The sequence below is a fragment of the Grampus griseus genome (assembly GCF_964374135.1).
Source record: "Grampus griseus genome assembly, chromosome: 20".
Classification (NCBI taxonomy): domain Eukaryota; kingdom Metazoa; phylum Chordata; class Mammalia; order Artiodactyla; family Delphinidae; genus Grampus; species Grampus griseus.
Genome location: NC_139014.1, coordinates 16,838,740 through 16,910,828, shown reverse-complemented (window position 1 = coordinate 16,910,828; position 72,089 = coordinate 16,838,740). Strand labels below are relative to the sequence as shown.

Sequence of the window (72,089 nt, the reverse complement as noted above, 5' to 3'; positions counted from 1 at the left end):
TTCAAGAGGTCCTGCCAAATTTAATTTTTTAAATAAACATAGAATTTCAATCATTAGGTTGCTTTGGGATATGGAAGGGGAAATACCTTTGCTCACAGGTATTGACCTCAAAATTCTGGACCAAGAAGGATCTTATAATGCAGTTAGCTTTTTGTATTCATATTTGGGGAGAGTAACTCACAGCTTCTCAGCCCAGTGGTATGCCTTCCATATACTTTCATCAATGTAAGAAATAGAGTTTCCTTGGAAATTTCTGTGAAGAAACACAGTTCATATGCTTGAATAGGTAGGAAAAGAATGTAGAGAATAAGGAAAAGAATCATGGCCGCCATGTAGGGAATATTCAAATGCAGAAAAGACCAGCTTTTTAATTCCCACAGCTTCCCAGCTTCCCAGTGTGCACAATTAATAAAAACATACTGTGAGGCCACTGGCACAAACAATGAGGCATCTCCTCAGAACCTGAACTTCCTATGTGTCCAAATTCTTGGATACATAATGCCAATTACTTTTTTCCCAAAATCACTTATGTGTCTAAAATGACTCCTACAAATCAATGAGAAAAATGGCAAACATTTATCAATATCAGCAAATAAATATTAAGAAATCCTATGGCAGGCAACAAAGCTTTGGCTCAGTGCCCTCAGAATCTCTCCAGGTGTTAGAAGGATATGGCAAGGCAATTAGAAATTAGAGGGACTAATACGAAAATATCTCTTAAACATATTGCCTAGGGAAAAGCACAAGTCACTAAACAAGGAGTAAAGTTATTACCTCATTAGGGGAACAAAATGCAAAGGAAAGAGATCGGAAGGAAGGACACACATCAAAACAGTAACAGGAGTTACCTTATTGGTGGTAGGGAAGGTGGGGTGGAATTTTCACATTTTATCCTATATACTTCTGTGGCATTTCTTTTTTTAAACAGTGAGAATGTATCCATGAATTAGACATGTTTAAAAGAAGCTGTTAAATGCCTGAGGTTCGGTTTGCACCACTAACTCAGTGGATGACTGAATCTTTAGCTTTAGCTTTGTCCTCTTCCCTCAGCAACAATGGAACTATTCAGTTTATATGCACATTTTTCACGGGAGTCAGAGATAAGTCAAAACGGATACCTGTCTGCCCATCTGCCTGAGGGACATTTCCACTCAAACAGAGCCTTCTGGTTGCTTTATGCTCACCAATAAAAGATGCCTAAGACTGAACTCATCTCCCTCAAACTGACTCTGCTTCCCAACTGCTGTATTTCCACCTGTTATACCACCATCATTCTGCCCCTCAACACATGTGATTTTTCTCTTTGCTGTACTACAATCCCCCAACTCTAGCCAATTACTACATCTTGTCAGGTTTTCCTCTGTAGTACTCTCAGGATTTTCTTTCTACTTCCATCACAACCACTCTAATTCGGCCCCTTCTCACTTTACTCCTAGATTTTGCTAAAGCATTCTATTTGGTCTCCCTGAACCAAGCTTTCCTCTCTAGGTCGCTCTACATATGAAATCTAAAATCAGCCTCTTGCTTTAATCATTTGTCACTCTTGCTTGAATACTTGCAGCGGCTCCCCATATCTCACAGCATAACTTTCAAACCCCCGTTGCCGATAGTCAAGATATTTTATAATCCTATCTTTCATTGTTGCCTAACCCAATTCTTTACAGCCAGACTAATCTATTAAATTCTGATCATCCCTGCAGTCACACCTTTGCCTAGACTGTACTGCCTGTTATTTTTCTGACAAATCACAGCCAATCTTGAAGTCCCAGCTAAAGATTTAGCTTATCCATGCAGCCTTCTGTCACCTCCACACCCCTGTGATTACAGGTTCTGGTGAATTACAGCACGTATCTGTATTTCTCTTAATACTTAATTATATATTACCTCCCTTTTAAGGCATATCCCCTTTCTTCCCACTTGTCATTGTCATGTTCTGGAGACAATGACATGTACTTCTGTGGCTCCCACAGTACTTAGCCCTGGGTTGGGCACAAAATGGGTGCTACATATAGAAAGCCAGGGGAACAAAGATGAGTTCTAGATATAACTGAGGGACTGAATAATAATAATAGCTAACACTAAAATATATGCTAGGCACTGACAGAAGAGCTTTACCAATATTAACTCATCTAAATCTCCCAATGAGATTGGAGTCATTGGGAGATTTAGCAGTCATAGGAGTCATCCTGTGAGACGATGACTACCATAATCCCCATTTTACAGATGAGGAAGTTGAGTCATAAAGCTAATAAATGACAGACCTGGGTTCAAACCCAGGTAGTCTGGCTCCGGAATCTCTACTCTTAACCACATTGTTGTATTACCACCAAAGAGATGGGGAGAGGGACATGTTGCTGTAAAGAGGATGGAGTAAAGATGGGAGAAGAGTAGATGTTAAGGAATTAAATAATGGGGTAAAAAATGGAGACGGAAAAAATAAGGGCAATTACAAGACTGGAGGAGAGGGAAAAATAGTAAGAAGAATGAAGATAAGGAATCATTGACAAACAAAAGGTGGAAACACAAAGTCAGTCAATGTGGATTGGGGAGATAAGGAGGGCCCAGGAAGACCTGAAGAAAGGCTGCATTGTCAGGCAGGATGCAGAGAACAAATGAGGAAAGGCGATTCTTACAGGATGGTGAAGGTGCCATTGTAGGCGTCAGGCTCTGGCTCAGGCACTCTGTGGAGCTTCTGCTTTGGGCTGAGACCAACACACGACAGCGTCTCATTTTTGCAGGTACAGAGCTCACATATGCTGACGTTTGTGGTGGCATTCTGCCCTGGCTGCTTCTTTTCTGGGGTATATCTTACACCAGGAAGACCTGTGGATACTGAATACTGAGTCGAAGGAAAAAGAACCGTCTCAGATGGCCTTGGTTGCTGAGATACGTTAACTCCCAGGTCCACAGGCGAAACTGTGACTTGAGACAGGTTTGGTTGTGCAAGCGTCACCTCAGGGTGTTTTGGAGGGGGAGCTGTAGTCTGCTGCCGGGCTGTAGAATGTTCAGACTCTGTAGTAGGTTCTGGAGTTGTGGTCAGCTCCAGGTTCAAAGGTTTAACTGTGATACTGGGTGATGTTGGAGGCTCAGTGTGATCCTGATGCGGTGTTGGAACTATTGGATTGTGATATACTGGAGGCTGAGCTACAAAAACCTCCTTAGGTGGTTCTGCAGGCTGGGTTAAGGTCTCCTGCATGACTGGAGAAGGTTCACCCTCCTTAGTGGGTTCTGGCCTTCTGGTCAGTCCAAGGTCCAATGGTTGAATTGTGACCTCAATCAAAGTTGGGTGGCGAGCCTGAACTTGCTCTGGATTTGGAAATGTCACCTCGGGGTACGGTGGTTGAATTGGGGCTCCTTGGTGAACTGGAAAAAGTTCAACATTTTCAGAGGGGACTGGATGCTGCTCTGAAAATTCCTGCCAGACTGACAAAGGTTCCAACTGCTCAGAGGACACTGTAGACTGAGCCGAGGTTTCTTGTTGGGGTGGAGGAGTTTCAAGCTCATTAGTGAACGCTGCAGTTACGATCAGTGCAAGACCCACAGGTTTAACAGAGACATCGGGCCGCTGCAGAAGCTGAGCTTGATCCTGACCTAGAGGAGAAACTGTCGGCACAGGATGCTCTGGAGAGAAAACTACACTCGCGGAATCCGTGTCCGGGTATGGAGCCTCAGTCTCAGTCAACTCCCGATGAGGCGGGGCCAACATCTCGAATGGAGACCAGGACGTCAAGTAATTAAAGCCCCCGGCTTCTGCCAGGGGTGTAAGGGCATGGGGCAATTTGGGAGGGGGGTCTGAGGCGTATGAAGACCAAGCCTCTGTCAGCCGCGGGGGGTTGGGGGTCACCTGGACGGGGCCCAGGGCCCACTCCGGAGGCTGAACTGCCTGGACTTGAAGCCACAGTTGTAGCCACGTGAGGAAGAGCCGTGGCAACCAAAGGCGTAGCCGGGACATAACGTGCGGCGGGTCGCAGGCACAGTGACCCAGGCCAGTGAGGAGCCGGAGCCACATCCTGTGTCCGAGCTGAACCGCTATGCCAGCGCCGACGCGAGCGCTCAGGTTAGCAACCGCGCGCCCCTCCCCCGCCTAACGTTCCACCCGTTATTTATGACATCTTTAGTTACGCCACCTTTATTAGGTTAGTGCGGAGATCCAATCCGTGCCACCAGAGTGGGCCTTTTGCCCAGAGTCCCCAGGGCCCAAGCCATCCTTCCCCTTGCAAAGGCGACACTTACCTCCTGCCGGGCCCTCTTCCCAACCCCCTCCCTGCCCTCCCTGGCCGCAAACAATGAGGCGGGATTTGGGCTGCAGACCCGAGTGGCCCCAAACTCCAGCAGCCCAGGGGTGGAGAGAGGTTGGGAAGGATGCAGAGCTTCCCAAGGAAACCACAGGACGTAGCATTCTGGGAAATTCAAAAGTGCTAATCCAATTCTGGCAATCTGAACTCTTCCTCCTCAGAGCTGAAGTCTGAGACACATTCTTCCTCCCTTTGGCCACAAGGCTGACAAGAAGAGTTGCTGACCAGGAAATGAGCACCAGTTGGGTGGCGGGAGGGGAACACACCTTACAATTATTTGAAAATGTTGCATATATATGTCCATGCCACTCTCTCACTTTGTCACAGCAGCTCGGTGGTTTGTGACCACCTAGAGGGGTTGGATAGGGAGGATGCGAGGGAGGGAGACGCAAGAGGGAAGGGATAGGGGAACATATGTATAACTGATCTAACACACCATTGTAAAGCAAATATATTCCAATAAAGATGCTAAAAAAATAAAAAACAATAAAATAAAATGTTTGCCATTTCCTCCAAACTCTCAGTATTCACTCACCTCTCTGTTATTAGGGGTTACCACTGAATCAGTGATGACTCCAGAACTTCTGTAGGAGGGGTTTGGGGCAGGTGGGAAAGAGAGTCTAAAACCAAGTGAATGGCCCTTTACATTAGCATGGGCAAACTTCCCACACCCCACCTTGTCTCAACAGAGCCATTAATCTAGAAAAAACTACAGTGTCACTTTTCAGACGTCTACCCTGTGTGCACACATGGAGAAGACACTTCGAATGTTAAAGTCAGCATGTTAAGTAATTTTCTTGAACTACTGTAACTAGCAGCCTATTTACTTTCTTCACAGTCCTTTTCACAATCTATTTGATTTTAGGCCTTTCTAATTGTCTGGTACACCTTTAACACCTAAACTCCAAGAGAGAAGGAGCTTCGTCTTCTTTCCAGTGCCTAGCACATAATGGTTCTAAATGGAACTGATTCCAAGATTGGCCTCATTTAGGAATGGATCTGTTGTTATAATCAGGTTTCCGAAATCTTTAGTATCAATACGGAATCCTTTCCTCCCACATTTCACAGGAAGCTAGACTTCTTAAAGCCCAAACATGGATACGTCTGAAGTTTCCTTGACTGATTTAAATCGAATTAAAATAATTGTTTTGTACAGGAAAAACTTTCAAAATTTTTACATTTTTCAGAACATAACCACCTTTTCTTTCTCTACTTTCTTCCCTTCAGAACAAACTTTGCAACATTGGGGTGAGTTAAATCATCAGAAATCTAGCCCCAAATTCAGCTCTCAATGACATGAAACACATTTTTTGCTCCTTTTTAATAAAAATCCTATATGCAGTACATTAATGTTTTCTTTTAGAAATTACGTTGACAACTTAATCCCTAATTTGAGGCATCCATATAATTGGTTTACAGAAAGGTTCTTTGGCAAAATATTTAACACAAGATATATATGAGATGCTGAGAGCTGGGTAATATACCTTACTAGAAAGGCATGAATAGTTTTTAAACACTGTAGCATAATCACACTTAAGGCCATAGTTACTTTGTTCCCAAATCCCTGCAATTCTCTTTGACGGGAGTTCTAAAAGGCCTGTGTCTTCTCCTGTGTCCACAACTGTAGACGTACACTGATGGCCCTCAATCCTGCTCTCCAAACTTCAAATAAGGGGCCAGAGACAAGGCTCGGGACTTGGAAAAGTCCTAGAAATTCCCTACCTCTAAAGCAGTTTCAGAGTTTCACCTTTTCTTAAGGATGACAGAGCTGAGTAGACATGCCAAAGCCTTCCAAATCCTGCTGGGTGTTTTGAATTACGGCTACACTGGCTGTGTACCCCTTGAGTTTTTATCTCCACATACTTGAATGAAATCCTGTAGTTCCTCTTCGGTTCTAGCATCTGTGGCCTCTTCACAGGGTCTATATGCCACAGCTACTTTACCACTTTCTGACATAAAGTTAACAAGGATCAATTCACAAGGTTTCTTGTTCTAAAACTTCCTGTATACAATGGTAGCACCCAATAATCAGACATTCTTTTGACTTCCAAAAGCAGAAAATAAGAGCATTTTCCTAGAAGTTCCCTCATCTGACACTTCCGTTTTTGTCATAATTACTTGTGAAAAAATATATAACAAGTATCAACTTTGGTTCAAAAACCTTTATGATCTTAGAAATAAGAACTAAGGAATAATGACATAGGAATTAAAAGCTGTGGAAACAAAAATGTTCAATCACAATACAACGAAATAGGAAGGCATTAGGTGGGAGTCAAAGTGAGTTCAAACCTGGGGTAGATACCACTGGACTATAATAGATACTTCATGTTAGAAGCAAGGCAAGTGCCTACTCCTCGGGACCAAAATACTACCAGATACAGTGAACAAAGCTTTGGAGACAGAGACAGAGAGCATTTGAACACACTACTGGCGGAAACTGGCCCATGTACCCTTTGGACAATACAGCTTTCCTCAAGGCAAGCTAGAGCCACCAGGCTTTTTGGTCTAAGGAGTTTTGAGTACATATAAGGAATACCTTGGCAAATTAGGGACAAACAACCCAGACATTTAGTTTGGTTCTTAAAGGTTGTTACCCAGAGTTGACAGCTGGTGGAGATTCTGCCTGATGACCAGGGAAGTCAAACTTCACTGGAAGGACTGCCCAGGCTGGAAGGCCAAGACCAATGCAGGGTCAACTCTTACAAGCAAATAAGGTCTCTGAAACTTAGCTAGGATTTCTCAGTCTCTAAGCCTGCAGGGCTGTGAAGCAGGGGAGCAATTCTGTTCCGGGAATCTACTAATCATAAAGTTTCCTTTGGGCACAGCCTGTGACATTCTCACCGCTGTATAACTCGATAGGGAACACAATCAACGGTATTTAGTAGCATGACCACTTTTAAGGCTCACACAAACGTATCCGATAATTATATAAGAGACATATTCACCAAATATATCAGAAATGAAAACTGAAATTAAACTGATTCCAAAAACATAATCTAATAAACTCTTCAACAAGAAAACAACAATGATAATAGTCCATATATTTTGTCTGCTTACTATGTTTCAGGCATAGTTCTAAGCTTTTTACATTCATCATCTCATTTACTCTTACAATATCCCCCATTAGGTGGTAAGCTGAATTACTAACCCTATTTGCAGATAAAGAAATTGCACCTTAGAGATATTAAACACCTTCAAATGTCTCTGGCTAGAAAAACCTAAAATTGCAACAACAACAACAAATAAATCTAAGAGACAAAGTTAGGACTCAAACACAGGTGTCCAAGGCTTATAATCACTACACTATTCTGTATGATAAGCAACCAGTTGAGGAAGAACTGGATCAAACACTTTCTGTATGAACTGAGGCAAGTCATTCTACATCTAAACACTGGGGACAATAATATTCACTGTCGTTTTTCTCATAAATGCCACAAAGAACAAATTTAAGACTGCTGCTGTGAAAGCATCTGGTGAATGAAAGAATAGGTAATGTTTTAGAGAACCATTATTTTCATCCAATTCACTTTTTTTTTTTTTTTTTTTTTGCAGTATGCGGGCCTCTCACTGTTCTGGCCTCTCCCATTGCGGAGCACAGGCTCCGGACGCACAGGCTCAGCAGCCATGGCTCATGGGCCCAGCCGCTCCACGGCATGTGGGATCTTCCCGGACCGGGGCACGAACCCGCGTCCCCTACATCGGCAGGCGGACTCTCAACCACTGCGCCACCAGGGAAGCCCCATCTAACTAACTTTTCAAATAAGTTTATTTGCTCACTGAAATTGAAGTACTTCAAGGACAATCAGAAAGGTCTTACCTAAAACCACAATCAGCAGTTTCTGGAATGCATCTGTCATAGCCTTCTGAATAGCAAGCTTCTGGGTTACCTTCCTTTTCATAAGGAATGATAATGACCCTAAATCCAACCAAAACAGATGAATTTAAAATGCCTGTCTGAATAACTGATGTCTAGGTTATGTGTTTAAAACTAAAAATGCATCTGTGATTCTTAGATCATTACCTTAGTGATCAAGGGCAGGCACTACAGTGGGGTGCGGTTGAATGACTCTGCTGTAGGTATACCCTGGCTTGGCACATTTTTACTGCTCAGATCTATTCTGGAAGTTCCTAAAATACTCGATGGGAAATGCAAACCAAGAACGTGGCACTAATCGCATATGACGCACAGATTTCAAGTGGACAAGCTGAGGCTACACTGCTACAGACGCTGCTCTCCTGTGCGTGAAGGGCTGGATTCATACAGTGAGATAGATTTGGTGGTAGTGCAGATGATCTGGCCTCTCCTCAACCATCACCCACTCAGGTGGAGGGTGGAGCCTCCTCCACTCCGTTCGCTAACAGCCCTGCCTCTGACTTAAAACCCTAAGCCCAAGGGCCATGGACTCTAGGAAAAAACTCAGTACCAATCGGAATCCCCTTTCTAGGGATCTATATTTACGTCTTCCGTGCAGGCCCTTCTATAGGAGGCAAAGGACTGAACATTTACACAAGAGTTTATTTCAATCTTTAGACAATGGTTTTGTTGGGATAACTGGAGGCCAGAAGACATCTGTATTTGAAGGACTATTTTAGCACATAACAAATTATTAACCAAAAAAAACACAAAAACTAACTAATTTTCCCTCCTCCTAAGCTTCCTGGCAGGCAGTCAGTTCTAAAATTCTAAAGTTTAAGGTGCTGTCAGGTATTGCCTAAGATAAAAACCTACATTGTCAGGCAGAAAATTCTGCCCAGGGCTTTAGTTGCTTAGCTATGGTGATGATGTATCTGAAAAGTTGAGTTTCAGAAAGAAAGGAAAAAAGAGAAATCCCACTCCCTCACCTCCCCATACACACACATACTGGAAAACAGAGCTTCCTCCAAGTTATCCAAAGGTTCCTCAGCCATGCAAACTCCAGGACTCCTGCACTCGTGGGAGGGCAACACCACCTCTAAAGCCAGAAGAACTTGAGGCTTTGCTTCTGAAGTGGTGTCACAATATCTTCCTTTTCCCTTTCTTCAAGGTTAGAAAGATCCTGAAGCTGTTAGGATTTTGAATTAAAGGCTAGACTTCAAAATATCCTGTTGTTAGAAATAAAAACTAAACTCCAGCAACCCCAGGTAATAGTTTAGGTATGCTATAGCTTCAAAATCAAGTGAGACTTGCAAATGAATGATTAGATATGGTCAACTATTTTTTATTATACACCATGCAAATACTGGAGAAAATTATGGACACCACCATCCAAGTCATTGAGATTATCACTAATTCTAGGTGGCAGGCCAATGCTCAGATGCTTCCATGTGGAAGCCTCTCACATCTCCTCCCCATAGCCCTGTTCTATTCTTCCCTCTAAAGTCTAGGAGTTCAGTGTTGAAAGGAGTCTGGTTAGTCAAAGAAAGTATACAGAGTTTACCTTGATGATCCTTTTTCACCACCCACTGAAACCAAAGTAGTAATTTGCCAATTCTTGGCATCTGCAGCTGTTTAGGGCAAGCGTATTATGTTGAACCGCCTTATTACTGGTGCCGAGACGAACCTAAAGACATAAAAGACCTAAAAATATCACAACCCTACATAGAGGCTTATTTTGGATATACCTGAGATTTATCAATACCAATTTCATAGAGGGGCTGTGCAGATTAAGTAGCACATTTTAAGCAATGAGTTCACAGTGAGCCCTAAATAAATGTTATTTATTATTTTTAGGTCAGTACTTTTCTGCATCATTTCCAGGGCCCCTGATTAACCGGGAAGGTTCCCTGACCGCTGGTGGTGAAAGTGATGATGAAAGCAACCAAGGAAGCCCAGCAGAAGCCTATTATGGGGCTGGGGGTAAGCAAAGGAAGTGAACTGTTTCAGTCGTCTCATCCTGTAGCTCCTGCTCGAGAATACGAGCTGAAGAGGAGATAAGATGGACCTGCCACTGAATTAGGACCTTAATCTGTAGCACCCCCTCCCCAAGTTACTAACCCCTGTTAGAAGAGGGAATACGTATACCTCTCTAAATGTAAATAAAGCAACCAAAAGAATTAGAGGTTCATCTGCATTAACAAGCTTCTTTGAGAGTGCAAATATTTCCAGTCTTAACTCTCTCAATAACTTACATATTACTGTGGAGTTTTTACATCACTAGTTCTTTCTTAAATGTCTATTTCCATTTTGAACAGCGTGTAGTATATAAATACAGTCATAAAAATTCAAATAATACAAAGAAAGTCAAAGCATTGTTAATTCTTTGATTTGTTTGTGCATCTTCCCCGTCACTAGTTTACGAGCTCCTTAAGTGCTTGAAGGAACCGTATATTATTCTTTCCTTGTTACCAGAAACAAGCATAGGTCTTGGCATATAATAGGGAAGTGATGGTCTGTTGACTGAGTGAATGAATGAGTACATAAGGAAATGAAATTATTTCCTCCAACTGAAGCTGCCTGCTGGGAAGGAGAAATGAAGACTAATTTTTAAATGTTGAGTGTCGCATGGGAGGCTAGGCCCTGTACGGTGGGTCATAATGGAGCTGTCCTGGACAATTAGGAAGCTTCAGAAGGGCTCTGAGCCCCTGGGTAGTAGAGACAGTTGACATCTGGGATAACCTTGCCACAGTTCTTGTTGGCAAACATATCCCTTCGTGCTACTGAGAAAAACTCAGATACATTAGGCCTTTCCTTCATTTTATTTTAAGATGTTATTATCTTTTCTGTATTTATAAAAACTACAGGGGAAAAAAGATAAGATGTATACCTGCCAATGAATAAAAGAACACATAATTGGAACTTCCCTGCTGGTGCAGTGGTTAAGACTCCATGCTCCCAATGCAGGGGGCCTTGGTTCGATCCCTGGTCAGTGAATTATGTCTCACATGCATGCTGCAACTAAGAGTTCGCACACCACAGTTAAGGAGACTGCGAGACACAACTAAGGAGCCTGCCTGCTGCAACTAAGACCCGGTGCAACCAAGTAAATAAATAAATAAAATTTTAAAGGAACGCATAATTAAAGTAGGTAACAATTTCGGGCGTGTGGGCAGTAAACTAAGTCTCTGCATTAAATAAGGAAATCTAATACGAATGCCCTTTCCTCTCAACTCTATAGTGACTTGTAGAACATTCTATCAGTGCCGAGCTTTATGCTGTGAAAATCTCAGAACCTAAGCTTATGCAATAGTCTTAATGTCCAATATAAGAAAAGAACACATTACACATTACTCACAACTGACACCAAGTAACCGTTTCATAATCTTTCCAGGACCATCTGTAATATCTGAGTGGTTATGTGAAATGGTCGCAGGGTGTGCAAACAAAAGAATGCCTGACACAAAATCATTTCAATCCCAGGGAGTACAGGATTGAAGAGGGTGTTAAACAGGGTACAGAAGTGGGAGGTAGTGTACCTGGAGTCACATCTGAGGAGAGTTCTCAGATTCAATAAAGGTGAACTCAGTGAGTAAAGAAATATGGGTGAGAATAGGCAGCAAGATCAGTAGGAAGTGGCCAGAGCGAGAAGCCAATCAGAGAAGACACACAATTATAAAGGGAAAGGTCTGGAAATCTAAGCCTCACTCACTTATTCAGAGGAATTGAAAAGGTCCTTGAAAAAGGAATGGTGGCTGAACGGAGACACATAATGAAATGTTAATTCTGGGCAAGTAAAATTGGATGGCATGTTAATATGGAATAAGGTTTCTACAATGCATGAGAGAATATTTTAACCATTTTCTGGAATGTGAAGGGAGTTCGGAATAGGCAGTTTGAGAGTGATGATGAAGCCTCCTTTATGTTACATCTGACAAAAGTTCCTCAAGCTCCCTGGTGGCACAGTGGTTAAGAGTCCGCCTGCCACTGCAGGGGACACGGGTTCGATCCCTAGTCTGGGAAGATCCCACATGCTGCAGAGCAACTGAGCCCGTAAGCCACAACTACTAAAGCCTGCGTGCCTAGAACCCATGCTCCGCAACAAGAGAAGCCATCGCGATGAGAAGCCCACACACCACAAGGAAGAAGAATCCCCGCTTGCCGCAACTAGAGAAAGCCAGTTCGCAGCAACAAGACCCAACGCAGCCAAAAATAAATAAATAAATTAATTAATTAATGAAAAAAGTTTGTCAACCTCACACATTTGAAATCCACGTAAAAGTAAATATAAGGAAGACTCTTGTGAAGATTTCTTAAATTAAGGGGCAGCATAAAATGACATAGGGTTTAACATCAGTTAAGTTTGGGTTTGGCCTCTAGTTTCCACCTTTACTGTCATGAACCTTAAGTAAGTCACTTAACCATCCTGAGTTCGAGTGTCTTCATCTAAAAAAAAGAAAGAAAGATCTGGGGAACTGGGGGATCAGTGGAGCAGTGAATCTGAGAGCATTCTGTACACCACAGTGCTGTACAAACGCTGGCCTTTCCCCCCCCGCCCCCGCCGCTGGCATCTTAGTTCCCCGACCAGGGGTTGAACCCGGGCCCTCAGCAGTGAAAGTGCAGAGTCCTAACACTGGACCGCCAGGGAATTCCCGATGGCCCATTAGTTTTAAATTCAGCACTTCATCCCGGTAGAGCGAGGAATTCCACATTTGGACCCACCTTCACTGGAGATGTCCGGAAAAGCTGCTTCTGGTCGCATGCCTTTTGGGCTCTGTGGGCATCCCTTGCTGAATAAAACTTGATGATGCCATAGAACCCAGGACCGGCCACTGCTGCGTTTGGGAAGACTCGGACCGAATACAGAAGGCCAAACTGGGAGAAGACTGTGAACACAGAATGCTGTAGGGTGGTCCCATGCTAAGTAAGTGCAGGAAATTTCACGCCCAGGAAAACAAACCGCCCATTCCCTTATATTCCCCCAGCCCTTCGCCACAGGCAACTGTGGTGAGCCGGCAACTCCAAACACTTCTCATTTTATGAACAAGTTTCCCTCTGAAATCCTAAGCTTCGAGAAGCATTAGGAGGCAATGCCGTCTGTTGGGAACTATCTCTCAAAAATCGCTGGGAGCGAGCTGACTGCTCAGGTCGGCTCTAGAACTAAGATTCCTCTCAGCGGAGACCACAGGCAGATGAGGTGCTGAAGCAGTACCCCGGGGCGCCCAGTTACTGGGGCGCGGGGCGGCTTCCTCCACCCCTCCCTCCGCCCCGGCTCGGCTCACTTGCAAGGCCTCGGCCGTGGGTCCAGAGCTCAGCTCCCACACCAGCAAGGTTTTGTCACCCGCGACGGGAACCGCAAAAGGTACCAACTCCACCATTCTACCGTTACCGCGCGTGCGCGGCTCGGGGCGCAAGCGGACTGCGCCTGCGCACGCGCGCCCGCGCTTTTTTAAAAATGGAGCCTGAGGGGCGGAGCCAGCTCGGTGGGAGTGGGACGGGGGCGGTGCTCGGACCTCTCCCTCGCCCCTCCCACTCCGGGCTTGCCTCTGCCTCTAGTTCCCCTTCCGCAACCCGCGCGCCCAGAAGTTTTGAAGTTTAGCGTTTCTATTCAAGTGTATTTTTAGCGTAGAGTCCAAAGTGTGAGTTTACAGGATCGAATGGTGCGGACATGTTTATAGCAGCTGGCTTCATCTTCAAACTCCCAGAGAAGACTAGAGTACTAAGTAGTTAGCGCTAACTATCCACTGAACTTTAAAAACTTAGATTTCCCGACTCTGTGTGAGAAATGACCACCAAAGATGCAATCCTTCGACTTGAGTGTTTGCATGAGTCTTAAATATGCAAATCAAGGTATAACATTAAAGCCATCAACAGTCTAGTATGAAATTCTTAAAAAGCTGGTTTCTAGCCCATTTTCCTAAAGCACTCCCAAATCACCCAGCACATTTCTCCATCCCCACCATGACTTTCTCCACCTCAATATATCAGACCCTTAGCCCCACCCATTACCTACTTCTGAGCTCTTTTACTTCAAAAATTGTTGACTTTGCAGGAATTACTTGGATCTTGATACTGTTTCAAACCAATAACTATAGATTTATTATCTATATCATTATCCATTGCGTTCATTGTATGTATCCATTTATTCATTGTATCCATTATCTGTGTATGGAGAAGATCCCCATAATCTTCTCCAGATTGATTATGAACACCTCATGAACAATATTTACAGATTTATCACCTTTTTTCTAGTACTTAGCACACTCGTACTCTATTAGGTACTCAAATATATTTGGATTAATCCGTTTCGGAGCACTGGCTCTAGGCAAGCGGGCTTCAGTAGTTGCAGCACAAGGGCTCAGTAGCTGTGGCTCACAGACTCTAGAGCACAGGCTCAGTAGTTGTGGCACACAGGCTGTTGTTCGGCGACAGGTGGGATCTTCCCGGACCAGGGCTCGAACTCATGTCTCCTGCATTGGCAGGTGGATTCTTAACTACTGCGCCACCAGGGAAGTCTGGAAGGCAGATTCTTTACCACTAGACCATCAGGGAAGTCCCAGGATCAGCCTTTTAAAGAAGCATCCCAGAGATGTTTGAGTGCAGAGCTCCAGAGACCATATTTTGAGAAATGATATTTCCCTATGGACACCTTTCCTCTGGCAGCCCTTTTGAATGGCAGCTATGTTCTCTCCAGTGCTGCACTGCCTGCAGTCTACCCAGCTTTCATCCCAGTGAGAACATTCCAGAGACCAACTAAGGATCAACTCCAGGTGTTTCTCCAGTCACCTCTGGGGCTGACTGCATGTCACCAGCAACCAGTATCTCACCTGCTGCCCAACTACAGTGACAGCTTCCAGATTTGTGACTCAGCTAGCTCTCCACCATGTTATTCTACGTAGACACCACCCGCCTTTTACAAAGCCTTGGACACCCATAAGCCTATAAAAATAAAAGAAAAAAAGGAGTAGGGCTCCAGGACTTCTCCAAGTACAGGTGGTGCCTCCTCACCATACCTGTATATGGACGCATGTTGGATAGTGTTGGTTGGCTCTTGACACCCATTTCTACCCCCTTCTCCGCAGGTGCTAGAAGCCTGGGAACCATATTTCACAAATCCCCTCGACAGCAGGGTTCTGCCAATAAAATGTACTTGTGTGAAATCTGGAAGGTGGAAAGCAGATTGAAATCTTTCTTTCCTCCTCTGCAGCAGACTCCATATACCCCATCTAGTCACCACCCGTGGGGCTTTGGGGCTTAAACGATCTCATCAGTGGTTTCCCAAAGTTTCCTGACTTCTGAGTGGCAGCAGCAGTTTTGAGTCTATGGAAAGCAGCTGTGGTGGAGTAACCTGAAGGCTAGTGCTACAATGCCCCCATCCCCAACTTTCACCACCATTAGCCCCCTCAATGATAAGCACCAACTGTTTGGATATAATCTTTCTCCCTTTCTGGCTTTTTTTTTTTTTTTTTTTTTTTTGCTTGAAGTATCTAGAGTGCCTTCTATTTTCTTGTCTATGGTAGTTTTAAAATATATCCGCAGATTCTTTGACTCTTCTTTCCTCAAAAGGTGGAGTCTAAATCCCCTCCTCTTGAATGTGAGCTGGAACGAGTGACTGACTTCTAACCACGCTATGTGGCAGAAGTGGTGCTATGTGCCTCCTGAGGCCAGGCCATAAGAGGAATAACCTCTGTCTCTCTCTTGGACAGCTCCCTCTGGAGGAAGCCAGCCATCATGTAGTGAGGATATTCAATCAAGTAGCAGGTGGACACACAGGCTCATGCAGGGAGGAAATGAGGCCTCCCTCTAACAACCAGCACCACCCTGGCAGCCAGGTAAGGGAGTGAGCCATCTTGGAAGTGGACCCTGCAGCCTCAGTTTAGCCGTCAGATGACTGCAGCCCTGGCCGACATCTTGAGGACCTCACGAGAGACCCAGAGCCGGAACTGCCCAAGATATTCCTAAAGGCTTGACTCAGAAATTGTGAGCAATAAATGTTGATTGTTGTTTTCAGCCACTACTTTGGAGTGATGTGTTACATACCACCAGATAATCAATACACTGTCTGATTCAGGGTTTGAACCAGACAGACTTGAGACCCTCAATATATTGAACTGGCATATTAATGAATGATGCCCTCGTAACCGTTGGGGACTTCGGTCCTGGGCTCCAAGACTTTTCCTCTACCACAATACTTGCCATGCCAACAACCCACAGATTTTCCTGGGCACGAAATTCTTCAAATCCCTACTGTGAAAATACACATTAGGGTTTTATTGTTCGGGGGGAACTTATAAGCAGAACAATAACAGAGTGCACTCAATCCCCCACGCTTTCAGAGAAGGGAATTAGACCAGATTCAGCTGCATTGTGTGTCCCATGAACTGTAGAGTGTCCGTAAATGAGGAACCAGCCTGGACTGCGTCACAGTTACAGGGATGGTGAGGCAGGGAACGTCTATACTACTAACAGTGGCAACTGCTTGGTGACAGAAATGGTCGCAGTAGGAGGGGGAGCCTATTTTTTCCATTGAGCTCGCTGGTACCTGCTGAGCTAGCTTTTTGCTGAGCTACTGAAAGGGGAAAGGAATGAGTGTCCAGGACTATCTGAATTATTTCTCATCACCTCCTGGATTCCCATCACCTCACTGATCTCCATTCCCAGGTTACATTTGGACTTTATCACCATCTGGAACTTGTCATAAAAAATCTTAAAAGTACCATCTTTCATTCTCTGAACATAAGCTCTTGTCCTTTCAGTTCTCACTCATGTGTATCCACTGTACATGCTCTTCAGTTGCAACAAAACTTCTGGTCTGGTGCCCCATTTTCTCCCAGTTCCTACTTGGTCTAAACACCCAAGTTGACCTCTCAGCCTCTCCACTTTTAGGCCACCATCAAAGTACTCTTTGTAAAACTCAAGCTTGGTCATGTCTTTTCTCTGTTTAAAACGTTGTAGTTTGTGCTCTGTTCGCTCGAGGCCATGTGCCTTGACCAGGCCCTTTGGGATCGGTTCTCTGCTCGCCTGCTCAGCCTCACCTGCTGCCCTTTCCTCCTTGTGCTTCATGCTTGGGAACACCAGACTGCACAGGCTTCAAGCCCACCCAAGGTTTCATGGCTCTTGCCTCTGTACTGTCCTCCGTCTAGAATGCCTTTCCTTCATCTCGTCCTCCCAAGAAACTTCTCTTTGGCTTTCTTCTTCTTCCCCTCCTCTAAGCCATCCCTCACATTGACTCCTTTCCAGCCAACCAAGAGCTGAACCACTTCTTGGTACACTGCCATTGTCATGTCAACACACTGTCTTCTATGTATAATATGTCTTCAGGTTCTGTGCCTCCTCTCAGTCTTAGGGCCCTGCAAGAGCAGGGACTTTGTCCTGATCATCTCTTTCCCCAGCACCAGGCACAGTGTCTGGCATATAATCCAGGCCCAGATCAACTTCTACCTTTTTCATGGACCCTCCCTAGTTTCCTAACCTTCCTTCCTCTGAACCTACAATTTTCTTCTCTGTATCACTTTTGCCCTAATCATATATTGTGTCATTTCATTATCTTTTAAAAAGTGGCTCATTTCTCTGACAGATTTCATTGGAATCAGAATTTTCATTCATTTAGTAGCTGTTGGCTTTGTATCTCCCTCTCCCCTTCTATCTCTCAGGTCTCAGCAAGGAGTTGGGCTCTGAGCTAGTTTGTCCATCATAAGATGGTGACAGAGGCAGCCCCAGGCGGCCATGTTTTGTACCACCTGACCCTGGGCACCCCTCCTGCTTCTGGGCCACAGCCAGGGATGAGTCCCTGATCCAAGGAGAGACAGCTCACTCACAGGCTGGCCACGTGAAGTCTCTGGCTCTGGCAAAAACACTGCCCAATCCAGGTCAAGCTGGGCAAAGCAGAATCTTACTCTTGGGAATTTTAATTTAGAAATATGGTAGGGTAGCATTTGAGACTAATAAAAAATTGTGCAAATCTGAGGTAGTAAGATACCCAAAATATTATCTAAGCCTCATTTATGTACCAACTTTGAAATAATGGAAATCTCCCAAAATAGGAACCTGGAGCTACCTGGAATGCTGGCCCACACTTTGGGAAGCCCAGCAGTACAAGGATCTCTACCCCTGGCTTCTCGTCAGCTCCCTGTCTTTGTGACCACCTCTCTTATTGAAATCAGACCCCCACTCATTACAGAGTTTGAGCGGGCAGGGGGACCTTCCGCTCTTGTGACCTAATAGTGTAACCAAAGTGCCTAGTACTGTACCTGGCCCATAGCAGGTGCTCAATACACAGCAGCTGCCTCCTTCTCCTCACTATTACCGTTGTTATCAACTCTTTGGTGGCAAACACAGCTTATACTTCTCTGCATCCCTGTTGGAGTCTAACAGTTCTGGGCTCCAACCTTAACTCACACTTTTGGACGCGGGGCCTTGGGCCCTTGAGCAGGTTACCTACATTCTTTAAACCCTGTTTCCTATCTGTCAAACGAGGATAACAAGATATGCTTCCACGGACTGTTGGCCTAAATTAGACCATAAGATGCCTAACCCAGGGCTTGGCACCAAGCAAGCAAGTGGGAAATGTTAGCTGCTGCTGCTTCCTATTGTTACTAGTATGAGTCATGCGCCTTAAACACAATAAATACTTGTTGCCTCACTAAAGTCACCGCCTAGAGAAAAACACTTGTATTTCATTCTCAGTAAGAAACTTTGGGAGGTGACTTGGGCAGGCACTGAGAGAACAGATGTCTCTCATGCAGCATCAGCAAACTAATAAATCAGAAGAACCGATGGGCCGTTCACTTTGCTTGGAACCCCACCCAACCGGCAGAACCTTCTGGGCTGTCTCCCAGGCCCACTGATCCTCTGGGGACCGTGTGCTATCACCCCATGGCTTGCACCGTTCTTCACCTCACATTACTAAACCACCAGCAGTATCTATGGTCATTTAGGTACATTATCATATCTTGTTCATCCAGAATTTCTTTTACTCATTACCGTATTTAACTCTCACTGACTTAATAAATGTGATTAATGACTTAATAAATGTGATTAATGACTTTCTTGGCAGGAGTGGAAGAGCCTTTGCACCTTCTGCAGGTGGCACTGTCATTATAGAATCACTTGGAATCATGCAGCCCGGGGCCTGTGCTGGCTGAGGCAGGAGGTGGCTAGGTTTGGTGCTGGGCTGAGCTGGAGGGAGCCGAGCGGCACACAGCTGACCCGCAGCGGGGTCAGGAGAGGCCAGGGCCTGAGGAGGGCCATCTTTGGCAATGGCTGCTCTCGCACGTTCTTCTTTACCCTGTCTTTCTGGCACCTCCCTGCTAGTTATCCAAGGGTTGGGATCTTTTTTTAAAGAAAAAAAACAACCCAATGGGAATTTCCACCAGCTTGAAATGGTGGAGAAGCCCCTACCAAGACAGGGTACACATTTGTCATGAGTTTGAGAACTTGGGAGAAAAGTCAGGCCTTGGCTCCACAGTGGAGGGAGGCCCAGTGATGCAAGTATTCTCGCAACCCCAATGACCGTACGTGACGGGCCAGAAGTAGATGATCCTCTATGGGCAGGAGGTCGAGCATGTTGTAAATAACTGGTACTTGATGAACCAGGAGAGAGAGGGCGCCAGAATAAATTGTCATTTGATTGAATGATCTATGCCCCTTGCGGATGGTATGTTTTCCAGTTCCCAGGGACGGATGATGCTGGGGAAGCAAGGGAGGGAAGCCCCTCTTCATCCTTCTACTCATCCTCCTTTGCCCACATTTCCTCTTGTGGAAGTACTGGCTACATGAGGGATTCTAGTTTCAGCCCTGCTTCTTCTTGCAGGCCCTTGTTATTGGTATATAAATATTCAACTATTTACATTTTAATTCCTTACCACATGGTTAGACTTGGTTATGAATTTATATATTTTAATATGAGAAAAATAAGTATTTTACAAGCAATGCTGAGAAGCCAATATTAGAAAATAACATTTGCAGGTGGCTTGAGGCAGAACAGGGCTCACTCTGTGGCAGTCTCATGTGCTGTCTCACTTTCCTCACCCGCCTCTGCATCAATCCAATAGGCAGCCAGAAGCTTCTCTGCTGGGGCTTTGATGACTTCCCTGGGGTAAGAAGACTAATGCCAAGGCTTTTACTTTTGAAAGGAACAATTATAGTTTCATTATTTCCTCATTTTAGATGAGAATTTTAAATTGTACCCTATCATTTACGTTGCATCCTTATAGAATATCTCATCCTCATCAGAAGACTCCCTGTCCTGTAGCTTTTGTGCCATGTTTTCCTTGCGTGTGGCGTTGAGAGGCCTATACATAACCCTAAGCCAAAGTTGTGGGAAACGTTCAGCCTTGAGAGCCAGCTGCGGACATGCCAGGCATGCCGCCGCTGCTCGAAGGGACTGTGCCTAATTGTTCCCGTCCTTGTTCCGTTCCACGGGAGATAAACCACCAGGGCCCAGGGATCAGAAAGAATGGAAACTGAGACGAGCAAAGCTGTCTCCCCCCTGCACACGCAGGTTATTCTGCATGATTCTGGGCTTATGGGTTTCCTCCCAGGGAAGTTAACCTTGAAGCCGAGACGGTCCCTAGATGATGTAAACCACCATCTGGCAACCAACCTCCTTTTTCTAGCCTAGATAATCTGCCACTGTAGCATAATAAAATTTGTCTTGCCACCATCAGTTGTCTTGGTCCTTCTGACCCCATCCGTCGGTGCTACTTCGGTTCCTTACCCCTTCCCTTCTGACCCTGGGCGGTGAAACCCTCTTTCTCCGGCTGGTCCAGCGGCGCCTGAACGGGGACCTGAAGCGTGAAGGCAATTAAAAGAAAGTGCAGGTAAGAGAATCCTTATGCAAAGTATGTGTGGCCACGAGTAAAAGTGAAACTAATAGAGGCGTAAGGCAACAGTCAGAAGTAAAAGAAGATGGGACAAAAGTGCTCAAAGGAGCGTGAATTATTTGCTCAGGTTTTACTTTCGATGCTTAAAGCTCGGGGTAGTAAGGTTTCTACCTCACAGTTGACTGAAGTTTTGCAGCATATCCATGATGTATCTCCCTGGTTTCCTGATGGTGGCTCTGTTGTTATAGAAATCTGGCAGAAAGTTGAAGAAGATTTAAAAAATTATTATGAGTCTCAAGGGCCTACTCATACTCCTGTTGTTACATTTAGTTTGTGGAATCTGATAAAAGAATGTTTAAATTCTGCTCATGATAGTGGTGATTTGAATGTAAAGTCAGAAGAGCCAAAGCCTTCTTCAGGAGATAAAACTGCCTTAATGGCTTCTACACCACCACTTCCTAAATCTAGGGAACTTATTAATTTTGACATATCAGATGAAGAGGAACATTTCGATTTAACAGATGAGGCTTTTAAACACGAAAGAGAAAAATACCTTGAGGATGATTTTCTAATGGCTGTGATAGGTAAGTCAGCGAAAAAGCTGCAGGTTAATAAGAACTGTCTTCCTCAAAAATCTGCATCTGTGAAAACGCTCAGTCCCTTGCAGCGCGCTGTACAAGGAGCAATAAAGCGAGGAGAAGATCCTATTTTCTGTTGTCCCGTCATAGAAAGACCTGATCCTAATAATCCTCAACAGGCTATTAGGGAGCATCGGGCTCTTCCTTTTAAAGTTTTGAAAGATTGAAAATCTGCCTGTGCTCGATATGGGCCCACTGCTCCTTTTACTACTGTTACAGTTGACACTATTGCAGGAGAAGCTCTTTCCCCCGCTGACTGGAAGTCTATTGCACGAGCTTGTTTAAATGGTAGCGATTATTTGATATGGAAGTCTGATTTTTATGAACGGGCTGCTGAACAAGCAGAAAAGAATGCTGCCCATAATATTCCAGTTGATTATCATATGCTGGTTGGGGAAGGAAAATATATTTATTTACAAGATCAATTAACTTCTCCCTTTGTTGCTTATCCTCAAATAAATCATTTGGCATTACAAGCCTGAAGGAAATGACCTTCTACACACACAACTGAGGATCTTTCAACAATTAGACACGGACCTGATGAACCATATGCTGATTTTGTAGATGGACTGTTACAGGCGGTGGGGAGACTCATTGTGGACGGACCCACTGGTACAGTTGTAGTTAAGCAACTTGCTTTTGAAAACGCTAATAATGCGTGTCAGGCTGCGATTCGACCTTGGAGAAAACGGGGAACATTGGAGGACCATATTCGCCTTTGTGCAGACATTGGACCTGCTTATATACAGGGTGCTGCTATGGCTGCAGCATTAACTAAAGTGGGATTTAGAAGCAATCAAAAGAAAACAAAGACTTGTTTTAAATGAGGAAAGGCAGGTCATTTTGCTAGAGAATGTAGATCTTTTAATCCTAACCCTAGTCCTTCCTTCCCTACTCAAAAACCTCCAGATGGTCGAAAAATCCCTGGTTTATGCCCTAGATGCAATAGGGGAAAACATTGGGCACGAGACTGTCGCTCACTGGCCCACAAGGATGGGATACCACTGTCGGGAAACTCCTCCCGGGGCCTTCCCCGGCCCCAACAAACAACAGGGGCAATGTTTGTGTATCCTCCTCAAATTATCAATCAGACATTAACCAAAAACAAAAACATACAATATCCTCGCTCTCCAGAGCAACACCAGGAAGCGCAGGACTGGAGCTCAGTACCTCCGCCCGATATGTATTACCTCCTGAAATGGGTCCTCAGGCCCTCTCTACGGGCATCTGTGGACCTTTACCCAAGGGTTTGATGGGACTATTATTGGGAAAAAGTAGTGTCACCATGAAGGGTTTAACTATTATGCCAGGAGTCATAGATTCTGACTACGAAAGAGAAATAAAAATCATGGCACAAACTATTAAAAATGTAATAACTATTTCTCCTGATGATAAAATTGCGTAATTGCTACTTTTGCCCTTTGTACCTCGTGGACAAATTTTACAACATCAAAAGAGAGGAACAAAGGCTTTTGGATCATCTAATGCTGCCTACTGGATTCAGAAGATAGGGAAAGAACGTCCAGAAATGAAATTAACCATTAATGAAAAGGTTTTTTCAGGTTTGTTAGACACTGGAGCTGATGTCTCTGTTATGATGCAGATGCACTGGCCTAAACATTGGCCCGTTAGTCCTACTATTACAGAACTTCAAGGAATAGGACAAAGTTCTTCTCCTGTGCAAAGTAGTCAGTTATTATTATGGCAAAATAGTGAGGGCCATTCAGGATACTTCCAGCCTTATGTTTTGCCTGGGCTGCCTTTAAACCTCTGGGGCCGAGATAAATTAAAAGAAATCGGAGTACTGCTTTATAGTCCAAATTCTCAAGTCTCTGATATGATGTTGGATCAAGGATTTCTTCCCACAAAAGGGCTGGGAACAAATCAACAAGGAACTGTCTATCCTATTGATGTGAAAATAAAAAATGATAGACAAGGTTTGGGTTTTTCTTAGGGGCCTTGGATTCTCCTCCACTCACTGCTGATCCAATTACTTGGCTGACTGATGACCCTGTATGGGTGGACCAATGGCCCCTCACTAAGGACAAATTAGAGGCTGCAGAGTAGGTAGTTATAGAACAATTAAAGTTAGGACACTTAGAGTCTTCCAACAGTCCTTGGAATACTCCTATTTTTATTATCAAGAAAAAATCTGGAAAATATAGGTTATTACAGGATCTAAGAGCTGTTAATAAAACTATGCTAATAATGGGAGCTCTTCAACCAGGCCTACCCTCTCCAACAGCCATACCACACAATTACCATCTTTTAACTGTAGATTTAAAAGATTGTCTTTTCACTATTCCTTTGTTTCCTGAAGATAGAAAACATTTTGCTTTTAGCTTGCCTTCCTTACATTTTAAGGAACCCATGAGGAGATTTCAATGGAAAGTATTGCCTCAGGGCATGGCAAATAGTCCTACATTATGCCAAAAATGTGTGGCTCAGGCCTTGACTCCTGTGAGAAAAAGGTTTCCAACGTTATATCTCATACATTATATGGATGATATACTTTTAGCCACTGATAATATTTCTTTATTAGAGACTGCTTTTCAATTTTTACAACAATCCTTACAATCATTTGGCTTGGTCATTGCCTCAGAAAAAATTCAAAGACAATCTCCAGTTTTATATTTGCGAAAATATATTGATACCACTACTATTAGGCCTCAAAAACTGCAAATTCGAGTTGATAATTTAAAAACATTAAATGATTTTCAAAAACGACTTGGAGATATTAATTGGCTAAGGCCTTCCTTAAAACTTACTACTGCTCAATTACAGCCTTTGTTAGATATTCTTTCTTTCTTTATTTATTCATTCATTTATTTGGTTGTGCCAGGTCTTAGTTGCTGCATGTGGGCTCCTTAATTGTGGCATGTGAACTGTTAGTTGCAGCATGCATATGGGATCTAGTTCCCTGGCCAGGGATCGAACCCGGGCCCCCGGCGTTGGGGGCACGGAGTCTTAGCCACTGCGCCACCAGGGAAGTCCTGTTAGATATTCTTAAAGGTGACTCAGATCCTTCTTCTTCACGCTCTATGACTCCAGAAGGATTTCAAGCTTTACAAATAGTTAATAGAGCTATCAGCTCTGTACAATTAACTCGAATACATACTCACCTGCCAATTTCTTTAATTGTTTGTCCAACACCTCATGTACCTACAGCTGTTTTATGACAAACTGTTGGGATTATTGAATGGATTCATATGAAAACTACACCCTCTAAAGTTATTAACCCTTATTATGAACTTATTAGTAATTTAATAATGCAAGGGAGAACTACATGCTTACAACATATAGGAATAGAACCTTCTCAAATTATTATCCCTTATTCAGTTAGTCAGCAAAATTGGCGTTTTCAACATAGTAATGAATGGGGACTTGCTCTTGCAGGATTTCCAGGAAACCTAGAATGTCATTATCCTGCTGATAATTCAATTTAGTAAAAATAATCTTTACATTTTTCCTTCTATAATCCAACGACACCCTATTCCACATGTACCTTTGGTTTTTCCCAGCGGGTCCTCCTCAGGAATGGCTATTGTACTCATTGACGACGGGACAAAATTGATTGAACAAATTCCATTGACTTCAGCTCAGCGTGTTGAACTACATGCTGTTATTATGGCTTTTGAGCATTTTCCTTCTGTGTCTCTTAATCTGTTTTCTGATAGTAAATACCTTATTAATCTATTACTTCTTTTGGAAACTGCTACCGTAGGACATACTAATGACCCTGAATTATCATCCTCTTTTCATTTGCTTCAACAGCTTACTCGTTCCCACGATGGTCCTGTCGCAGCTCTACCTATCCGTGCTCATTCTAACTTGCCTGGTCCATTGTCTAAACTTAATGCGACTGCAGGTGTTTTAACTTGATCTAAACGTAATCTTTATCCTGTGCATTTTCCTCCCAAAAATAAAGTTAAAGTTACTCTTCCTCCTCAATCTCTTTTCCCTAAAGCAGGACATATCCCAATTTACCGTACGCCTCCTGTCCGTTCGTCACGCTATCAAGCATGGCTAACGTATTGCATTCGCTACTTGCGTACTGTAAATAAACATGGTTTATATCCAGGACGCCCTTGCGTTATGGTGAGTTATGATCAAACTCCTTTACAAGCAGCACAACACTCACATGCTTTACATCATCAATCAGCTACCACCTTATGCAAACAATTTTCCCTTACTCGTGAAGCCGTCCGACAAATTGTTAAGCAATGCCCACAATGCTTACCTCACCTTCCTGTTCCACATTATGGTGTTAATCCTCGTGGATTATTACCTAGTCATTTATGGCAAATGGATGTTACTCACATCCCCTCTTTTGGAAATTACAGTTTGTTCATGTCACTATTGATACTTATTCTGGTTTTCTCTGTGCTACAGCACAGACCGGAGAGGCTACCAAACATGTTATTACTCGTTTATTACATTGTTTTGCATTTATGAATATTCCTAAAATTATTAAAACAGATAATGGGCCCGCTTACACTAGTGCTGCTTTTGCAACATTTTGTAGTTCATTACAAATTACCCATATTACAGGCATTCCATATAACCCTCAAGGACAAGGTATTATAGAACGTGCAAATAGATCTTTAAAGCTAACTATTGAAAAAATAAAAAAGGGGGAATTATACAGAACACCACCACATAACCTTAAAAATCATGCTTTGTTTATTTTAAATTTTCTCACTGTTGATAAATTTGGCCATTCTGCAGGGGAGAGGTTGATGGCTAGCAAATAGATGGCTCGCCACAGCTCACAACAAGTGTAGAAGTTGAAGAAGCTCTGCAACTCTCACGAAAATTTGACAGTGCTGATTCAGAAAAAGAAGAAGAAGGAGAGGAGATCAGATGGCAGCATTAAAATTGAGGATGCGTTTAGCTTGTCATGCAAAGTATACATGGATTTGTGTTACTCCTTATAAGTATAATGACTCTATTTGGGAATGAGAGAAAGTAACAATGCATCTGCTGAGTGTTTGGTCAGATAATAATATTAGTCTTGATCTTAAAAAGTTAAATGCTGAAATTCAGGATATGCAAAATGCACATCTTGACATTTCGCCAGAAGATGTAATTCAAACTTTACTGGATCATTTAAAGTGGTTAAACCCTCAGTCTTGGATTACTGGAGGGTTGTCAGGATTTATTACCCTGGCCATAATTTGCTTATTATTGATAATAATCTTCTCATGTCTGTTTCGTATCCTCATGCAACAATATACTACTCTCGGCACTAAGCTTCATGGAATTATTTTGCAACAAAAATTAAAAAATAAAAAAGGGGGACCTGTGGGAAACGTTCAGCCTTGAGAGCCAGCTGCGGACACGCCAGGCATGCCGCCGCTGCTCGAAGGGACTGTGCCTAATTGTTCCCGTCCTTGTTCCGTTCCACGGGAGATAAACCACCAGGGCCCAGGGATCAGAAAGAATGGAAACTGAGACGAGCAAAGCTGTCTCCCCCCTGCACACGCAGGTTATTCTGCATGATTCTGGGCTTATGGGTTTCCTCCCAGGGAAGTTAACCTTGAAGCCGAGACGGTCCCTAGATGATGTAAACCACCATCTGGCAACCAACCTCCTTTTTCTAGCCTAGATAATCTGCAACTGTAGCATAATAAAATTTGTCTTGCCACCATCAGTTGTCTTGGTCCTTCTGACCCCATCCGTCGGTGCTACTTCGGTTCCTTACCCCTTCCCTTCTGACCCTGGGCGGTGAAACCCTCTTTCTACGGCAGGTCCGTGGCATAAAGTGGCCCCCTTGTCGCGAAAACGCCCTCCTAGAACACAGAAAGGGAAGTATTAATTCTGCATCTCCCCTGCTTTCTCTGGCCACAGTACTTTACCCTCCTCAAATTTACCTGACTCTCACTTTCCCCTGAGCTTCTCTTACGCCGCAGAAATCGAAAAAAGCCCCTCGGAGGAAAACACACACAGTTAGTGTTACACGTCATTTTTCATCTCTCGCACAATGTGTTATCTCTGGTCTTATCAGGACTAAACGGGTACCTCAGTCCATAATCACAATGAGCAAAATCACCAAAGCCCCGGGATCTTGAAATTCATTCCATGCACGCTGGCCTTCCAGAAGTTCTCTGTGTCCGTCCAAAATGGACCCCCAGTGTCTCCGGGGAGACCACTGCATGTGGCTTAGCATGGAGTATAGGCAGGATTTTCAGCCCCGTTCACCTTTCCTGGCCCTTGGCCAAGTGCCCTCGTGCGGTGAAAACACTGCACGACGGCGCTGGGCAGAAACACGTTACTCTCTAGATGCGCTTCACACCAGTCCGCTTCGGACTTAGTCGCACATGCAGCATTTGCTGGGGGTGTGGGTGTGGGGAGAAGGTGCTTTTATTTTCCTGGCTGCTCTATCCTATAAGTTGAATCACACCAAGTAAACACGTGAACCCAACAAGCAAAGTTATCTATAGCTCTCTGACTTTCATACTGCAGGGTAGCATTGAGGTGTCAGTGTAAAGTGGAATCAGTTTAAAGGCCATGACCAGCAGGGAAGCACAAAATACTCTTTTTGAATACAAATAGAATAGATCAAAAATCAGTGCACAATAAGTGTGTTTCAGAAACTACTTCTGTCCATATAGTATGTGTCTACTGAATTGTGACATAAAACCTAGCTCACAGCCCAAGCACAGTGTGATCAGTAGAGAAGTCCTCAGTGGAAAGGGACCATCTTCTTTTTGATAATCACTAGCAGTATGACCATGGGACAAGATATTTTCCCTTTCTCTTTCTCCAGTTCCTTATTCTAAAAGGATGAGACAAACTACAGTCTAAAGTTTCTCCCGGTTAAAATTCCATGAGGTTGGGATAAAGGGAATAGAGAGTAGGGGCCTGAAAAACAGTAGGATGAGAAGGGAAGTTTTCTTGCCACTTTACAGAAGGGGCTCATATGTTCTACCTTTCGTCAGCTTTGAGTGAGGCCAGCCCCTAAATCCCCAACCATGTGGCCCTCCCAACCCCAGAGCCTCCTAGAAGGCGTCTGGTCTGGCCTGATGCCTAGGAACCAGGCGTCAGGCCAGCAGGAACAGGTACAACCAAAACCCCTCCCCGTCCACCCTCTTTCCTTAAAGGCTAATGAAAGCAGATGAATCTGTGCCAGTCCTGTTCTAACTCAGCTTGGGCTGGGGAGCTAATTCTGCTGATACATAAATTAGGGTAAACCATTAGGGTAATTAAACTTTCTTGCGGCTGTTGGTGAGGAAATGGAAACAGATGAGTTCTAAGTTCTCCTCTAGTTGAAAAATTCTGCTTTCAAAGACCAATATTTACCTTCTGCTGCTTTTTCTATCTTCGTCTTTTGCGATTCTGTGAGAATAAGTCTGTTTTGAAAGAAAACATGATCATGATTAGCCATTACAACTATTTCCAAATCCTTATTCAATCCTTTTTACTTTATATCTTATCTACCCACTGAGATGATAACTTTTTAAGGCAAGGAATTCTACCCTGTTTCAAAATCCTTTGACTCTTCCACAGTACCTAACTTAGGGTCTTGCATGGCGTTATATTTTATTGACTGTTTTAGATAACGTTCAACAGATAATTCCTAATACAAACTCTTAGAAGTAGGAAAAGAAAATAAAAGTATCTAGCAGAAACCTAAGCTTTGTTTTAAAGTCAAGAACAAGAGTAGGATGCCCATGATCACTGCTACTATTGATCATTGTGGAGGAGGTCTTAATCAGTACGATAAGAAAAACCAAGTATTGGAAAGGAAGAGACAAACATATTTGCATATGAAATGAGGGACCTAAAAAGACCAAAAGAATCAACCGAAATTCTACTGGAAGTAACATGAGGAAGATGGCTCCATACAAAATCAAGAGATCAACATATAAGCCTCAATAGCTTTCCCATATAACACAAATAACTAACGAAACAACAGAAGAAACATCCCATTTACTATATCCATAAAAATGCATAAAGTACCTAGGAATAAACTTAACCACAAATTTGTAAGACCTATGTGATGAAAATATTAAAACTTCTCAGAAGGACATGAAGAAGAAGTACTTACATGGCATGAGATACCATCCTCCTAGAATGCTGTAAAGAGGTCAATTCTCCGCAAATTAACCTACAAATTCAATGCAATCCATTTATATCTAAAATAATTTTTAAATAAAACCTAGCCAGCTGACACTTGGTAGAGAATATATGTAAGAATAGTTATGAAATGTATGAAAAAGAAGATCAAAGATTAGGACTTTGCCCTACCAGATATAAAATATGTTATAGAGCAACTAGAATTAAGCAGTGTGATATTGGTACTGGTGGTACAGGACAAGATAACTGGATCACAGAATAGAGTCCAGATGAAGAGAAAATATTAGACCAGGGAAGAAAGAATAAACTATTCAGTGAAAGATTTGAAAACAACTAGATCTTCATGTAGGGGGAAAAAGTTACATCCCTTACCTCAACCACACTAAAAAAGAAATACAACAAATTCTAGACAGATTATAAAAGTACTTGAAGAAAATATTAGAGATGATTTTTACATCATGAGGTGACAAAGGCCTGGCTAACAAAACCCACCCCACCTGAGCCATGAGGAGAGGACGGGCAGATATGGTGGCAGACTGTCAACACACCTCCTACTCTTCACAGCCCTTGCCCCCTTTTCCCCTAGACTGTTTGTCTTCTTCTTGTTGACGTATAAAACTCTTGGGAGTTCCCTGGTGGTCCAGTGGTTAGGGCTTGGCTCTTTCACTGCTGTGGCCCGAGGTTCAATCCCTGGTCAGGGAACTAAGATCCCGCAAGCTGCACAGCATGGCCAAATCCCGCCACCTCCAAACAAACAAACAAACAAACAACTCTTCTTCATAGTAAAGAAATACTGGCTTTCATTGAATTTCAGGGTTTCGAATCTTTCCAGTGTTTTTGTCTCTAAGGAGACACGACAAAAGAGTGGAGTAGGGAGCACAAGCTTTGCAGTCGGGTGAAACTGGCTTCTGCTTTTGGTTTGGCCCCTGGGCCCTCACACTGATCTCCTTCATCGATGAAGGAGGGATAGTAATATCATCCTCACAGGACTGTGGGCATTAAATCAGACAATATATGGAAAACTCTTCATCTTACGCTTGGCATGAATCAGTGCTAAGCTGGTGTCACAGACAAGATGGTGGAATGTATCAAAGGCTCTGCTTGTGGCATCAGGCTCTGAAGGCTCTTTCCCACCATAAGATTATAAAAATATTGCTTTTATTTTCCTCTAATACCTTTATGTGGTCTTTCTTCACATTTATGGAAATACGTTTATTTAAGATGAAAAATGGGGATCTGCTATTATTTACCCCCAAGGAGTTAGGCAGCTATTCTATCACCATTTATTCATTTTCTTCCACTGATTGGAATATTGAAACATGACATTTCAAAAGTCTTAACAACACATGGGTCTACTGCTGGACTCTATGCTACTTCAAATAAATATTCGGCTGCATTATTCCTCACTGTGGAATTGACATAATGCCTCATCTCTGTTCCGTTGAACCCCATTATTGTCTACCATAGGAAGAACACTGCATGGCCCCTGTCCTCAAAAAGCTTATCACATAAGTGGGGAGAGGAAATAACGGTTAGGACTCCTCGCTTTCACTGCCGAGGGTACAGGTTCAATTCCTACTTGGGGAACGAAGATCCTGCAGGCCAAAACAAAACAAAACAAAACAAATGTAAGGTTAAACTACCTAGAAGTTAAAAACAATAAAAAGGGGACTTTCCTGAAATTCTAAAAAGGCAAGAGGCCATATGCCACCTGGAGATATAGAGGGTACAGTCTGGGCAATGGCCAATGACTAGCAAGCTGACCCCATGCCAGTCCCCAGCCTCCTGGCTCAGAAATCATACTCTTCCTCACCAAGAGAGAACTCACGTCTTCCTGTTGTGGCGGTCGCACTTTATCAATATCACAGGATTGATCAAAAATCAGAATGCCAAATTATTACTTGACAATGAGAAATACATCTCTTCTACACACAGGGCATCCGTGTCTGCACAATGAGAGAATTGCCTTCTGTGGAGACAGGCCTCCGTGGCACACTAAAGCACAATCACACGATCGGAGGCTACTTGGTGAGAACAGAATTAGAAAAGGAATCAGCTGAATCCAGAATTTAATGGGAAGGCCTGAGGTAGCTGGATCCGTTCATCTCCTCCACAGGCACAGCCTGGCTAGGGGGCCTGACTCGTCAGTTATGCTGCCTAAGGTGCCATCTCTACTCTCGGGCAATGTGAGGATGGGCACTGCCCATGCTGGTCTCTCCTCACCTTTTCTATGCTTTCACTACTGACCAACCCTCCTGCAGATAGACACATTTCTCGTTAGAAGTTAGTACATCATGTCAGGTTGTATTCAAGTCTGATAGGCCCGCAAGCCATTGGTCCTTACGGACCTCTGCTCAGCTCCATGATGTGCTAACTTTGGTGTTTCTCTCTTGGGGGGCTGCCTTTTAAAAAACTGCTTACCACTTTTGTGAGTTCTGAGGGGAGGGACCACTTTGCTATGGCCCCTAAGAAATGGTGACAAACCTCACAGGACTAGGATCAGGAGGGCTGCAGTATTCAGGGAAGGCTTTACGAAGACAGATATCTGAACTTGAGTTGGCTTTTCAGAGATTCATAGGACTTCCACAGGCAAAGCAAAATAAAGGAATTTTAGATGGGCAAAGGCACAGACCAAAGTAGGAATGGGTATGGTGTAACGAGCGTATAGTGAGGAGCCGCTTTGGCTGGAATGGAGGGAGGCCATTACAAGAGAAAAGGTAAATAAAGTAGGTTAGATTCGAAGGGTAGAATCAAGATTCTCAGCTTATTAAAACCACTCTTTTAATGTTAGCAACTGCCTGTGGGGAAAAGTAATAAACCATTGTGTAACCGAACAAAAGGTAAACAGGCTACCTCCAGGAATAGGCTACTATAAATATGACATACTTTAGGGTAGCCTGCTGCAGGATTTTACTTGCAGTGGTTTAATGGAACCTATCTACACAATTCCTAATACACCGGAGAAGAAAGATGCTAAGTAAACCTAAGGAATTGAAAAGATCACACTTTTATCGTTTAGGCATGTCCTTTTACCTCTCCCAGGGTGACTGATAGCTCCATGACTTTGGAGATCGTATATCTCTCATCATTTCAGCCAACAAGGAAAGAAATCAAAAGTAGAATGAGAGTGACTGCTGAGTACATCAAATCAGCATCGTTTTCTGAGTTGAAGGAATTTTACTATCATGTCAGCTCTGGCCTTCCTATAAACTTAACTTGTCAAAATAGTCCAATGGCTTGTTATCATGGATCCAATTCCATAGAGATTTCCTGGGAGTGGAGTTCCTTTAAAAATCCTGTGGGGACTTCCCTGGTGGCGCAGTGATTAAGAATCCGCCTGCCATGGGGCTTCCCTGGTGGCGCAGTGGTTGAGAGTCCGCCTGCCGATGCAGGGGACGCGGGTTCGTGCCCCGGTCCGGGAGGATCCCGCATGCCGCGGAGCGGCTGGGCCCGTGGGCCATGGCCGCTGAGCCTGCGCGTCCGGAGCCTGTGCTCCGCGGCGGGAGGGGCCACGGCAGTGAGAGGCCCGCGTACCGCAAAAAAAAAAAAAAAAAAAAAATCCGCCTGCCAGTGCAGGGGACACGGGTTCGATCCTTGGTCTGGGAAGGTCCCACATGCTACGGAGCAACTAAGTCCGTGCGCCGCAACTCCTGAGCCTACGTGCCAAGAGCCCGTACTCGACAACAAGAGAAGCCACCTCAGTGAGAAGCCCATGAACTGCAATGAAGCCCCAACGCAGCCCCCCAGAGAAAAAACAAAAACAAAACAAAAATACAAAAAATCATCCTAGGAATATACTTTTCAAGAAAAGAACAAAGTGTATGTCAGTCCTTATGACTAAAGAGAAGAATCAAGTAGTAGTAGGTGGAAAGGTGGATTTCATTCTCAGCTTGTGAGTTCTGAATCTGAATTAAGTATTGTCCTTACCTCAACGAGACAGAGAATTGTAACCCAAATCGTCACTACTGCAGATATGGATATTGCCAAGATGAGTCTGTTCTTATAGCCATATGCTGGAACTTCTTTTGTGAGCTAAAAAAACAAATAACAACTTTTTAAAAACAAGGAGATAAAAGGGATGAAAACTGACTATTCTTAAACCTATTCTAAACGCTAGCTAACTATTCTTAAACTACTATAAAACCCAATCCTTTCAGGCGAGTAGCTTCTGTAAGAACAAGCCAAATTTAATGTTGTTAATCTTATCATTAGCATTTTCTTCTACAATTTATTTATCTACAATTTATTTATCTTGTGTTATGTCCTTTTCTCGTCTGCCCCAGGAATAGTGCCACCTGTCTAAATGAGCAAAGTGAGAGATCACTGTCCTAGCCCGTTTCATGGCTGAAGATAAGATAGAGACTAGGAGCCCGTGGCATTCCTGCTTGGGCACGTTAATGGCGTGTCCTAAACTGAGTAAAAGTCCAGGTCCCATGTGTCAGGGGTTACCCTCACCTCACTTGACTCCTGCCCTTTCTGCTCACTCTGGGCTTCTGTGCTCTCACTGATATAGTTGTCAGCTTTCCACTGGTTCGTATCCCCCTCCGCTTCGGACACATTTACTTCTTGCTGCTTGCTGAGAAGCTTCATCAGGAGGCCTGTTCTAGAGATGAGGTTGGCACAGGCCAGCTGCACGTGGGTCTCCGAGCAGTTCATTTTTAAAGTCTGGATAACATGAGAAATGAGCCTTCGCATGTCATTGTTGGGGATGAGGGACCGTAGCTGCTGGTTTAGCTGAGTTTCAACTTGATCACCCGGGGATGTGAGCCCTGGGAAAGCGAAGCCTGTGGGCTTAGAGGATAATTCAGTGCCCGTGTTGTGGTACTCCCATCGTGTTTGGTTGGTGTGTTGAACAGTTGGCATACTGTTGTCTGCAGCAACAGTAGAATGTGCAGTGGACACGTTCCTATGGGTAGTGTTTCCAGGGCCGGTTCCTCCTGGCAGAGTAGAGTTTCCTGTGGAAATAATTTCTTCAGAAACATTTTGTGCAGTATTGTTTCCTGAAGTAGTGTTTTCTGTAGAAGGGTCTGAAGGAGAAAATAATTCTGGAAAAGGCTTTTCCTGAGAAGTCACTTCTCCTGAAGATGAAACAGCCTCTCGTGGAGGGGAATTTATGAGACTCCTCAGTACAGAGAACGGAGGGCTTGCAAGCATCATTCTAGTGAGTGAACTTTTCTTTCTGAACTTTCCACTCCTTTTGCCTTTGGGTTTTCTGTGGACCCGATGAGACCTAATTTTATGGAAGATGTATTTTTTTCCAGAATGTGAGATTAGTTCGAAGTCCTTAATGTTTCTAGTTCTAGCCTTTGCATCCTCTAAAACATGAAGAGTGTTGGATAAGTCTTTTGATGTGCTTTTAACCTCAGATGGGGATTTTGGAGGGATGGAGGCAGAAGGCCTGCCCTTGAAGTACTGTTTCTGGGAAGAGGAGCCTGCTGCCTTGTGTTCCTTTATGAATGAAGACTCTGCATTGGAGGACTTTCCCACCAGCTTCCTGGGACTCTGCACCATGAGAAGCTGTTTCAGCTTTCTTGGGGATGGCCTCCTGAGCCTTCTTTCTTCAGCAGTGTTCGCCTCAGATGGCTGGGCATTCTGTTTCCCCCTGACGCTCTCATCTCCCACTGCTTTGAGGTGCATTTTCTGTATGCCCCTTGGGCCCTTGAGGACCCTGTTCACTCTCAGCAGCCTTTCCTCTGTACTCTCAGTGTTTGCGAGGCTGTCTTTCTGTGGTTGGGCAGTTTGCAATTTCTTTTGAAAGATGTAGCTTTTAAACGTGGCACTTGAAATGTTGGAACGCGTACGCGTGGCAGGTTTTTCTTCCTTTTTAACCTCATCAATTTTTTCTTGAGTTTCTGCATCTAACAAATGTTCCACAAAATGGAGTTTCCTCAATTTGTTTTTATGAGTTGAATTCTTGGGTACAGGTTTAACAGAAGGGCTCCTTGTATTGCCTTTCAAAAGGCCCTGCGGCATATCTCTATCTGGTGTATTTGAGAAAAGAAGTTGAATGAATGGGAATAATGTTGATTCCACATCTCCTAGATTTCCCTCTGAGGTATAAGGCAGTATGTCATTTAGTGTACTGATAATATCACTTTTATTCTTAAAGTCCAGCTGCTCATTCATGAAGCCTGACAAGCTGACAGCACTTTTATCTGACGACGCCCTCTCGGACTCAATAGTCAGCTCAGTGGTGGTGTTCTTTTTCCGGGCTTGTAACACCTTCATCAACGATCCTTCTGCATTCCCTATAGATGTTTCTTCATCTGTCAAAAAAGAAGGGACTGTTTTTGATCATTGAACACTGATGGGACAGCTTTTTGTCAGTCCACAGCCAAATAAATTAGGAATCAGTCAAAGTTTGAGTGCCACTGAGGAGTAAAAGAAACCCACACTTAAGCCTATGACTGGCAACAACAAAATGTGAAAAGATATCTCTTGAAAAAGTGGCTATCTACTCAGAAAATTCTGTAGCGTGAAATATAGTAACTATGTTCAGGATTGCTCCACTGGTTCCCAGCGGCCAGTACTCAGAAAAGGCAAGGCTGGAAGACAAATACTCCCCTACTCAGCTGGACTCTCTGCAGGTCTACCGTGACTCCTCCCATTCACATACCCCATCCTGTCCTGCCTCAGAGGCAGAGGAGTGTGAGGCTTCCCCTCTCCACCCCCTCAGTGTGCTTGTGTTCTTGCTGCTATCACAGACGACCACGACAGCAACCGCCGCTAACAGGTCGTCATCTGGACATGTCCTTCTCCACCCGCCCACCGAGTCCTTTGCTCAGTCCCTGCTTCCATATATCCCAGCGCCCATAACACAAGGATCTATACAGAAAAAAACACTATGTCCGCCCTGGCTCTTTGCTAAAATTTGGGCAGGGATCTGGGGTATAAATTCAGAGATTTGCCAGATTATATGCCAATGTGGAATGTTCAACAAATCAATGGAATAATACTTGAGGTCTTCAACTGCAGAAGGGAACAAGCAACTTCTGTCAGATGGCTACTTTGCTTTCATTTCATTTTACTTCTAATGTTTCCAGCTTTACTTGGGGAACCGTCCAAAGCTTCTGACTGTGTGAAGGCAACGTGTACCATTGTGCAGGTGGGCTTCTCTTCCAAAAGGATTAAAAGTAGTTTTGGTGAGGGTCAGAGGAGGAGGGGAGGGTCATGAGAAAGGAGGAGCATGGGCTTGCAGAGAGCCCCAAACTGGGGACAGGAGATCGGGGCACTAGGGTCATAGCACTTAACACCTCTGATCTTGTTTTTTCTCACCTGTAAAAGGAGAGTAAAAATGCCTTTTCTGCCCACATCTGGGGGAGAAGGGAGTAATAATAATTAGTAAAGTTGTCAGGGGGAGTTCCCTGGTGGTCTGGTGGTTAGGACCCGGCACTTTCCCTGCTGTGGCCCGGGTTCAATCCCTGGTTTGGGGAACTAAGGTCCCACAAGCTGTGTGGCACGGCCAGAAAAAAAAAACCGTGTTGAAAAATCAGCAATATTGTCTTTATATAAGGTGCAAAGTGTTATTTGTATGATGTGCTCTAGATCACTGAAAGAGGCTTGTATTCAAGCTACCTGGGCATGAAAGTACATTTTGGAAGTCATCAAGTTAGTGCCAATAAATCTAATATATAGAAAAATAGTTGAAACCCCCTGAGTGTTTTGTGGATAGAAAAGCTTGAGATTCAGAGCAAGCTCAGAGCTAGACAGTCTAAGAATAAACTAGCTCTCCCGTCCATTAGAAGGGCTAGGTAGCAGCTTCTGGTTATGGAACCAGAAAATCTCAGGCTCCAAATAGGACATAAAACAGTATCACTTGTACTGTTTAAAAAATTGCAGAAACACACAAAATAAACAAAAATATATTTACACCTCTCCTATGAGACAAAGAGTACCTGAGACTTAATGTATATAAAATCAGTTTACAAAATGTGATGCGCTATATGAATAAGTTCTCATTTGCAGAGAGCACAGCATAGGATATGTGGTCATTAATGTGAATTCCCTTCCCCCTTCCATTCCTTTCTCTTGTTCCATTATGTATGCAGATCAGTTATATTAGCTTAATAATGTAACCAAGCATCTGATTTTTAGCAAGGGGGTAGTCCTTAGAAACTTAGGGAGCTGGAACTCTGAATGAATGAATTAAAACAATGCAATTACACCACTAATTTTAAAATTTATCATCATTGATTAAAAATAAACATTAAAAAATTAAATTAACAATTTATTATCCCGCAATTGAGACTCACCACAAGGTGTCACGTCTGTCAGGCATTCACTGTCACAACGCAGCTTGACTGTCTTACAGGCAACCTCAATACTATCTTTAAATTGGCAGAGGCAGCAGCCCATACGGTTAGGTAAGATCCTATAAATGGAAACACTGGTCATTAAAGTTGTGATAAAAGAGTTACTTGAGTAGGTAGAAGGGGGAGTCCAAGGCCCCCACAGACCAGTGCAAAAAGGAGTTCTTGGGGCTCATGGGCTGGAGAACAGGATAGGGGCCGGTTGGCCAATTGCTGCTCTTGACTGTTGTAAATAAATATAGAGGAGGAGAGAGGTGCCCAACAGAAGGATTAGGATGGCAGTAGGTATGGTATGCCTAGAAAAAAGGGAATAGGGATTAGAATTGGGGGACATTGATCTGTAATTTGATTCAGAAATATCTCCTTCCAACCCGAAAGCCTTTGGGTTGAGAGTACACAGGAAGAAGGCAGACTTCTAAGAAGAGTCTGAATAAGGCCGCACTTTCTGGAGTCCCTTTCTCAGTTCCTACTTGTCAGTAGTAATATATCAGAAGTTATTCTAGTAATAAAAAAGCATCGTGTGGTTAAACAATAACAGATATCACATTGGCCAAATCTAGACAAATGGAACATTCCAAAGAATAACATGATCATTATAATAAGGCATAACATAGTTAATTTAGAAAAAAGCACATGAGTTCATAATGATACTCAAAATGAAAAGTGGGGAGCTCTTCTCTATATAATCATGTCAGCTAATAAATGCAAAAGGAATGATAGATTAGGAAAGTGTCATTTTGCAAGTATCAATGTAATAATCGATTCAGACAAGGATTATCATTGATGCACAGTTGGGTGAAGAGTTGTTTGAAAGTAGGATCTCCACTGATCCCAAAGTATGGGACCTCATATTATTTATCAATTACCAAGGGGAAAAATAACTTCACAATGGAGAGATATGGAAGAAACCACCTTAATCAAGGGATCAGACTTAGCACTGGGCCACCTGAAGTGATGAAGTATGAAGAATACATCACCTATATAGTATTCTTCCCCAAAATATTTACTTTGAATCAAATGAGGAAACAGACAAATCCAGACTGTGGGGCAATTTACAAGACAACTGGCTTAGACTCTTCAAAAATGCCAATGTCATAAAAGACAAAAAAAAAAAAAAAAGAATAGCAGGGAAATATTCTAGATTAAAGGAAACAAAGACATGACATGCAATGCCTAATCTTTAATTGGACCCTGTATAAAAATAAAACAGACTTAAAAAACATTATTGGCTACTGGCCAAGATGAAGTAACAAGGACCAATTTAACCTCCCACCTGAAACAATGAAAGCATCAGGCAGAACATATGAAACAACAGTTTTCAAGAAACTGGACCTCAGGCAATACAGTTCAGTGATCCCCAGGAGATGGAAAATAAATGAACTGATACCTATAATAGCCCTAACTTACTTCTCTGAGTGAGTTTCCAGGTCATGGTACAGGGAAGAGAAGTCCAGGCTGAGACTGGTGGACTCCCTGACTGAGGAAATGGAGCTGAGAGTCTGGGAAAACCAAGGTAACTAGAGTTCACAAAGCAGAGTATGAGAGAGAAAAGAAGTGCACAGACAACGAACTCTGGGGATATGCAGAGGGATCTCTTGAGAATTCAACACAGTATTGGTCAGTACATTTGTGTGAGGAATTACTTGATGCCAGGAAAAGAACCACATTAATAATAAGAATAACTGGTTATCACACAGGGTTGTAGGAATAGTACCTGTTCCTACAAGTCAGACTGGAAAACCTCATGATACTCAGAAAGGACTTGTCTCAGTAGTTGCAAATAATGAGCTCCAGACTAAAGGCTACGTGGACTCCTACCCAACGAATCTTAACAGCTAGATGTAAAAGAATAAAACTGTTTTGAGTAACTTAATTTCACACAAAATAAAGCCCAAGCATTTTACAGGAATATAAATATATATAGCACACAATAAACTAAACTCACAACATCTGTTATCATATGAAAAATTGCCAAGCATGCAAAGAAGTAGGAAAATATGACCCATACTGAGGAGAAAAGGCAACCAATCAAAACTAACCCATAATCTACACAGATGTTAGACTTGGTAGAAAAGAACATTTAAAAAGGTATTACACATGGGGCTCTCCTGAGCCTGCGCATCCGGACTCTGTGGTCTGCCACGAGAAAGGCCACAACAGTGAGAGGCCCGCGTACCAGAAAAAAAAAAAAAAGTTATTATACATGAAGAAAAGTTATTAGAACTGTATTTCAGTTGTTAAGAAACCCAGGCTAAACACTGAAAATGTTAAGTAGAGGCATGGAAAATGCAAAACAGACCCAAATTGAGCTTCTAGAGATTACAAACAAAGTCTAAATGAAAAAGACATTGAATGAGGTTAATGGCAGATTAGACACTGCAGAAGAAAGGGGCAGTGAACATTAAGGCACAGTAATAGAAACTATCCAAAATGAAACAAAACGTGTAACAAAACAAAACAACAACAAAAATGAATAGAGCATCAGCGAATTGTGCAACAACTTCAAGTGGTCTAATACATGTGTACTTAGAGTCCATGAAGGAGAGGAGAAATACAAAAAATTGAAGAAATAATACCCAAAATTTGTCCACACTGGTAAACACTATAAACCCACAAAGTCAAGAAGATCAATGAACTTTAAGCATAAGAAACATGGACAAAACTACACCAAGGCACAAAAAATAATCAAATTGCTCAAAACCAGCAATAAAGAAAAAAGTTAAAAGCAGCCAGAGGAAAAACCTATACAGTACATACAGAGGAACAAAGATAACAATGACAGGAGAATTCTTGTTGGAAACAATGTAAACGAGAACTCAGTGGAATAACATCTTTAAAGTAGTGAATTGAATTCTATCAACCTAGAATTCTACACCCACAACTGTCAAAACAAAAGCAAAATAAAGACTATCTCAGACATACAAAACCTGAAAGAATTCATTACTAGTAGACTTTCCCTATAAGAAATGTTAAAAGAAGTATTTTTAAGCAGAAGGAAAATGTCACCAGATTGCAATATGTATCTACACAAAAGATTAAGAATACTGGAATTGGGACTTCCCTGGTGGTTCAGTGGTTAAGAATCTGCCTGCCAATGCAGGGGACACGGGTTCGATCCCTGGTCAGGGAAGATCCCACATGCCGCAGAACAACTAAGCCCGTACGCCACAACTACTGAGCCTGCGCTCTAGAGCCTGTGTGCCACAACTACTGAAGCCCATGCACCTAGAGACTGTGCTCTGCAACAAGAGAAGCCATCCAATGAGAAGCCGGTACACCACAACGAAGGGTAGCCCCTGCTCGCCGCAACTAGAGAAAGCCCAGGCAAAGCAAAAAAGACCCAACGGAGCAAAGAAATAAATTTAAAAAATACTTTAAAAATTTTTTTAAAGGATTTTAGGCAATCAATATATGTCTCTGACCACAATGGAATTAAATTAGAAATTTAAAATGCTGAAAAAGCTCCAAATATTTGGAAACTAAACAACACACTTCTGAGTAACTTTGTGGTCAAAGAAGAAATCAAAAGGGAAATCAAAAACTATTTTGAACTCACTGAAACTGAAAACATATTATGTCAACATGTGGGATATTGCTAATGCTGTACTCAGCTTCCTCAACTTCCACCTTAAACTGGAAAAACGAGAGCAAATTAAGCACAGAGTAAGAGAAGAAAGAACACAATAAAGGTCAAAGTAGAAATAAATAAACTGCAAAATAGAAAAGTACTACAGATATTAAAAGGATAATAAGAGAATATTATAGAATACTTTATACCAATAAATTCAATATGAAATGGACAAATTCTTTGAAAGACATGCACTACTAAAGTTTATTCAAGAATAAGGATATTAAAGAAATTGGATGTGCAGTTTAAAACCTTCCAACAAAGAAAGCTTCAAGTCCAAATGGCTTAACTGATAAATTCTATGGAACATTTAAGGAATAAAATAATGCCAATTCTACACAAACTCTACCAGAAAGTTGAAGAGAAGGGAATACTTCCCAACTTATTTATAAGGCCAACTTTCACTATACCAAGATTAGACAATGACATTACAAAAAAACTATAGACCAATCTCTCTCATGAACTCAGAGGCAAAAATTCTTAACAAAATTTTAGCATATCAAATCCAATAATATATAAAAAGATGATACATCATGACCAAGTGGGGTTTATCTCAAGAATGAAAGGTTGCTTTAATATTTGAAAATCAACTTACCCAACTTACTACACTAAAAAAGAAAAATCAGGACATCTCTGGTGGGGCAGTGGTTAAGAATCCACCTGCCGGTGCAGGGGACATGGGTTTGAGCCCTGGTCTGGGAAGATCCCACATGCCATGGAGCAACTAAGCCTGTGCACCACAACTACTGAGCCTACGCTCTAGAGCACGTGACCCACAACTACTGAGCCCATGTGCCACAACTAGTGAAGCCCGTGCACCTAGAGCCCGTGCTCTGCAACAAGAGAAGCCACCGCAATGAGAAGCCTGCATACTGCAATGAAGAGTAGTCCCTGCTCGCCACAACTAGAGAAAGCCTGCGTGCAGCAAAGAAGACCCAATGCAGCCAAAAATAAATAAACAAATTAAGAAAAGAAAAGAAGGGAAAAATCACATAGTCATTGCAATAGATGCAGGAAAAGAATGAAAGAATCTAACATCCATTCCACATTAAAGAAAAGAACAGCCCTCAGTAGACTAGGAATGGAAGGAGACTTCCTCAACTTGATAAATGACTTCTACAAAATACCTAACATCATATTTAATGGTGAAGGACAAAGTACTTTCTCTCCAGGATCAGGACAAAGGCAAGGCTGTCTGCTCTCATTACTTCTATTTGACATTGCACTGAAGGTTCTAGCCAGTGCCATAGGGCAAAAGAAAGAAAAGAGATATTCAGAATGGAAAGGAAGAAGTAAATCTATCTTTATTTGCAGATAACATGATTATGTAGAAAACCTGATAGAATCTACAAAAATGCTACTGGAACTAATAAATGAGTTTATCAAGTTTGCAGGGTACACGATCAACATACAAAAAGATTAATTGATCTCAACAAACAATCAGAGATCAAAGTTTTAAAATACTACTTATAATAGAATCAAACATATAAAATACTTAGAATGAATCTGACAAAAGATGTAAAAGACTGGCACACTGAAAACTGTAAAATGTTGCAGGGGGAAATTAAGGAAGACCTAAATAAATGGAGAGATATAAAGTATTCATGGATCAGAAGATTCAATATTGTTGAGACATCAATTGTCCCCAAATCGATTTATAGATCAAAATCCCAGTAGGCTTTTCTATAGAAATTGACAAGCTAATTCTAAAATTCATATGGAAATAAAGTTTAGAATAACTAAAACAACTTTGAGAAAGAACAAAGTTGAAGAGCTAACAGTAACTGATTTCAAGGCTTATGAAACTACACCTTCAAGACACTGTGATAGTAGTGTAAGGACAGAGAAAAAGATCAAAGGAACAGAATAGAAAGTTCTGAAGAAGAAAGATGTGGAGAACTGACTTTCAGGTTCAAAAGTTTTTAAGTGGAGAAACGATAGTCTTTTCAACAAATGATGCTGGAAAAATTGAATATCCAGGTGCAAAAAGAAAAAAAAAAAGAAGTTTCATCCAAACCATATACAGAAATGAACTCAAATTGGTTCAAAGATCTAAATGTAAAACATAAAACTATAAAACTTCTAGAACAAAACAGGTGAGGGCTTCCCTGGTGGTGCAGTGGTTGAGAGTCGGCCTGCTGATGCATGGCACACAGGTTCGTGCCCCGGTCCGGGAAGATCCCACATGTCGCGGAGCGGCTGGGCCCGTGAGCCATGGTCGCTGAGCCTGCGCGTCCGGAGCCTGTGCTCCGCGGCGGGAGAGGCCAAAACAGTGAGAGGCTGGCGTACCGCAAAAAAAAAAAAAAAAAAAAAAAAACAGGTGAAAAATTTTATGACCTTGCGTTAGACAAGATTTCTTAGATACAACACCAAAAGCATAATCCATAAAAGAATAAAATAGATAAATTAAACAGCATCAAAATTAAGAACTTCTGCCCTGCAAAAGACACTCCTGAGAGAACAAAAAGATGAGTCACAGAATGGGAGAAAATACTTAGCAACTTACATATTGGATAAAGGACCAATTTCCAGAATATATAAAGAACTCTCAAAACTCAAGAAAAATATAGATAAAAGATTCAAAGATATACAGATGGAAAATAAGCATATGAAAAGATGTTTGACATGATTAATCATTAGGGATGCCACAGTGAGATACAGCTACACACCTATTAAAATATGTAAAATTAAAAATATTGAGCATAGCAAATGTTGGCTGCAACGTGAAGAAAATGCAGCTCTCATACACTGCTGGTAGAGATGTAAAATGATCAAACCACTATGGAAAATAGGTATTTTTTAAAAACTTAAACATACACTTACCAATGATCCAACCATTCTACTTGCAGGTATTTACCCAAGAGAAATGGAAGTACACATCCACACAAAGACTTGTACACAAATATTCATAGCAACTTTATCTGTAATAGACAAAGACTGAAACAACTCAAATGTCCATCAATGGTGAATAGATAAATGGTGGTACATACATATAATGGAATACTATTCAGCAATAAACAGAAAGGAATTACTGATATATGCAACAATATGGATGAAGATTAAAATAATCATGCTGAGTTAGAAGCCAGTTAGAAAAAAGTATACCCTGTATGATTCCATTTCCATAAAATTCTAGAAAATGCAGACAGAAAGCAGATCAATGGTTGCATAGCAACTGGGAAGGGCGAGGAAAGATGGGAAGGAAGAATTACAAAGAGACATTAAGAAACTTTCTGAGGTGATGGACATTTTGATTTTGGTGATGTCTTCATGGTGTGTGTATGTGTGTGTGTGAACACAGATTACTGTATGTCAGTTATACCTCAAAAAGCTTAAAAGAAATGATATTATATGAGAGAGCCAATTGGGGAAATTTGAATAGCAAATCTTTATTAAGTAATATTATTGTGTAGGAATTTAATTTATTTAGTACTGTGTGTTAGCAGTATTGTCGTTACATAGGGAAATACTTTTTAATATCGAGAGAGAAGGGCATCTAGCTTACAAGAGGGGGATCGCAATTGTGGCAGATGCTGTGGGAGGCTGAGGAAGATGAGGCTAGAGCAGTGACCAATGTGTGACGGCATGGTGAAGACAGTCATTGGTCAGCTGACCTGACAAAGACGGTTGGAACAGACTGCTAAATGCAGGGCCCTTTCCACATACTAATTCATGCAATCCCCTCAACTAGCCTTGGCATAACAGAAGGTTTCTATTAGCTTCCCATATTTTAAGGGGGATGGCACAATTTAAGGTGCAGTAAGTTGTGTAATAAACTGTCGCAATAGGGTCCTACAGAAATAGTTATTTAAACTGCAAAAAAAAAAAAGAAACTTGACCCTTCCCTCACAACATATATGAAAATTAACACAGAATGAATCATAGACCTAAGTGTAACTATACAACTTCTGGAAGGAAACATAGGAGAAAATCTTTGTCATTATGGGTTAGACAATGGGGTCTCAGAGAAAGATTTCTTAGATAAGACAGAAAAAAGCACAAACCATCTAAGAAAAGTTGCTAAGGGACTTCCCTGGTGGTTAAGACTCTGAGTTCCCAATGCAGAGGGCCCAGGTTAGATCCCTGGTCAGGGAGCTAGATCCCACATGCATGCCACAACTAAGAGTTCGCATGCCACAACTAAGAAGCCCATGAGCCACAACTAAGGAGCCCATCTGCCGCAACTAAGACCCAGCACAACCAAATAAATAAATTAAATAAATATGAAAAAAAAGAAAAATTGCTAAATTAGAGTTCATCAAAAATTTAACACTTCTAGTCTTCAGAGACACTTTAATATAATGAAGATAAGTCACAATCTGGGAGAAGATATTTACTAAACACTTATTTGAGAGAAAGGACTTTTTCCATTGCTTTTTATATAAAGCACTCCTAAATCTCAATAACAATATCCAATTAAAAATGAATTTGAACAGACACTTCATTTTAAAAGATATTTGCACATGAATAGACACTCAACATCACTCACCTATTACAGAAATGCAAAATGTGGCAAAACCACGAGATGCAACTACACACCTACTAGAAAGGTTGAAATTTTTTTTTTTTTTTTTAATATAAGAATCAGGTGAAGATGTGGAGCAACTGCAACACTCATAGACTGCCAGTGGGGAAGCAAACTGGCACAGGCACTTTAGAAAACAGTCTAGCAGTTTCTTAAAAAGTTAAATATGCAGTTAGCATATGATAAAGCAATCCCACCCTTAGGGATTTTACCCCAAAGAAATGAAAACATATGCTCGCACAAAACATATGTTCAGACACACATGTGACTGTTTTCAGAGGCTTTGTTCATAATAGCCAAAAAATGAGAAAAAACGCAAATGTTCATCAAACGATGAATGCGTAAACAAACTGTGTATCCACACAACTAGAATACTGCTCAGCAATAAAAAGGAATGAACTACTGACAGGTGCAACAAAACAGATGAATCTCCAAAGAGACTGGCTCAGTGAAAGAAGCCAAAAACAAAAAGCTACATACCACATGATTTCATTTATAAAATATTCTGGAAAAGGCAACATTATACGGACAAAACTCAGATTGGTGGTTGCCAGGGGCTGGTAGAGAGAGGAGGATGGATTGACTACAGAGGGACACGAGGGGTCTTTTGGGAGTGCAGACGTTTTCTTTACTTCAGATGTGGTGGTGGCTACAGAACTATACGTTTGTCAAAACACATCACACTGTATATTTAAAAATAGTGAATTTTGTTAAATGAAAATTATACATAAATAAACCTGACTTAAGAAAATAGTAAAGCTAAAAAAACAATTGAGTGAAAATAAACGTAAGGAAAATCAACTTACAGTTTTTCCAATTCAAGGGTCATCATGAGGATGCTTTCAACTGTTGTAAGTGACACTTGTGTTGTTCCCATGTCTCTGAAGGAGAAGCCCAAACATGCGTGATAGAAAACCCAAAGACAAAAGTTCTAAACTTAAAAAGATACTTAACATGTGATTACTTCAATGCTGGCTTCTTACTTGCCATAGATGATAATCCAAAACAGCTCTTACTGAAGAAATTTAAATTTGCATCATCAAATTAATGACCTTGGTGCTGAACAGTACCATCATTTTCTATTATCCTGATTTCTCATTTTCAATTGCATCTATCTCTTTTGATCACTCTTTTTTAAAAAAATAATATACCCTTTATTCCTTTTTTCTTTCTGGGATAAATAATATTCCTACATGCATCTACATGTTCCATATCTATATGTGTTCTTCAACACTGTTCTCATTCTCTGCTGGCTGTCTTACCCAAATATATTCTTTCTTAATCCCTTTCTTTGCCAATAACTCTTATTTTCAATAACCCAGTTAAAATCTAAATTATGTCTTTTTAGCTGAAGTACTCAATCTTTGACGAAAGTAAAAAGGAGAAATTATCTCATGAGCCATGAAACTGTTGCAATACTTACAAATATTTTAATGCTGGCAATTTAAAAAGATGAGAATCTTCAACTGTTGTCAAAGGATTACGATTGAGAATTCTGAAAAATGGAATGGAATTAAAATTATCTGCATTTTCAATTACTTCTATGAAAGCTTATATTCATTTTTTTTGGTACGGAACTGGAAGGTTAAAAAAAAAGTCATTTTCTGCCTTTACGTATAAATCACCCTTAGAATCTGTAAAACACTCTTTCACTGGGAATTACCCAGGTCTCTAGATGATAAAGTGGAGAAGAGAAACAAGCAAACAAACAATAAAATAGAAAAAAAGTGGCTAGCAAAGAAAAAATATGCCAAAGGACTCTTCAGGTTAAAAACCCTCGAAGTGACTATGCTGGTAGGAAGCCCTTGCTCTGTAAAAAGTACTATTTCTAGTGTCCTCCATAATTCAAGGTGTTTGTCTTTCATCTCTACCAATTTTTTAAAATTTCATGATTTACACTACCCAGCTAAAGACAAAAATAGGGCTAATTCCTTGGTTCTGGAGCCAAAGAAGAGATAAATCCAAGAGGAACTGGTGAAAGCCATACTCCCATCACATAGTCCCATGTGTATTCTTGTATCATAGCCTTTGTTACTGTGTATGTAATCACCTGTTTACTTGTCAGTCTCCTAGATTGTCAGCAACTTGAGAGCAGAGACCACACTTATTGTCATTATTATTCCTGTGCCTGACATAGTGCCTAATATTTGCTAGGTATTTAATAAATGTTTGCTGAATAAATAAATAACATTTTGTTTATATATCAATAAAACAAACAAATTAATTTTGGGGAACAAAATTTTATTCCAAAATCCTGGAATAGATTTTCTTATTAGTTCTTTCTTTCTTTTTTCTTAGTTCTTTAAAACAAATAAGGGGGGCTTCCCTGGTGGCGCAGTGGTTGAGAGTCCGCCTGCCGATGCAGGGGACGCGGGTTCATGCCCCGGTCTGGGAAGATCCCACATGCCGCGGAGCGGGTGGGCCTGTGAGCCATGGCTGCTGGGCCTGCGTGTCCGGAGCCTGTGCTCCGCAAGGGGAGAGGCCACAACAGTCAGAGGCCCGCGTACCACACACACACACACACAAAAAACAAATAAGGGGGGGAAAAACCCAAAAAGAAACAGGAAGAAAGAAAAGAATACCTGACTTTAGGTTAACTCTACTCAAGAATTATTAGCTTATTTTTGCAAAATATTATAAAGATAATCATCAAAAGTAATATCTTTTGGGTTGCCAGGCATCTGTGATCAGCATTTAACATTTAATCCTCACAGTAACCTTATATGATATATATATTACACCATTGTACAAATGAGGAAACTGAGGCACAGAGAAGTTACATAACTTGTCGTAAGTCATCAAGCTAGTAAGAAGCAGAGCTAGAATTTGAACTTAGTTCTGACTCTAAAGCCTGTGTTTAACCTGAATGAAAAAAAAAGGGGTGTGTGTGTTAAAACATCTGTTACTTTAACCTTAATTTGCAGAGCACTAAATATAGAAATACCTTTTCAAACTTCATCTCCCCATCTGGGAAAGCCTCTATGAGAATTATATTTTCTCTATTTATTTATTTATTTCTCTTTTTATTTATTTTTTCCTTAATCATCTCTCATGATATTTAATTAGCGTATGGACGTTGAGACTTTATAGATTTTTTTAAAAATTGCAGGAAAATCAGTAAAAATGATGGAGGAAGGACATCTGAAAATTCATCCCTCCATAGAAGCAAAAATAACAATAACTACAACAACAAAACTGGCAAAAATGGTCACAATCAACTTCTGACCAATCACTTTAACCAACATGCTGGCAGGAAATTGGGGAGCAATTTCTTCAAGGAAAACAAATTAATTTTTGTAAGAAAAATGAGATCTGTGTTGCTTTAATTTGTCCTTGAACTTTGCTCTCTATGCCAGTGGTAGCCTTGAAAAACAGCCCACATCACTGGTACCAGAAGGAGCAGCATGGACTGGGAGGGCCTTCAAAGCCTCATTCCCAAAGAACTGTCATTGTTTTACATGTCTGGTGGTCCCCTGGAAGACCTCACTTGAAAGGTTTGCCTTTGACCTGACTCAGAGCTGTCTAGTGAGAAAAGCCTCTCCTCAGCTGGCATTTCTGGAAAACATTTTCAAGCAAATATTTTAACATGGCGGCTGCATGAGGCAATGGGTAACAGTTGGGTGCAAAAAACAGCCCAACCGAAAAGCTTAAAAAGAAAAGCTGAGGAATGAGATGTCCACAGAGACTTTGAAATGTTCCACTGTATTCCTGGGAAACTGGAAGACCACAAGACATATTCCTGGGAATCTAGGAAAATAACTGTTAGCATTAATAAATGAGTTCAGCAAGGTTGTAGGATATAAGATCAATATTATTTCTACACACCAGCAGTGAGTAATCCAAAAATGAAATTAAGAAAACAATTCCACGTGTAACAGCATCAAAACAAATATAACACTTATGGAAAAATTTACCCGAGTGCAAGATTCACACTGAAAAGTACAAAACTGTTGAAAGAAATTGAAGAAGATCTAAATAAATATAAAGACATGCTGGATTCATGGACTGGAAGATAATCTTATTAAAATTTCACTACTTCCCAAATCGACCTATGGTTCCATTGCAATTCCTATCAAAATCCCAGCTGACTTCTTTCCAGAAATTGCCAAGCTAATTCTAAAATTCATATAGCAATTTAAGGAAACAGAATAAACCAAAACAGTGTTGGTAAAGTACAAAGTGGGAGGACTCAACACATCCTGGTTTCAAAACTCAGTTCAAAGCTACTGCAATCACAGTGTGGTACTGGAATAAGAACAGACATGTAAATTAATGGAACAGAATAAACCCTCATGTATATGGTCTATTGATTTTCAACAAGCATGCCAAAACAATTCCATGTGGAAAGAACAGTCTTTTCAAATGATGCTGGGACAACTGTACATCCACACACAAAATAATGAAGCTGGACTCCTACACTTCACACCGTATATGAAAATTAACTCCAAATGGATCAAATATCCAAATGTAAGAGCTAAGGCTATAAAACTCCTAGAAGAAAACACAGGAGTAAATCTTTATGACCTTGCATTAGACAACAGTTGTTAGATATGACACCAGAAGCAGAAACAACCAAAGGAAAAATAGATGAGTTGGACTCCATAAAAATTAAAAACGTTGTGCTTCCAAGGACACTATCAAGAAAGTGAGAAAACATATAGCATGGGAGAAAATACTACAGGTGGGAAGAATAAGATGCAGTTGGGAGAAGAAAAGTATACTACTTGCTAGGTGTGACAATCTCAAAATTTTGAACTATTACAAATAAAACAGCCACCCTGAATCACCCCAAAGGGCAGACCCAAGTTATTTTTGTTTTTAGCGTTTATGCCTTTGTAAATCTGAGAAGCAGCCAGGATTCTAGTACATAGCAAAAAGTGATGACAGCACCCTGACGTGTGTAAGCTTTGGTGTGTACATAGCTATCTAAAGGAAACCAATGCTAGCTGAATGGGGGAGCATTAGGGCGGCTCTGTGACCGCAGCTCAATTTGCCTTCATAGTGTGGCCTCACCTCCCTCATTGATATTCTCAACAATGGGGTAAATAATTCAATAGGGATAAGGCTTTGATTTTCCTCTTATTCTCTCTTAGGGCTTATGTTCTTGGTACAATATTGATGTACCACAGACAAGCCAGAATGTGAATGTGCTCTGACTGGTTAAGTTACATAGACTTTCTACATTGTAGAGTTCTTCAGTTCCTAAAATCATGGAGCTTGTATTCTTAGAACCAATGAAGTGACTAAAAGAATTTTTAAAAATAAGCCATCAGTCTGCACCTGCGTAGGTGAGTGAACGAGAAACACTTTAAAGCCAGAAAAAAAAAGTATACTTAACATTTAGGATTATCAACCACTGCTGGTTTTCCATAATATATTTCATTCCTGATTTTATCTGAAAGAGATATGATTACTACCACCATTCAAAGAGTGGTACTTTATTAATTAATAAGCTCTTGGCTCATCTTTGAGGTAGATTTCGGATTTAAAATAGACTACCACACTGCTAACTACTTCACCTTATGCTTGTCAATAACATCGAGGCGTCATTCAAGAAACCCACTGTCTTATAATTACCTGAAACCTAGTGATGAATCAAGGTTTTGTGGGGCCTGAACCTCATCTACTTTGGGAAATCATATCTAATAAAAACATGCAAAGTTATGAATACAAAAATCGCTAGGACCCCTCTCAAGACCTTGCAAGGGAGCTATGCAAGTGAGGAGCCCTGAAACCTAAGCTTCACTGAATTCATAAATCCACCTCAGCTGGGGCCCTTTTCCAAACTTATTTAATGCAGGCAACTTATAAACACCCCAGTAATATGTCATTATAGGTAGTAAAATGACCTAACTCGAGGGTGGCATCTTCCCTTGGTGGCTTCCCTTTGGAAAGAGATGCAATAAAGTTTATATCTCACCATGGCAAATGTTTCCTGAAGCAAATTAGCTTTTCCTATTAGAAAGACTTAGCCCAAAACAAAGACTTACTATACTGTGACAATCTTTTGAAAGTAACTGTGAACGACTTTTAGGAGTACAGTACTAATTTATTTCCAACACCAGATAGTTCTGATTCTTTCACTACCTTTTTCTGTCATTTAAGAGGCACACAAATTCCAAAGGAACAAGTTGGTGCCTCTTCCATCACAAATCTTTTCTAACCTACCACCCATTTTCTACTTCATCACCCCCCTCCCTCACCTTGTTACCCTGCTGCATAGATGCTACAATGGCTCTCATATATGTTTTCCCATCAACATCCATCTTTCTCCTTCCAGTATGAAAGTTTCTTGGGGACAAAGTCCCTGCCCTACGCGTGTTTGTATCCCCAGCAGTTAGTACAGTGCTGACACAGAGTGGCATGGCACTCAGGGAATGTTTTTGAATGAATTCATTAATTTTTAAACTGTGATTTATTTATTTATTTGTTTATTTCCACAATGTATTTTCCTGTGTTGCCTACATAACTATAGTGAAACGCAGATTCTTATAAGGAACTCTTGGTGTTATAGGATGTTTAGGAAAGGTGGTGAGTTTAAGAGGTTGTATTGATGCTACTAAAACCTCCTGGTGAAGGGATGTCATGAGCCTGCTCTCCCTTGTGCTGGCAAAAGAAAAACTGACCCTTGGTGCTCTCTCCCCAAGACAGGCATCAGCAAACTAACAAGGGAAAGGAAGGAGGCCGCCGAAGATAGGCATGTGCAGGAATTGCTAATCCAGCTCCAGACACAGCCTCAACACCTTCATTAACCAAAGTGTGTGAACTGTGTGAAACTGGATTTCTGAACCACAAGACAGGGAAGAGAGTCTTTTCCAAAGCCAGGTGTAGAAGAGCCCTTTACCTTGAGTCTAAAATCGCCTTCGGGCCACTGAACGTACCCACTATCATTTCCTTGTGTCATGAGAAATCGCAGAATTTTTGAGCTGAAGGGGTGTAAAACCCACACTTCTTATTGAAGAGTAGTCAGCAAAGGAAGTATATTGAATTAGGCTGCAACAATGTATTTTCCTTCTATTTTTCACACTACAGCTGAACACAAACAACGTCTTTTTCCATACCGCAAAGGTTCCTACTGGCCACAGATAATTCACTTCAGAGATATATGCTTTTTGAAAAATAATGTTCTGGGTGGCTGGGGAGAGCCCTGTGGTGGGTGTTCAGAAATTCTTTCTGCTTAACCATTTAAAAGAGCTAATAATGCTTGGGGAAGCACCCACACCTTATGCTCCTGAAGAATTCAGTGCTAAACTTAGTTCTTTGCAGCTCTGGGTTGCATACATTTTAAGCAGTTAGGAACTTTGCACATGAGCAGGAATCAAAGTTAAATTCAAAAGTGGAACTTCATGGACCACTCACATAGTGGAGAGGCATCAGTGGGATTCCATGACAACGCTAATCTGAGCGTTTTTGCTTGGTGCCTTTTATTGCCCGTGCCAAAGATCAGTACTATGGAAAGCAGAGCGTTTCATATATATGAGTTAAACAAGTCTCTTGGCCTCTTTGTACCTTAGTTTCCTCATTTGAAAAAATAATAAATGGCTCTCGAGACATACTTTCCAGAATTCAAACTGGGCTTACACCCAGCTAACCAATAACTGCATGGTGTTTTTACACACAGTTTTTTACATGCATTCATCTTCTATTTCACTTACAACGTGTGTAAAAAGCGCATTCCATGCCAGGCCTGAAACGTTCCAAAGCTCAGTTCTGTGAGTAAATTGCAACCAAGATTTCTACAAAGAAAGACACATGCAAAAGAAGAAGAAAAATATATATTCTTTCAGAACAGTTATCGTTTGGCAATAATTCTAATTTATGTATGATGAAACATAACATCACTACTCCCTCCATACACTAATGAAATCTCACTGTGGAAGATATTATGATTTATACTTTCAGGATTATATATGTGGTGCATTAGATACAAAATAGTAAATGCTCATTAAATACTTGTGTTAAGTGATCTTTATTTCTCTAGAAAGGCAGCACTATTGACATTTTGGGCTGGATAATTCTTTGCTGTGGGAGGCTCTCCTGTACTGTTGGGTGTTTAGTAGCATCTGTGGCCTCTGTCCACTAGATGCCAGGAGCATATACAGTTCTGACAAGCAAAAATGTCTCCAGACACTATCAAATGTCACCTGCGTGCAAAATCGCCCTGGTTGAGAACCACTGCTCTACAATGATTCACTCTGATCTGTGTAATAACTCTCACACTAATCTTTGCTAGAGACAAAAAGGATTTGCTACAAAATTTTAGCAGGAATTTTAATCATATTTCAAAATGAGTAACAAATTAATTTTAGAAAAAATTAAGCTTTATAAAAACGCCAAATATAATGAAGTTATAGTTGTAACTTACATAAACTGCAAAAAAGGTAGTGGTTCAAATGTACGTCTTTCGATAGACTGTATTTTATTGCAGGATAAATCTCTACGAAAAGGAAAAGGAAAATATTGCCTCAATTAGCTTTTAGATATCTAATTAGTAGGAATAACTAGTAGAGGTTAGAATGATAATAATAAATAAGAAGCTTTGGTCTAAACTCCAAACCTTAGGAATTATTATTTGAACCTTCCAGAGCCCCTAACCCTGCCTTCACCTCTCTTAAGAGTCTCACCTTCAGGATCTTCATAAATTAAATATACAACTATAGATCTTGATAGATTTTGGAGGTAATCTTTCCTGAGAGCAGAAGCATTGATTAGATTCCACCTTTTATGGTCAAATCAAATTCTAGATTATGAGCTCAAAGTTTTTATCTCTATATATCATTATAATTTCTAATATTCAAAGGAATATTCTTATATTTACACACTTCCCAGTATAGTTCTGTTTTTCTAGGCCAATTCATTACCAGAAGAAATAAAAGATACCCTTTCACACAACTTGAAAGGAAGTTACTCCTCTCATTAATATGTAACTTTAATTCAGTATTACACTTTCTATCATATTGACTTTTATTCGAAAATACCTAGTCTTGACTATAGCTGACTATGTTATTTCCATTGATTCCAGCTTAGTCTCTCATTTCACCTGGATGGCTATAACTGTCTTCTGACTGGTGTTTCCATCTCTTCGCTCTCCGTTTCTAAGCCATCCTCCACGCGATCACCAGATTAACTCTCCGGAAGTTGTTCTCAAATACCAGCATCACTTGTGAACTTATTGAAGATACAAATACTCAGCCCTACTGGGGACCTCTGGAATCAGTAACTATGGGGGTGGAGCTTGTGTTTTCACAAGCCCTCCCAGTGGTCGGTTCTGTTGCAGGCTAAAGCTTGTCCTAAAGCCCTGCTGTGGTAACATGGTAGCTTGGCGTGTTATCCTTGGCTTGGCCTCCAAAGCCCTAGATGATCTGGCTCTCATCTCCTACTCTTCCCACTTGTACTCTACAGGTACTCAGAGTATTTTTCCTATGTTTTGCCTTTCTCCCACTTTCCTTTTGCAAGCTTATTCTTCCCAAGATGTCTGTCATTGATACCCAATGGCCCTTCGAGGTCCCATTTAAACAGCATTGCTCTAGTAACATCTTCCCTGATCCAATTTGAAGTCTTCTTTCCCTCTTTTGTGCTCCAATACCAACTTATAGCTCTCATTGCCCATATTCATTTCTTTCTTTAAATATAGCTATTTTTGCAACCCATTTCCTCTGAGCATAAACTCCTTCAAAGTATGGACTAGATACTGCTTACGTGCATCGTCTATCACGTTTAAAGCCAACACGTGGACATAAAGCAAACTCAAATATTTATAAAATCAAAAAATAGCTGGAGGGCTTCCCTGGTGGCGCAGTGGTTGAGAGTCCGCCTGTCGATGCAGGGGACATGGGTTCGTGCCCCGGTCCGGGAAGATCCCACATGCCGCGGAGCGGCTGGGCCCGTGAGCCATAGCCGCTGAGCCTGCGCGTCTGGAGCTTGTGCTCCGCAACGGGAGAGGCCACAACAGTGAGAGGCCCAAGTACAGCAAAAAAAAAAAAAAAAAAAAAAAAAAAATAGCTGGAGAGTGGATAGAAGGAGGAAATGACTGTTTTAAAAGAAATGTAATTTTATTACTTCATGGTGCCTCCACAGCACTTTGTCAGTATGGTTTGAGTTATATGTTTATTTTCCCTGTGAGATCATGAGTTGCTAAAAGGAAACCTGTCTTACCCGTCGGCGTGTTTACAACACCAGGCATAGTGCTTGTTAGCATATTCTTTTTTCGCTTTTTTATTGATTGGCATTTTTTTTTTAAGAATGAGAATACTTATGCGAACATGAAATAATCAGATTATAAAGTATTTCATAGTAGAAATAATGAAGGGCCTAGTCCACTGAGCATTTATCTTATTTGTTTTTCTCCAAACTGTGTTGGTAAGGTTTTGAGCCCAGAAGGCATGGAAGGGACTAATATAAAGGTGTTGGCCCCTTAAGGCTTGGAAGGTTTGATAATAAAAAGAACTATTTTTAGGGTCATGTGAGTCTCTTTATACCCACTTCCCTTAAGCCTTTTATGTTTGCAAGAAGAACCTATTTGCTAAAGAGGATCATTAATTGGCTTAATAAGGATTAATGACATACACAGCTTTGGACGCCATGGACAAAGGACAAAAACTGAGCTTTTATAGCAAAAAACACTGTTATCTCCTTAGCCCTAAATAAAAAGAAATACTAGGCAAGCATTTCCTCTTTGATAAAGAAGCTGGAGAGGGAATTCCCTGGCTGTCCAGGGGTTAGGACTCGGCGCTTCCACTGCTGGGGACCTGGGTTCAATCCCTAGTCAGGGAACTAAGATCCCACAAGTCCTGTGGTGTGGCCCCAAAACAAACAAACAAAAAACAAGAAAACAAAAGGCTGTAGAGATTTTTGTTAGGGGCATTATTGATATGCTGATTTAGTGTAAACATTTCTAAATATACCACTTAACCATCATCTTAAACATTCTTAATATTGGTATCACAATTCCTGCCTTGAAATCCTCAACAACAGCTTGTTCTTTTGGTAACTTAATGTGTTCTTAACAATACTGATTTTTTTTTTTGATGTGGACCATTTTTAAAGTCTTTATTGAATTTGTTACACTATTGCTTCTTTTTTTTTATGTTTTGGTTTTGTGGCCATGAGGCATGTGGGATCTTAGCTCCCTGATCAGGGATCGAACCCGCAGCCCCTGCATTGGAAGGCAAAGTCTTAACCACTGGACCACCAGGGAAGTCCCTTGACAATACTGTTTACATAATTCATCTGCATAAATATTTAACATTTAAATGTTAATTCAATTTAGATTAAATTATCAGAGTTATGAGTTAATGGCATTCATATTAATGTGAGGGGTCTGTATTTTCTTGTACTGTAGGTGACAATTTGAGGTTAACTTTAATTTCTCTCATTTCACTAAACCAATTTTTTCAAATCTTTGCTGTAAAGGCCAGATAAGTCAATATTTTAGGCTTTGCAGGCCACATACAGTGTGTGTCACTTATTTTTCTTCGTTTCTTTTTTTTCTCATTTACAGCCCTTTCAAAATCACTTTTAACTTATGGGCTGTATAAAAACGGACTGTGGGCCAGATTTGATCCATAGGTCATAAACAAAATATAAATACAGATGGAAAGTATATGAACACTTATATAACAATGTTCATATGGGAGTCTATAATTGCTCAGACCTCATTACCACTTTTCCTCTACAACTAAAGGGTATTTTTCTATCTATACCTTGTCTATATATTTAAAAATTAAAAATGAATAGGAGATATTTAGGGCTAGTGATGGGCTGGGGCCCTACACAGACTTACAGAGCTGTAGAAGTTTATTGCTAGAAGAAATTGAAGAGATTACCTAACTTGAACCCCTTACTTACTTTATAGATAATCTAATTTATAGATAAGAACGCATAAATAAATATGATTAACTTACAAATATCGGAGGGATAGCAAGCCTTCAAATGAGTCCTTATGTAATTCAGTCAAATCATTTTCACTGAGATTTCTGAAAAATGAAAAGGTTATTTCTGGATCAAAATGCAAAATAACTACAACTATATACTACATAGGACTAACTCCTATATGTGCAGGAAAGCTGGGTAATGGTGCCTCCTAAACAACCGAATTCTTATTTAATTTAGGGATGGTGATTTCTGCTCTGTTTTCACGTCCTCCTTTGTGTCCATCTCTCTCCATCACGCATGTGTGCACGCGCGCACGCACACACACACACACACACACACACACCACCCACTCTTCCCACCGAATCATATAGTTAATGTCTACTCTCTAGATCACGAAGTCTCTGTTAGAACCCAGCTCTGGGTGGCACCAACGTTGCAGAGCTGCCCTTCCCTCCTCTCTTTCCCCAATCCTTATTGGGAAGCCCCACGCAGAACTGTATCAGGGCAAATGAAGCCATCTGAGTTTTTCCCCCATTAAAATTGTTTTGAAAACTAAAATGTGCATAAAATATACATAACTGTTCAATAATTCAATTGAACAACTGTTCAACTGTTTAAGAATTACAAAACAGAACCCCACGTAACACCATTCATGTCAAGAAAGAATCCTGACAGCATCCCAGAAGCCCCCTGTGTGTCCTTTTCCAATCACAACCCTCTCTGTGACTTCCTAGAGGGAACCACTATCCTGACTTTAAGAATAATTTCCTTGCTTTTTAAATGTAGTTTTGCCTTTTCTCTATCAGCCATAAACAACATAGTTTCGTCTTGCTTGTTCTTGAACTTTATATAAGTGGAATCATATTATATGTATTATTTTCCACATTGCTTCTTTCATTCAACATTATTTTGTAAAATTATTTCATTTTTGCCTGTACTATGTGGTGTTGCATGTCCAACCACCTGAGGCTTCTGAGTATTTGAAAGTGGCTAATGTGACTAAGGAGTTGAATTTTTAATTTAATTAACTTTAATTATTCTAAAATTAAAATGTAAAAAACTGACAGTGTAATTATTGGAAAATGTTTGTTAGCAACAATTTGCATATGTGATAATACTTTTTCGACTGTAAATTTTATAAAATCTAAATGCCGATCAAGTATTTGTAATAAAATTTAGCAACCAAATTGTGATTTCAAAGAGTTAGTATGGGAAAGAAATGTAAACTCTTTCATTAATTTTTATATCGAGACATGTAGATACGATATTACTTAGGATATTTTTAAGTACTTAGTATGAAAACAATGTAAATATCTTATTAATAATGTATATGATGATTACATGTTAAAATGATAATATTTTGGATATAAGGGTTAAGTAAAAGATATTCACATTTACTTCATCTGTTTCATTTTACTTTTATTTTTTTTTAAGTGGCTACCAGAAAATTTAAGATTACTTATGTGGCTTGCGTTATGTTTCTGATGAAGTGTATGACTTCTAAGTATGATCATACCACACTTTATTCATTCAACTGTCGGTGTATACTGAGATTTTTCTAGTTTTTATTTATTAAAAAGAATACTGCTTTGAACATTCTTTTTATTTGTATCCTGACACATATTTGCCTGAGTTTGTCTAGGATGTAATAGGAATACAAAATTGTTTCCTAAGAAGTTGTGCTATTTCAAGCTGGCAGGTTGAAACATGTCAGGTCTCCACCCCTTCAACTTCCACCAAAATCGCTAAGAATGATACAAAAGATATAACATAAAATTCACAACCTTAGCTCAATGTGTGGGAGCAGCTGCACAAATGCCCCCCTACCAGAAACGGCCCGGAGCTACCTACAGGGTGATCAGTTGGAATAGTGTGGTAGGAGCAGCCTACAGCACACATCAACCCCACATCTTCCCTCCTTGATCCAGGAAGCAAAAGGTGTCTTCCTCTAGGCAGGAGCAATTGGTTTTAAAAATGGGACAAGGTCCCAGAACCCTGGAAGAAAGGTATGCACTCCCTGACTAGCCACTAGAAGGCACCTTCCACCTCTGCCTTATTCTCAGGGGAACCCATTGGGAGTAATAAGCCCCAACAGCTCATTTCACTTCTCCCCTAAAGCTGGGAAACAAACGCAGTAGAATCTCAACTACAAAGATGAATTACACTCAGGAATGACCAAACAATGTGACAAAGCCAACTCCATTAAGGACAGAAAACAAAAACAAACATTATAGCCAATGAATCAGAGTTAACAAAGCACAAGAGAACCTTAGGACAGCACAATTATTACCCTCAGACAGATGTAAGCAGATAATGCATCCATTAATCAACTCAGGAATATACGAATGAAAAGTGTTAGCAATAATTAAAGAAAACTCAGTATATGAGCAGCAGAAATGACAGTTAAAGAATAAATTAGGAAACTGAGAGATCCAGCCAATAACTTCTCAAGAATGCAGAATGAAGGGAGCAGGAAGGATTCACAGTCAAGCCTGACCCCTGGGTCTGCCTGAGGAATGTTAAGCACTTTGCTTCCCCTGGTCTCACACTAAAGACTAGGAACATGCTGTGGGGAGGAGGGGGTGGTGTTTTGCACCAGTTTCTTATATCTGATAAGCAGGAAGGCACATAGCCTGTATCCCAAGAGTGGAGTGAGGGAGTAGTGGAGAGAGCCAGTATAGAAGAAACTCTATAAGACGTCAAAGGTAGGTTTCTCTTGCCTGGAAGAATTCCCTTCCTTGCAGGTGATATTAACAGTGGTATATCCTTCAGGAGCCTTGGGGATCTGAGCACAGGCTATGTTGCCTTGTGAAACTATTTCCACTGAATTCTGCATTTAAAACGTTCTGCTTTTCACTCACAGTGTCTCTTGGTCACATATTTATATTAATTCCAGCTCATAGCCTAATTCTAGCTCATAAATTAATTCTTTACTCATAGCTTATGTGAATTAAAATATTACTACCTGGAAACTCTGCAACTCAGTTATTAAGGTGGTTCATATTATAGAGAATATAGTCACACACATTTTTAAAAGATCGCTAAAACAAAATCACAAAAGGCTTCAATTCCCACAGAGAACTCTTGGATCCCTGAGCGTGATTCAAAGACCCTGACCTCAATTTGAAATTCACCATTTTAGGAGGAATCGCAGTGATTGTCAGAATACATGATAGGGGGAACGTTCAACAGATGGTGTTAAGATTGATTGTTTTCTCACCTGTAAGTCGTGGTTTCGTATTTCCATGGAAATGATTCAAAAAGAAAAACACCAAATCAATATGTCCAACATGTATGGTAACCCTTTTCATACCATCAAAGGTAGGAAAAAACAAATCTGTATGTATATACCATAAATGATATACAAACGTCACAGGAAATGATGGTCTATGAAAAAAAGCTGCACAAAAGTGGAACTCATATATACTAATTATAACTTTGAAAGTTGACAAGGATTCAGTAAGTACAGCAAAGAGATGGGGTCGATCCTCAACTCTTTATGACACTGTCTTCTGTGATTGGCTGATGCCCATATCAGACTGGTTGGAGTTTGAATATCATGGTTGGACAGGGGGTAGCCAAACAGTATGTATTTCAAATTAATTGGGTTTCTTTCTGTGAAGATGTTTGCATGACAGGACAGTAGAAATTTTAAATAACAATGGTAAATTCAGCCTGGAAGTAAAATTTAGACTGAGAATGAGTCAGTCACCAAAAAATTACCCAAAAAGGGGCTTCAAATAAGCAATAACTGAAATAAAATACATTAATCTGTAGAACTTCAAATATTCATCTTGACTGAAGAAAAAATTTTAAAACTATGGGGAATCAGAGTTACAGCCAGATCTAAAACTTTCTCACACCATGAAAATATCAAAACTAGGCATGAAGTAACATTTAAGAAAGACCAGGGTTCAGGTCTAAGGCAACCTTCTGAACTTCACATTCATTCTTGATTCTGTAATACTGACAATTACCCTTCCCTCCACCTCTGAAACTTCTAGGAAATTGAGAGGGCTCAGGGTTGGTTGGTTTGATTGATTTAACTATATATATAATGCAAACAATAGGCCTTTCTGGAACTGATTTACTCTCCTTCCCCTGCTTTCTTTCTCTCCAAAGTACTTAGCAATGCTTGAAATTATACCTATCTATTTATTACACTTATATACTTATTTCTATTTATTTGTAAACCCCCTGAGAACTGGGATACTTGGGCTGTTTCATTCTTGGACCTGTAACCCTAGCATGTAAAACAGTTCGTGGCATATAGTACATACTCGAAAAATATTTATTGAATGAATTCAGAAACTGACAAATTATCAACTATCAGATACTTTTATTTAAAACAAATTATCCATTTATCGTCACTCATGAGGATAATTACAGGAAAAGAAATGTCTTTTTTCTCCCCTACATTTGTGACTTAATCTTTTCAGGCAAGAATCCTTTGAGAATTTCATAAATGCAATGATGCTTTTCCCTAAAAAACTGCACTTTCTTGAACACACGCAAAAGTGTGCACGCAATTTCGACTTGTGGATCATCCTTTTAGGGCAGAGGTCTGTGAATAGAGAGGACTGAATCCAGAGTGCCAAACTTGGATGGGAAATAAAATTACATCTCAGTTTTCACAAATCTCTAACTAAAATCAGCACTTCCTTCCATTATGAATGTAGGCAACGAACCACAGTAGATCAGCAGTATAGTTAATTTGGTCCCCAATAGAAATCACAGGTCATTTCATATCACGTATATGCTGCAGATACCTCGAAATATCATTTATTCTCATCACTACCCTGGAGTTATAACACTTATTAGACCTACCACTATATCTTCTTATTTAAAGCGTTAAGAGAAGCATATTTATTACTATTTCACTAATTTTAAAAATATTCTGAAAACTATTTCAATATAGTTGGTTTCCTTTGTTTTTCTATATATTTTGACTTACTATACATTTTAAAACATTATCCCAAGAACATAAGCTTCTGCAGCTTGCCAAAGAGTTATACACGGGGAAGCAGGAGGGAGGTTAAGAAATTCTGCTTTGGGGAACCACTGACCTCAAGTCAGGAACCTCTGCTTATAAGGTATAAACCTCAAGCTGACTTAGAAATCTTCAAACCTTACCAGACTCATGTTATAGTGTACCGCCTCCCAAACACATGCTTTTCAAAAATTAATTTTTAATTTCAATTTATTTTTTAAAAATATGTAATATATATTCACATCTCAAAATTCCAAAAATATGTAGCACACAATTCAAACTTTTTCTCTTACCTCTGTCCCTCAGTCTACCACCCCCCTCCACTCCCAGAGGAAATTATCTATTTCTTGTGCCAAATGACTTTCATTTTTCTTACAAGATTGGGAAATAAAATCTCCAAGTTAGGTGCTATCACGGGAAATATAAAATACATATAGTATTTAGGAAATCTGTAAATTAAAAAAAGTGCTTGGTTCTAGCATTTTTTTCATTTCCAATAAGATATCAGACTAAGGGGGCATATCTTTAAGGGTGGTCATAATACCAGTTTTTAGATTGACTGTTTTATTATTTTATTATTATTATTATTAATTCAGAAGTCATTTATTATTATTAATTCAGAAGTCATTTATGACGTCTATTCAAGTTGAACTAAGGATATGACCACAGACTGTCATGAAAATTACTTGGAATGTTTTTTTTCCAAAATAGCTTATGTATCTAAACTGACTTTTACTACAAATCAATAAAAAAATAGTAACAGAAAAATGGGCAAAGGACAGACAATTCAGGGATAAAATACAACTGTTCAGTAAACATATAAAGATATTTAATTTCACAAATAATAAGAAAATTCAAATTCAGACGGGACCCCTTTTATTCATCTGTCAGATTAGCAAAAAAAAAAAAAAGTGAGAATCTCCAGTGGTGGAAGGGTGTGGGGAAATGAATGTCATCACAGCATGGTGACTGGAGGGTAAGCTGGCACAACTTTTTTTTTTTTTTCTGGCATAACTTTTTGAGGGCAAATAAAATTTTATATATAAATAGTCTTCACCCCAACAATCCCATTTCTAGATAACTACTCTATAGAAATAAACGACCAGGCTCACAAAAATGCACGTACAAGGATATTCATTGCAGCAATGCAAGTAACGAGAAAACTGGTCATAATCTAAACATCCTTCAATAGGGGCATTATTAAACTGTAACACATTCATACTATGGAATACTATGCAGGAGTTTAAAGGAATGGGGTAATCCTCTATGTACTGGGAAGGAAAGAAATCTAAGACATATCAGGAAATGAAGGAATCAAATTTCAGAATGTTAATTATGTAAAAAATGATAAGAAAAACACACAAACCTCTTTTGCTATCTGTAAATATGTATGTACTCAAACGTATGGAAAAGAGTCTGGAAGGATTAATACTAAACTCAAAGTAGTGGGTGTGGGATTAGGGCAAAAGGAGGGTTTTCACTATACCTCTTATTTCACTGTTATATATTGAGAATACAATCATGTATTACTTGTATAATGGAAAATAAGTTTAAATTGTCTCTTACTGATTTTCAAGAGGTCCTGCCAAATTTAATTTTTTAAATAAACATAGAATTTCAATCATTAGGTTGCTTTGGGATATGGAACGGGAAGTACCTTTGCTCACAGGTATTGACCTCAAAATTCTGGACCAAGAAGGATCTTGTAATGCAGTTAGCTTTTTGTATTCATATTTGGGGAGAGTATACTCACAGCTTCTCAGCCCAGCGGTATGTCTTCCATATACTTTCATCAATGTAAGAAATAGAGTTTCCTTGGAAATTTCTGTGAAGAAACACAGTTCATATGCTTGAATAGGTAGGAAAAGAATGTAGAGAATAAGGAAAAGAATCATGGCCACCATGTAGGGAATATTCAAATGCAGAAAAGACCAGCTTTTTAATTCCCACAGCTTCCCAGCTTCCCAGTGTGCACAATTAATAAAAACATACTGTGAGGCCACTGGCACAAACAATGAGGCATCTCCTCAGAACCTGAACTTCCTATCTGTCCAAATTCTTGGATACATAATGCCAATTACTTTTTTTCCAAAATCACTTATGTGTCTAAAATGACTCCTACAAATCAATGAGAAAAATGGCAAACATTTATCAATATCAGCAAATAAATATTAAGAAATCCTATGGCAGGCAACACCAAAGCTTTGGCTCAGTGCCCTCAGAACCTCTCCAGGTGTTAGAAGGATACGGGCAAGGCAATTAGAAATTAGAGGGACTAATACGAAAATATCTCTTAAACATATTGCCTAGGGAAAAGCACAAGTCACTGAACAAGGAGTAAAGTTATTACCTCATTAGGGGAACAAAATGCAAAGGAAAGAGATCGGAAGGAAGGACACACATCAAAACAGTAACAGGAGTTACCTTATTGGTGGTAGGGAAAGGGGGGTGGAATTTTCACATTTTATCCTATATACTTCTGTCACATTTCTTTTTTTAAACAGTGAGAATGTATCCATGAATTAGACATGTTTAAAAGAAGCTGTTAAATGCCTGAGGTTCGGTTTGCACCACTAACTCAGTGGATGACTGAATCTTTAGCTTTAGCTTTGTCCTCTTCCCTCAGCAACAATGGAAGTATTCAGTTTATATGCACATTTTTCACGGGAGTTAGAAATAAGTCAAAACGGATACCTGTCTGCCCATCTGCCTGAGGGACATTTCCACTCAAACAGAGCCTTCTGGTTGCTTTATGCTCACCAATAAAAGATGCCTAAGACTGAACTCATCTCCCTCAAACTGACTCTGCTTCCCAACTGCTGTATTTCCACCTGTTATACCACCATCATTCTGCCCCTCAACACATGTGATTTTTCTCTTTGCTGTACTACAATCCCCCAACTCTAGCCAATTACTACATCTTGTCAGGTTTTCCTCTGTAGTACTCTCAGGATTTTCTTTCTACTTCCATCACAACCACTCTAATTCGGCCCCTTCTCACTTTACTCCTAGATTTTGCTAAAGCATTCTATTTGGTCTCCCTGAACCAAGCTTTCCTCTCTAGGTCGCTCTACATATGAAATCTAAAATCAGCCTCTTGCTTTAATCATTTGTCTCTCTTGCTTGAATACTTGCAGCGGCTCCCCATATCTCACAGCATAACTTTCAAACCCCTGTTGCCGATAGTCAAGATATTTTATAATCCTATCTTTCATTGTTGCCTAACCCAATTCTTTACAGCCAGACTAATCTATTAAATTCTGATCATCCCTGCAGTCACACCTTTGCCTAGACTGTACTGCCTGTTATTTTTCTGACAAATCACAGCCAATCTTGAAGTCCCAGCTAAAGATTTAGCTTATCCATGCAGCCTTCTGTCACCTCCACACCCCTGTGATTACAGGTTCTGGTGAATTACAGCACGTATCTGTATTTCTCTTAATACTTAATTATATATTACCTCCCTTTGAAGGCATATCCCCTTTCTTCCCACTTGTCATTGTCATGTTCTGGAGACAATGACATGTACTTCTGTGGCTCCCACAGTACTTAGCCCTGGGTTGGGCACAAAATGGGTGCTACATATAGAAAGCCAGAGGACAAAGATGAGTTCTAGATATAACTGAGGGATTGATAATAATAATAGCTAACACTAAAATATATGCTGGGCACTGATAGAAGAGCTTTACCAATATTAACTCATCTAAATCTCCCAATGAGATTGGAGTCATTGGGAGATTTAGCAGCCATAGGCGTCATCCTGTGAGACAATGACTACCATAATCCCCATTTTACAGATGAGGAAGTTGAGTCATAAAGCTAATAAATGACAGACCTGGGTTCAAACCCAGGTAGTCTGGCTCCGGAATCTCTACTCTTAACGACTTTTCTGTATTACCACCAAAGAGATGGGGAGAGGGACATGTTGCTCTAAAGAGGATGGAGTAAAGATGGGAGAAGAGTAGATGTTAAGGAATTAAATAATGGGGTAAAAAATGGAGAAGGAAAAAATAAGGGCAATTAAAAGTAAAAGACTGGAGGAGAGGGAAAAATAGTTAAGAAGGAGAATGAAGATAAGGAATCATTGACAAACAAAAGGTGGAAACACAAAGTCAGTCAATGTGGATTGGGGAGATAAGGAGGGCCCAGGAAGACCTGAAGAAAGACTGCATTGTCAGGCAGGATGCAGAGAACAAATGAGGAAAGGCGATTCTTACAGGACGGTGAAGGTGCCGTTGTAGGCGTCAGGCTCTGGCTCAGGCACTCTGTGGAGCTTCTGCTTTGGGCTGAGACCAACACACGACAGCATCTCATTTTTGCAGGTACAGAGCTCACATATGCTGACGTTTGTGGTGGCATTCTGCCCTGGCTGCTTCTTTTCTGGGGTATATCTTACACCAGGAAGACCTGTGGATACTGAATACTGAGTCGAAGGAAAAAGAACCGTCTCAGATGGCCTTGGTTGCTGAGATATGTTAACTCCCAGGTCCACAGGCGAAACTGTGACTTGAGACAGGTTTGGTTGTGCAAGCGTCACCTCAGGGTGTTTTGGAGGGGGAGCTGTAGTCTGCTGCCGGGCTGTAGAATGTTCAGACTCTGTAGTAGGTTCTGGAGTTGTGGTCAGCTCCAGGTTCAAAGGTTTAACTGTGATACTGGGTGATGTTGGAGGCTCAGTGTGATCCTGATGCGGTGTTGGAACTATTGGATTGTGATATACTGGAGGCTGAGCTACAAAAACCTCCTGAGGTGGTTCTGCAGGCTGGGTTAAGGTCTCCTGCATGACTGGAGAAGGTTCACCCTCCTTAGTGGGTTCTGGCCTTCTGGTCAGTCCAAGGTCCAATGGTTGAATCGTGACCTCAATCAAGGTTGGGTGGTAAGCCTGAACTTGCTCTGGATTTGGAAATGTCACCTCGGGGTACGGTGGTTGAATTGGGGCTCCTTGGTGAACTGGAAAAAGTTCAACATTTTCAGAGGGGACTGGATGCTGCTCTGAAAATTCCTGCCAGACTGACAAAGGTTCCAACTGCTCAGAGGACACTGTAGACTGAGCCGAGGCTTCTTGTTGGGGTGGAGGAGTTTCAAGCTCATTAGTGAACGCTGCAGTTACGATAAGTGCAAGACCCACAGGTTTAACAGAGACATCGGGCCGCTGCAGAAGCTGAGCTTGATCCTGACCTAGAGGAGAAACTGTCGGCACAGGATGCCCTGGAGAGAAAACTACACTCGCGGAATCCGTGTCCGGGTATGGAGCCTCAGTCTCAGTCAACTCCCGATGAGGCGGGGCCAACATCTCGAATGGAGACCAGGACGTCAAGTAATTAAAGCCCCCGGCTTCTGCCAGGGGTGTAAGGGCATGGGGCAATTTGGGAGGGGGGTCTGAGGCGTATGAAGACCAAGCCTCTGTCAGCCGCGGGGGGTTGGGGGTCACCTGGACGGGGCCCAGGGCCCACTCCGGAGGCTGAACTGCCTGGACTTGAAGCCACAGTTGTAGCCACGTGAGGAAGAGCCGTGGCAACCAAAGGCGTAGCCGGGACATAACGCGCGGCGGGTCGCAGGCACAGTGACCCAGGCCAGTGAGGAGCCGGAGCCACATCCTGTGTCCGAGCTGAACCGCTATGCCAGCGCCGACGCGAGCGCTCAGGTTAGCAACCGCGCGCCCCTCCCCCGCCTAACGTTCCACCCGTTATTTATGACATCTTTAGTTACGCCACCTTTATTAGGTTAGTGCGGAGATCCAATCCGCGCCACCAGAGTGGGCCTTTTGCCCAGAGTCCCCAGGGCCCAAGCCATCCTTCCCCTTGCAAAGGCGACACTTACCTCCTGCCGGGCCCTCTTCCCAACCCCTCCCTGCCCTCCCTGGCCCCAAACAATGAGGCGGGATTTGGGCTGCAGACCGGAGTGGCCCCAAACTCCAGCAGCCCAGGGGTGGAGAGAGGTTGGGAAGGATGCAGAGCTTCCCAAGGAAACCACAGGACGTAGCATTCTGGGAAATTCAAAAGTGCTAATCCAGTTCTGGCAATCTGAACTCTTCCTCCTCAGAGCTGAAGTCTGAGACACATTCTTCCTCCCTTTGGCCACAAGGCTGACAAGAAGAGTTGCTGACCAGCAAAATGAGCACCAGTTGGGTGGCGGGAGGGGAACACACCTTACAATTATTCGAAAATGTTGCATATGTATGTCCATGCCATTCTCTCACTTTGTCACAGCAGCTCGGTGGTTTGTGACCACCTGGAGGGGTGGGATAGGGAGGGTGCGAGGGAGGGAGACGCAAGAGGGAAGAGATATGGGAACATATGTATATGTATAACTGATTTACTTTGTTATAAAACAGAAACTAACACACCATTGTAAAGCAAATATATTCCAATAAAGATGTTAAAAAACTAAAAAACAATGAAATAAAATGTTTGCCATTTCCTCCAAACTCTCAGTATTCACGTCTCATTATTCATTCACCTCTCTGTTATTAGGGGTTACCACTGAATCAGTGATGACTCCAGAACTTCTGTAGGAGGGGTTTGGGGCAGGTGGGAAAGAGAGTCTAAAACCAAGTGAATGGCCCTTTACATTAGCATGGGGAAACTTCCCACACCCCACCTTGTCTCAACAGAGCCATTAATCTAGAAAAAACTACAGTGTCACTTTTCAGACGTCTACCCTGTGTGCACACATGGAGAAGACACTTCGAATGTTAAAGTCAGCATGTTAAGTAATTTTCTTGAACTACTGTAACTAGCAGCCTATTTACTTTCTTCACAGTCCTTTTCACAATCTATTTGATTTTAGTCCTTTCTAATTGTCTGGTACACCTTTAACCCCTAAACTCCAAGACAGAAGGAGCTTCGTCTTATTTCCAGTGCCTAGCACATGATGGTTCTAAATGGAACTGATTCCAAGATTGGCCTCATTTAGGAATGGATCTGTTGTTATAATCAGGTTTCCGAAATCTTTAGTATCAATACGGAATCCTTTCCTCCCACATTTCACAGGAAGCTAGACTTCTTAAAGCCCAAACATGGATACGTCTGAAGTTTCCTTGACTGATTTAAATCGAATTAAAATAATTATATTGTACAGGAAAAACTTTCAATATTTTTACATTTTTCAGAACATAACCACCTTTTCTTTCTCTACTTTCTTCCCTTCAGAACAAACTTTGCAACATTGGGGTGAGTTAAATCATCAGAAATCTAGCCCCAAATTCAGCTCTCAATGACATGAAACACATTTTTTGCTCCTTTTTAATAAAAATCCTATATGCAGTACATTAATGTTTTCTTTTAGAAATTACGTTGACAACTTAATCCCTAATTCGAGGCATCCATATAATTGGTTTACAGAAAGGTTCTTTGGCAAAATATTTAACACAAGATATATATGAGATGCTGAGATCTGGGTAATATACCTTACTTGAAAGGCATGAATAGTTTTAAAACACTGTAGCATAATCACACTTAAGGCCATAGTTACTTTGTTCCCATATCCTTGCAATTCTATCTGAGGGGAGTTCTAAAAGGCCTGTGTCTTCTCCTGTGTCCACAACTGTAGACGTACACTGATGGCCCTCAATCCTGCTCTCCAAACTTCAAATAAGGGGCCAGAGACAAGGCTCGGGACTTGGAAAAGTCCTAGAAATTCCCTGTCTCAAAAGCAGTTTCAGAGTTTCACCTTTTCCTGAGGATGACAGAGCTGAGTAGACATGCCAAAGCCTTCCAAATCCTGCTGGGTGTTTTGAATTACGGCTACACTGGCTGTGTACCCCTTGAGTTTTTATCTCCACATACTTGAATGAAATCCTGTAGTTCCTCTTCGGTTCTAGCATCTGTGGCCTCTTCACAGGGTCTATATGCCACAGCTACTTTACCACTTTCTGACATAAAGTTAACAAGGATCAATTCACAAGGTTTCTTGTTCTAAAACTTCCTGTATACAATGGTAGCACCCAATAATTAGACATTCTTTTGACTTCCAAAAGCAGAAAATAAGAGCATTTTCCTAGAAGTTCCCTCATCTGACACTTCCGTTTTTATCATAATTACTTGTGAAAAAATATATAACAAGTATCAACTTTGGTTCAAAAACCTTTATGATCTTAGAAATAAGAACTAAGGAATAATGACATAGGAATTAAAAGCTGTGGAAACAAAAATGTTCAATCACAATACAATGAAATAGGAAGGCATTAGGTGGGGGTCAAAGTGAGTTCAAACCTGGGGTAGATACCACTGGACTATAATAGATACTTCATGTTAGAAGCAAGGCAAGTGCCTACTCCTTGGGACCAAAATTCTACCAGATACAATGAACAAAGCTTTGGAGACAGAGACAGAGAGCATTTGAACACTCTACTGGCAGAAACTGGCCCATGTACCCTTTGGACAATACAGCTTTCCTCAAGGCAAGCTAGAGCCACCAGGCTTTTTGGTCTAAGAAGTTTTGGGTACATATAAGGAGTACCTTGGCAAATTAGGGACAAACAACCCAGACATTTAGTTTGGTTCTTAAAGGTTGTTACCCAGAGTTGACAGCTGGTGGAGATTCTGCCTGATGACCAGGGAAGTCAAACTTCACTGGAAGGACTGCCCAGGCTGGAAGGCCAAGACCAATGCAGGGTCAACTCTTACAAGCAAATAAGGTCTCTGAAACTTAGCTAGGATTTCTCAGTCTCTAAGCCTGCAGGGCTGTGAAGCAGGGGAGCAATTCTGTTCCGGGAATCTACTAATCATAAAGTTTCCTTTGGGCACAGCCTGTGACATTCTCACCGCTGTATAACTCTATAGGGAACACAATCAACGGTATTTAGTAGCATGACCACTTTCAAGGCTCACAGAAACGTATCCGATAATTATATAAGAATCATATTCACCCAATATATCAGAAATGAAAACTGAAATTAAACTGATTCCAAAAACATAATCTAATAAACTCTTCAACAAGAAAACAACAATGATAATAGTCCATATATTTTGTCTGCTTACTATGTTTCAGGCATAGTTCTAAGCTTTTTACATTCATCATCTCATTTACTCTTACAATATCCCCCATTAGGTGGTAAGCTGAATTACTAACCCTAT

The 72,089-nt window shown here is 41.1% G+C and overlaps 1 protein-coding gene and 1 pseudogene across 2 annotated transcripts; both read right to left on the bottom strand.

Annotated features, from left to right (window-relative positions):
* Window positions 1-8,068: 8,068 nt before the first annotated feature.
* Window positions 8,069-13,526, bottom strand: LOC309838644 (RAD52 motif-containing protein 1-like; annotated as a pseudogene). The gene is made up of 5 exons: window positions 13,431-13,526; window positions 12,871-13,050; window positions 9,713-9,835; window positions 9,158-9,337; window positions 8,069-8,211 (listed from the first exon to the last, which is right to left on the bottom strand). The product of its transcript is annotated as an RAD52 motif-containing protein 1-like (transcript).
* A 12,780-nt stretch (window positions 13,527-26,306) lies between these two features.
* LOC309838581 (leucine-rich repeat-containing protein 37A2-like) lies at window positions 26,307-54,582 on the bottom strand. Its single transcript, XM_082679760.1, has 11 exons — window positions 54,517-54,582; window positions 53,807-53,887; window positions 47,575-47,646; window positions 46,958-47,032; window positions 37,942-38,060; window positions 34,145-35,955; window positions 33,617-33,721; window positions 28,913-28,962; window positions 27,484-27,538; window positions 27,315-27,402; window positions 26,307-26,436 (listed from the first exon to the last, which is right to left on the bottom strand). Exons 2-10 carry the CDS (start codon window positions 53,824-53,826, stop codon window positions 27,352-27,354), a joined length of 2,358 nt encoding a protein of 785 aa, XP_082535886.1. The 5' UTR covers window positions 53,827-53,887; window positions 54,517-54,582; the 3' UTR covers window positions 26,307-26,436; window positions 27,315-27,351.
* Between the last annotated feature and the right edge of the window lie 17,507 nt (window positions 54,583-72,089).

What these genes read in the sequence shown, in the direction of transcription:
- LOC309838581 (XM_082679760.1), bottom strand. Translation starts at nt 53,826, where the DNA reads ATGCGCTTTTTACACACGTT. An exon ending in ACCCTTGAATTGGAAAAACT is followed by an intron (nt 38,061 to 46,957) that starts GTAAGTTGATTT and finishes TTCCATTTATAG; the next exon opens with GATCTTACCTAACCGTATGG. An exon ending in GATAGAAAAAGCAGCAGAAG is followed by an intron (nt 27,539 to 28,912) that starts GTAAATATTGGT and finishes TTTTCCTCCGAG; the next exon opens with GGGCTTTTTTCGATTTCTGC.